Below are 72,089 nucleotides of genomic sequence, written 5' to 3' on the forward strand. Positions count from 1 at the left end.
AAATAACCCTGTTTTATTGTAGTAAAAATTTCGCCAACCTAAGAGGTTTGGTCGACCATATTCAAGGTTCGATCGAACTTTAATAAGTTCGGTTGACCGTGGCAATTTTGAGCTGAAGATATGGTCGATCGTCTAAAGGCGATTTTGAACCTTTTGTAAGTTCGGTCGACCATGGCCAATTTTAACTACGGTTGGGCGAACAGTTGGGGGATTAGACACATTTCGGTTTGGTCGACCAAGGACAATACGTTCATTTTAGAATGGTCGACCGTGAGAAGTCAACTTGTTGACTTTTGACCGATTCGATCGACCAAGGCCTATACACTACTAGGGATTCGATCGACTGAGGCTTAGTCAACTTTTGACTTTTCAGCCATCAAGGTGTTTAGTCGACCAAGCTAGTTATTACTTGAATGGTTCGGTCGATCGGGACTACTTAAAGATAAGAATTTATGTTCTGTTTAGCCCCTGTGTTTTTTAAACCCTGGTGAACAAGCTAATGACATTTTAATTTAAGGGTTTGGTTGACCGAGGCTTTTAAAAATTTGACGTCGATCGATCGAAGGTCGACCGAAGTTTTTGTAAACTTCATCTTAGCCCTAATCTTTGACCCTAACCAATTAGTTATTTAAGAAAAGAGTAATGCTAGTCTTTAGGGTCTATTTATGGCCATTGATTAGATCCCTATGGTCAATCTATGGTTGTCTGAGTTTATCATCCACATCATGCATGTCATGCATTATTACATACCAAAACTTAAATACTAAATGCATTTATAATAAAAATTAAATGTCTTCTTCTTCTTTTGCTCTTCCTTTTTCCATGGAATGTGCCAATTAATTTGAGCATTAAGTTCCTGCTGGCTTCCATTCGCAGTCCCCCTATGTGTGTGTTGAATTATAACCTGTTCAATCACTAAATACACACATAAGTAACTTACGGTTTATCATTATTAAAACCAGGGATCGGACTCAAAAAACCAACACACTAGTTATATTTTTACTTTAGATGGTGGTGCTATTTGCTGAAAATATAAAAAAACACAATAATTGCTAACTCAACTATGGAAGATGAGCTTATTGCTTTAGCATTAGCTAGTGAAGAAGCTTGGTTAAAAGATATGTTGTATGAAATCCCAGATTGGGAAAAACCAATACCACATATCCTAATTAATTGTAATAATACTGCTACAATTGGTAGAGTGAACAACCGTTATTATAACGTAAATCTAGACCCAAAAAAAGAAAAAACAGTATTGTGAGATTATATTTGAGTAGTGACATCATTAATGTGAGTTATATAAAATCTTATGAAAATCTTGCGGATCCATTAACTAAGGCATTAGCAAGAGAAAGAGTCTGAAATACATCGAGGTGGATGTGATTAAAGCCCGTAAAATCATGAATCACGTGTGAGGATACCCAACCCAAAGACCAGAGATCCTGTAATTGGATTCAATGAGAAGAACAAATCATATGGTGGTCGTAAGAAATGCACTATTATTTTTAATTTCATTCCTATGGTGTAAGTGCATTTATCATGTAACGGAAGATGTTGAGTTTTTTTTAAAAAAAACTCTTAATGACAATTTGTATATCTTATGAGTGGGGTGTTAGAGTTACAGGAGCACCCTTGACATATTTCACCTATGTGAGCGTGAAAGTGGGGCCACTCTCTATGAGAATTGGGCTTATTTTCAAATATGCTTATGAAACTGGAGTGAAAATTATTGTTCACTAAGCGAATGTTCAATGCAGAACACACCTTCATTATGCATACTTATTCATCTTTGGTTGTTAAACTCTCTACATGCATGGTACATAGATAATATTAAAATGAGGGGGGAATTATTAGTGTATTTTAATATTATTATTTTATTCATTATCTTGGAAAAAAACATGTATCTTGGTTGGTTTATGTATTAACATTTAATTAGGTCAGTCATGAATATACTTCATAAATGCACAAGATTAATTATATGAATATACCTTGAATCTAAGTTTGTATCTATTTAATATATACACATCTTATTTATTAAGTTCATGGAGAATGAATGACCATTTTGTGCTTAGAAATAGACCATTGAGGCATTAGAACAGTATATCAATCTCTTATCTTAATTCTCATTATATCATCCTTCTTTTGAATTTAGAGAGTTTGACAAGTAAAGAAAGATGTTTTTTTTTGTAGAACTTTGGACTCTTCTGTTTGTGCAGAATTGGAGAGAGTTATATGATTCAAATTGGGCTGTTGTATACTGGGGAAAACAAGTTTTTAAAAGTTCTACTACACTGGTTCGTGGGTTAAACAAAAAAATTGCAGAGGACTTGAATCTTTTTTAAAAGAGCGAGATATCTGTGCCTTAACTTATTTGTGAATCGTGGTTATATTTGTATTTTATTTGTATCTAAGTTTTATTATTTTATTTTATTAGATTTCCTAACACACATAAATATGGAAGGGTAATTTTGTCTAAAGAAATGAACGATAAGAAAAAAATTTGTCCTATAAAGTTATAATTGCATGACAAGTAAGATCAATTCAGAGAGATGAAGTTGAATATTTTCAAGCATATTACATTTATAGAAAATCTCAATAGGTGTCATAATAAACTATGATAGGTTTCTAAATCTGTACTCACAATATTTTTGTATAATTTGAAAGAAATACTTTCTAAAGGATAATGGTTGTTAACTTCTAGATCCACTTAAGAACAATGAAAATTAAAAAAATGCTTATTCTTCTTCTGAATAAGCAAAATTTTGAAAGCAACACAAAAATGATCGAAAAAATAGTATTAAATTTTGAGCATGCACAATATAAGTTTTCCAACTTCAAATTTAGCCCTTTTTAAAAATAATACTGAAGTTGAGATAGTAGAAATTATGAATAATTTTAATAATATTATAATTTTATTAGTTTTTATAAATTAATAAAATTGTTTTAGTTTTAACTTTTAAGGAATGTTTTAATAAAAAATGATATATATATATATATATATATATATATATATATATATATCTGTGTGTGTATATATATATATATATATATTGAAGGTTACAAACTGCCCACTTGTGTGTTGTCTGTATATATAGCTGGGTGCATCGAGAATTGCGGCACTGCAAATCTTTCCTCTCACATCTCAGTCGCTGTCGATTCTGCTATGGGGTCTATGCTGGGAGACTGGCCGTCGTTCGACCCTCACAATTTCAGCCAGCTTCGACCGTCCGATCCTTCCAATCCTTCTGTGAGTAGTCGGTTGCTTACGCCAATCGCCCCAATTTTTCTGCTGCTGCTGCTGCTGCTGTTCTTCTTCTTCTTCTTCATTTTTTTGATACCCCGAGTTTTGATTTTGTATTATCAGGCGAATTTTTTTTTATCATCCTGTTGTCAATTTTGTGTATATCTGTGAAAACAAGTAGCTCCATTTGGTTTTATGCATTTGGATTTGATGATTTAATGTTTATATCGATGCTTCACTACATCCGAGATCAGGGTCTTAATGATACAGTCGTATTCCATTTGTGTTCTATTTTATTTTTTAGATATATTAGAATTGAAGGATCATATTGCATGAATAGCGTATGTTTGTGTTTTATTTTTTTGGGGGCGGGGAGGATTTTGCCACTAATAGTTTCAGCTACCGATTTGTGAGAATTTTGTTTGTTTTTGTGACTTAACGGGGTTTCTATTGCTGACAGTGTAAGACTTCACTTGCTGCTAAACTTAATAGTAGCATTGTGCTATTTGGAATTATTTTACGATTAGTCTCAATCATAAAATTCTGATTTTTGCTTATGTTGTGGGTGTTAGTAGACTAATGGTGACAGGGGAAAATCTTACTTGCTGTTACATTCATTAATTCAATTCCTATTTTTTAGCATTTTTTTTTTTCCCCCATTTTCCCTCCCCTTGGGATTGCTTTAACTTACTCCTAGATGAGGGAGGCCTCTTGAGGGTAGATTGCATAGATTGCATTATATGCACTGCGTTATGGCTGTGTAGAAAAACTTTTTATTATTACATATGCTATAAACATTTATGAAAAATATTGTCATCAAGGTGGAAGGTTTATTTGCAAAGAATTTTGGGATTTTTTTAGAAGAATGGTTTAGGACTAAAAATGGGGGCTTGACTTTTTGATTAGTGCTACATTGTTGGTCCCTCGCCCCCACCCTCCACCCCCAAAACTGAAAAAGGAAATTAATTAAAAATATTTGAAAATTATGCTAATTTTGATACCAAAACTTGAAGAAGGGTGAAATTAATATATGGGAGCTCTCTTAATGAACACATGGAGGGTTGGAAGGCTGTTCTATGAATGCGGTTAGGAATGCTGAGGGAGAAGAAAGGTGTATAATGACCGGGGATCACAATTACTATTAAATGGATTCTTCTGAATTATGAGCTCAAACCATGAATATTATAAGAATATTGGAACAAGAGAAGAAGTAAGTTTGCATCAAAATAAAAGCCAAATCAAAGAAAATGGGTCGTGGTCCACTTGTTTGCCAAATACAACAATCAAAATGCACTACAAAGAGAGTTGTTGAAAGTAAATCTCGGTATCCTAAATGCTTCCCTCTTCCCAAATGCTAAGCATTCATGTGAATTTTAATTGGTGTTTGATTTAAAGTTTATACTTTATATAATTTAAATCAGAAGAAAAAAAAAGAAAAGGAAAGACATAACACATGAAACTTGTGTGGTTTTTTTTTTGCTAACCATTCAAGTGAATATACACACTTCAAAAGTGATTTAACCATAATTGGATACAAAACCTAAGAAAGACTATCTTGAGCAGTATATTATCTAATTTTCTTTCGGTTTATTACCAAACTATTGCCCTTTGCACCTAAATCTACAAATTGTAGCAAATGAATTAACATCTTAATTATTCTTAAAAAATACCCTCTCCAGATTTGTACAAGGATTTCCTCCTCTATAGGCCTTCAAAAGCAATTATTTTCATGTAGAATTTACTTTTTTTAGGGAAAAAAAATCTCTTGAAAATTTATTCCTAGAGTAAAACAGGTCGTAATGAAGGAATCAAAGGGAAAATGGAACTTTATAACTTCTAAAATAGAAATTTTAAAAATGACAAACATGATTTTAGAGGAAATTGTTAACCAATTTCTTGTAATATCTGTGAAAGGACGTTGTTAACAACGTTAACTGTAAACATGCGGTGAACACCCTTTCTTTAAGCTAAATGTTGATGGTTCTAAAAGAGGAATAAGGCCATGCTTCTGCTGCTGCCACTATTTGGGATCAGGTGGCGGTATAAGAATGCCTATTAGGAAGATAGGCACAACTCTTATTTGGGCAGCATTGTGCATAGGTATTAGTGATGGTGTTGAGCAAGCCAACCTTTTAGGAATTGGAAATCTGATTGAGGCAGAGCCTAGTAGCCTACAATTATTGTTCGAATTGTTAGAGCCTCTCTTTCTTCTCCTTGGTCAATTGCTGGTGTGGTGCATTAAATAAGGCTTGAGCTACTGTCCTTCAGAAGCTGTGAACTAGGCAGCTGATTGTGCAGCAAATTTAGATATGCAATTAAGATTTCTTTATCTGGGTTAAAAACTTTCCAACTGAAATGATGAGGATGGCTGAAGAAGGTCCTCTAGGTGTGGCTCCTCATAGAATTATTTGTTTGTAGCAGGTTTTGTTCTTGTTATTGAGTTTGCTTTGTTTCTTCTGCTAAAAAAATGAAAATGATATAAAAATAATGATGTTTAATGTATTTTTATTTGTTTCTAAGAAAAGCAATTTTGATAAAATTATTTTTGGACCTGAACCTAGCTGCAATGTTTAAGGCTAAATCTTTTTCAAAGAAATATTTATTATATTTTTTAATCTAAATTGTTTTTATTCCCTTGATATGACTGATTTCAAAGAGGGACAAAGTGCATAACATGCATCTTTTACGAGGGACTCAATAATTTACGAATGTTGTGTGACATAACATGATTATTAGATCTCTCACATGCAGATATGTCTGATGCAAGTAAAGTGGAGATATAAAGAATTTTATCTTCATATTTTATAATCTTTTAGCAATTTTTTTTTTGTTCAAACAAAATCCATCAATGAAAAACTGAACATGATGAGGAAGAGCCATGAAGTTTATATGATTGACACTTTTTCCTAATAGGGGGGAGGCCCATATTATGTATGACCTTAATTAGCTATAGCATCTGTCATTCTATTCGCTTCCATATAAACATGAGTAATCCTAATATAAGAAAATTCCTCGCATGTTTCTAGCATCCTTCATCAACCTCCACAATCTCCAATGTGTCCTATTCTCTTATCCTTCAAACAACAAATAACCAATTTAGAATTCCTCAATATTAGTACCATCTCGTTGAATGGCAATCTGAAATCTACCCTGAAGAGCTTTGCACTGAGCCCCATGAACCAAAGCTTTCCCAATCTGACCTGCATACTGAAAGGTGGCACAATAGTTACTTGCCAAGTGAACAGGTTACGAAAAAAAAACTTGCTAACTGGAAAAAAATTAAATTTTTTTTTTTTAACCTCCGTTTCCTTTCTTTATCTGGCTCCTCATCTTCACCATGCTCTTGTCCATCCCTAAATGGAAAGATAAAAAAGGGGAAAAAAAAAGTGAAGGGAAAATGTATATAATTAACTTTGCAAGACTCTGTCTATAACCATCACATTGCAAATCTTTTTCTCTCATAAATCGATTTTTTTCGATTTTTCTATGGATCTATGCTGGATAACTGGTCTTCATTCGACTCATAATTTCAGCCAGCTGATCCTCTGATCTTCACAATCCTTCTGCGAGTAGTTAGTTGCTTACCCCAAATGGCACAGATTTTTTGCCCTTTTTGCTTTTATGGCAGTTTTGATTTTGTAATTTAAATCATATTTATATAAATCCTATTGTTATTTTTGTAATAACTCCATCTGGTTTTATCCACTTGAGTAAAGCGATTATTTTTTATGTTTCAAAAGACTCGAGGTCTGGGTCTTTTTGGTACATGCTTGTACACATTTAGGGTGTTAATATTGGATATATTAGAATTATAATTGTGCTGTATTAACATCTGCTTTTATTTTCTATTTGTGAGAAATGTTGTTTTTTTCGTTAGTTAGCAGTCATTAATGCTGCTGACTAGTGAGGATCTTACTTGCAGCTAAACTTAATATTAACATCATCTTTTGAGTTTGAGTAGTTTCATTTGTGTTGCGGGTATAATCAGACTAATGCTGATGGTGAAAGTCTTACTTCTTGCTACAATTGTTAGTAGTTTATATTTTATCATTTTCTCTCCCTCCCTCCCACAGCAGTGCTTGGAATTGTTTTGACGTAATTGTGTGCTCTTTGTAGGTTTTATGGATAGATATTATGGATGTATTGAACTAATTACTGAAATTATTATATGCATTAGACCACTTAAAGATGCTATAAGGTTTTTCCAGTAAGTTGGAATTTATAATGACAGTTTTTGACTTCAATATGTGAAGGCTTTTAGCAAACAATTTTGTGATTTTTGAGAATAATGGTTGAGGATTCATAATGGGACTCTAATTAGTGCTACATTATTTTGTTCTAATACATGGTTCGGACGGAAGAAAGGCTCTAAGTTGAGAAACTCCTTCAACATTTTTTTAATAGAAAAATTCATCTGATGGAGAAAAAGAATGTACAATCAGGAGAGAAGAGATATCCTTAGCAAAACCTGAGAACCCCCAGAGGGAACCCAAAAAACAAAAACACAAAATGTAAAAGGCAGCAAAAGAAAATCCGCATGCCCTAAGAAGAGAATGCATTGCCAAACTTCAAGTGGTAGAGTTTAGCTGCCTATTATATAGCAGCATTTTTTCCTCCTTTTCTTCTCCCCCTCTCGCAATAGCTCTTCAGTGTCCATGATAGAAGAAAATGTGTCATGTCAAACGAACTGGCATATGAAATTGCTTTTGTCGCAATTAGTTTGGCATCAGTCTCACTACCTTAGGTTGCTGGATTGTTTACCAGTTACCATAAGGACTGTCCTTTTCTTATTTAGCTGCTGCTTTGAAACTGAAAATCTTTGTTGTTATTTAATTATTGCCTAAAAATCAACATGTTTTTTTTTTTTTTTAATCAATGATCCATTTAGGCCCTTACTCTGAACAGCATAAAATGGAGTCCTAGCATATGTTTTCTTCACAAAATTTTCCTTAAAACCCAATATAAATAAAAGAAACTATGATTGATATTCCCGTTTATGTCTTTGATGATTAGTGTTAGATTACCACTTTACCTAAAAGCTTAAGCTATTAGGTTGTGGGCCAACCATGTATATCAAACTTTAACACTCCCCCGCATGCACAGAGATAAATAGACAATAAATAACACCCATTATTTAATTTTTTTTTTATCAATAATCCATTTGGGCCCTTATTCTGAACAGCAGAATAATGAGTCCTGGCATATTTCTTCTTCACTCTGATGTTTGTTTTAAAATTTTGTCTTAACATACAATTTATATAAAAGAAACTATGATAGATATTTTCTTTTATGTCTTTGATGATTAGTGTTAGATTACCACTTTACCTAAAAGCTAAAGCTATAAGGCTGTGGCAGCCATGTGTATCAAGCTTTAACACTAGCTCGAACATTGGTAAACTTACAATAAATAAAACCCATGACAAGGTTTATATGATTTATTAAACACCACGCAATAAACGCAGGCAAGGAGACTAGAACCCAGGACCTCTTAGTAACATCTCTGATATCATGTTAAATTACCACTTTATCTAAAAGTTTAAACTATTAGGTTGTGGGCCAACAATGTATATCAAGCTCTATTAATTAGAATGGACTTCTATTTCTTCCTTCTTTAGAGGATCTTTACTCATATTTAAATGTTTTACTCTAGTATTTACTTTTATTACATGTCCTTGTTTAGAATTCCTGTTAAGATTGTGGTTAGGTTGGAAAAATTGATGGAGATTTTCTCTATTATCGAAGAATATGGTATTAGTGAGAAAGTGATTAGGTCATTTCCAATTGGGGCTTGATTCTCTTTGGCTTTGCATAAGTTGATTCATAGTGTGTACTATTTTCAAGCTCCCGCTGAATGGTTGGGCTGCTAAGTCTGAGATCCATATTTCTTGCTCAAGATATCATAGTTTTTTCCCCTTAATTTGATGCAAGTTAGAGGATAGTTCTTGAAGTGTGTTTGGAAGGATTTGTGGAATTTCTCCTTCTCCTTCTTCTTCTATTTGAGCAATTCCTCATCTTTATTGCCTTTCTAACCTTATTTTTGGTTTTTTTCAATTTTGATCCTTCACTAATACCTTGGAACTTTCATGTTGTTTTTTTAAGGAATCCTATAGAAATATTGATAGAAAATTGATATTCTTTGTTTGACATCGTTGATTCTTGTCATTTCTCTTCAAGTTTGGATAGGAATGGTAGGATTTGATCCTTTAATATTTCTGGTGTTTTCTTGGCTCCTAATTTGAATAATTTCTCTCTTATCACTTCTGGGAGGCTATATCCCCTCTAAGATTGACTAAATTAATACTCATAACATGTTTAGATTCAGAGACCTAATAAGCTGTTGTCTCTTGATTTTTGTTTTTAATTATTATTATTTTGTTTTATTTTATTTTTGCATTGTTTCATGGAGCATTTGGAATAAGATTTTTAATTTTTTGGAGAGCAGCGACTTTGCCGAGGAAATTTGGAGAATTTGCTATTGATTTCTTTTGTTAGGGGCTTTGGAAGGGAGATAAAAGTTATGATTCTCTGGGGATGTGCTTTCATGGCATCAATATGATGTATATGATGTATTTGATTGGAGACAAATGACAGAAACTACAAAAATCAGTATCAATCTGTGTACTTAATTTGAGATAGTAGTTTGATGCTCTTTTGATTTTGGAGTTTTAGGGGAATTTGTTTTGGTCTTATGTCCAAAGATTGGAACACATTATTGATTTTTTGGTTTTGCTGCTTTTGCCATTTTTGTTATATATATTTTTTTCCAAGGACTATGATAGGCATTGATGGTGGTTTGCTGCTGTCCCTTTTTTTTTTACCAGGTGAAGGAAGTATCTTTACCTTTAGGGGGTGTTTGGTTCATGGAATTTAACATTCCAGCAAAACTTTGGTTCACTAATAATCAAAACTTTGGAATGTATTGTTCATTTAACCCAAAAATAAAAAATTTCCAGCTTTGTTCTCCAGAGAACACGGTCTTCCTCACTCTACCAAAGTCCCTGCTATCAAAATTGTTGAAAATTTTGAGATTGTAATTGATCTTTGATGGATGTGCTGGAGATTTGGCTGAGCCCCCGCCGTCAAAATCGCTGCCCAACTACGCGAGCACCAGAAGCCAACACCTAGTTACCTCGTCATTGGAATCATCGAGATCTGTGGGGCATTTGTGATGGCTTCACTCATCCACGATCTCATGGTCTTTGGTGGAGACATTGAACTAATTACTGTTGGTTTCTACAATGATCAGCTGGATCATCACCATTGTTGACTTCTTTATCACTTCACGGGTGGAGCTGAAGGTGCTTGAGTGGTTGTCTAAGGCGCTGGTGGCCTTTGCATCGGCTGTTTTCCTGATGTTGGGAGATGTTCGCCTTGATGCCACAGACCCTGGAGGGCGGAAGAGCCATGGCAACGTGAGGCAGAGTTATAGCCTTTTGATCGACATTGTCAGTGTAGGGGAGGGCGAGGTGTTGGTTGGTGGTGCTTTGGGTTAACGACTGTTGAGAGGCTCTACACTTAACACCCTTTCCGTTGCAAGTTTCACCTACCAAGTATACATTACCCTAATTTAGTTAAGTTACAATGTCACCTCTTAAATGGTAATAAAATTTTCCTAAAATATAGTTATATGATATAATTGGTAAAGTCAGATGAATGGAATGTTAAATTTATTTTGTGAACCAAACATGGGTATATTATCACACCACCGGAATATTACATTACTATTACTCACATTCCATGAAGCGAACGCCCCCTAAGTGAACCAATCTAAGCTTTCCATGTGTCACTTAGGGCCCCATCAAATCATGGGGTGGTTGTGAACGTTGAAAAGGATGTTTTCTTTTTTACATGGGGAAAATTCATTTTGATGATTGATTTAATTGGCTGGGTTAGTGTTCGTCTAGTTTCATGGTTTTGCTCACCCATTCACAAGGAATTTGTTCTAAGCCGTTTTGGAATTAGGCGTGGTATATTAGAAAATTTCCTACTACCAAAGTTTGCTAATTTCTATGTATTTTGAGCTTTCTAAGGAATATTCTTTTCAGAGAGGAATAAGAGTACAATTCCTTTATATCTTGAGTTAAGAAACAATGTGTTCATGCACTCCCACTGACAGAGTATGGCAACTATTCCACTGAACCTAGGTCCTGTTTTTAAATTCAAATCACATTATTTTGTTGTAAACTAACTCTCATGCATTCTAGTACTAGTTTTATCCTTATATGCATTTTTGCTTGTAGTGTTTGTTAGCTTGCCGTTTGTATTCAATTGCAAGGGCATGCAATTCATCATTTCAGTTCTCATTTTTTTCTTTTTCTTTTTTAAAATGCTGTTCCTGAATGTGATGAATCTAGGATGCATGCTTTCTTTTATTCTAAAATTGCTTCTGTTCTGCATTCAGAAAAAGACGCCGGCCACCTATCATCCTACTCACAGCCGGACCCTGCCGCCACCTGATCAAGGTAATAGAGAGGACTAATTCACTTGTTTCATTTCTGGATTGCTGTTGCTGCTGCTATTATTGTCGTTGTTTGTGTGCTTGTGCACATATGCATGTCGTGTAATGAGGTTTTTTGACATTTTACATCTGTTTAACTGCACATTTCTTTTTGTTTTTAATCCCAGAAAAAAGAAAAACTAACATTTTTTTTGCTGCTGGATTTGTCATGTATTTGTATTGTCAGTTATCAGCATATTATTTTATAGGAGTAATTCTAGTAGCAGTTGCTTGATGCACCCTTCTCATGCACTATCCTTATATGCTTGGGTGCCCATTTAACGTTTTTTTCAATGACAAAAATAGGCTAGTTGCTTAAAGAGTAGCATTGAGAATCCAAAACTGTCTGAAGTAGTTACCCCATACTATGATTCAAGAAAATGGCGAAGTGGCCCAATCATAGGGAGAGTGCATAGTACAACTGCTCCTAGCATTCCTCTATTTTATCATTATTCTTGAAATTATTTTTGACGTGTTGGTTTACCTTTTCTTTTGTATTGAGTATATCTAACTAGGGTGAATGGTTTTGTCTATATTAGATGCCCACATGTAGATTTTGTTTTAATGAGAATTTCTTCGAATTGTTGACTGGCAGCATTTTTTTTTTTTTTTGGGGGGGGGGGGGGAGGATACATATCTTATGGAATTAATTGTTTTAATACTCAACATATTGGAATGTGATTTAAGGGGTCATGGTATCCATTAGTTTGTATTTACTTTGAAGTTTTTGGTCATATTAGATAACTATGTGCATGACCCAAGTAGAGCCTTATGAAACTGCTAAATGCTTCTGACATTTTTTTTTCTTGAAAGAAACTGCAAATGATTTCATTTAGTAGCAACATAAACTCATCCCATAGGATGAGCACTCAGTACTGTATCTTTGCATAGCAGAAGCCCAAAGAGAGGGTCTCTAATGAATTCCGTACAACAAGTTTTAACGTATTGAGTCACATAATGTGCAAACCATTATATTACCTTGGGCAGAACGAAAAATGAAAACTGGAGCAACTGTTTTTCATGGCAACAATAGCATAAAAAAGTGTGGAGATTTCCCAATCATAACATGAACCAGATTGTATAGCATTGACAAAGTTTTGTCATCCGAAATCAAACAAAAATCATTCCATCCAAAGTTGAGGGCTTGGGCAAGGTTCTCTCTAATAGCCCAGGCCCCAGCTTGTATCGGTGATGAGCAGAAAGTTTTTCTGCCCCAAATCCTAACTGGAGAGACGTTTGAAGCCCTCATGACAAAGCCCACCGACGTCAGACCCTTCTTCACACCATGCTGCATCGCACCACATAGAGTTCCCATTGCCAATTGATTGGATGACCAGTTGACGCTGATCTTTCCTTTGCTGTAAGTTCCTATTATCATTCAAACCCTGTGAGCATCAGGGAGCCTTGATTTGTCTTAGACTCTCTTCTTCCATTACTAAGAAATTTTCTTCCCTCTTGAATGCTTAGCATGGTGCCTTGCTCATTTGATCTGCTTGTTCTATGAATTATGATCTACCATGTTTAGTCTTGAAATAAATAAGAAACAAGTTTTCCCTATTGTTTTTACTCATTTTTTTTATTTTGTTTTTTTTTTCTTCTTTCTTTTCCATAATTTGTATTTGACTTGTGTGAAACACTTTTGGCAGTGATAAACACTGAGGCCAAAAATATTCTATTGCAACATTTTTATGAGCGTGCTGAGAAGGTTTGAGTTTAATTGTTAGCATTACATTACATGCACTGGTGCACCCACCTACTTGCGCATTTGCATGCAGAGAGAGAGAGAGGGAGAGTTGTTCCTGCACATGTTCTTACTACTTTATCCTAACCAGTTGGGACCAAAGAGAGCCGCGTCTGAAAGTCTGACACCAGAGCATGGATGCAAGCAGCCAAGGGCTTCTTCTGCCTCAGATGCTACCTGCTAAGCTTCTTGTCACTTAAAAGGTCAAGTGTTATCATATGTTAATGCTAATATTTACATCCGTGTGAGCAGTGTGAATTGGTTGTCAGATGCAAGGTGAGTTGCTCACTTGTAGTTGTAAAAGTATCATAGACATGTTTTGTATGCATAAACCATGTTATGTTGCAACTGGGTGACCCCTATCACCAGCGTTGATATAAAAGTAAGTAATGTGATATGATTTCCCCTTTGTTCTCTTGCCAATGTTTTGTTTCATTTGTTGTTCGGAGGAATGCCAGTGTCCTTCGTCTTTCTAGATCTCAGAAGTAGTTCCAAGAATCACACATTCTACCAGCTAGTTGGCCGACTTGAAATCACCAGTTCTCTTGGTTGGAGGGTTGTTTCTTGTTTTTGTTTTTGTTGTTTCCATGTTTCTTCTTGTTGTCGTCATGCAGTTGGGTGGGTTTGAGATTTTAATGTGAAGGAAGCGTTTCTAGTACTGCTGAAATTAGTACTGCATTTGCTTTAGTGTAGTTTGGCAACTCAGAATATGAGATTCTTGAGGGGTATGTGTTTGTACTTTTAGAGGGTATATGCATATTGTATCGGCTGCTGGCTTAGAAGGGTTTTGGTGGTAAGCACTAATTGATGAAACTAACCACACCTTGTGTCAGCATTTAGACGCAATTGAAGGAATTCCTGGACTGGAGCAAGGGAAATTATATAGGAAACTTCTCTCTCCACATGTCCGTGTATCTATAATTTAGATACTAAACATGGAGCAAACCTTCAACAGTCTCATCAGACCCCAAACCACCCTGATACCTTGCTTGGACGTGTGAGAGAGGAGCTTCCCCAGGGTTTTGTCCAAGAGCTACTAGTAGCATTGGACAGCTTGGGTAATCCTCTTATGGGCCTGGTGTTAGGTTTAAAATTGACTTGTGCTTACACATAAAAGAGATCTTATTAAGATTACTTAATCATTGTTGGTTGTGGGTCAAGGCCCTTTCTTGACCAATCATTCTTGTGTTGTACCAAACATATGTTAAAGAGTTCTTAACCTAGTCTAGCTTAACCTAACAAAGTCAGACACACCCAAAGACATGCATTGCTTAGGTTACTGAATGTAACTTTTAATCCGAAGTGGTTTTGAATTTAAATTTGTGTGGATGTGGATAAAATATAAAATAAAATTATTTTATATTTTGTTTAAATCTAGCACCTAAAATCTGTACTCCTAAATGTTGCTTAAATATTTTTTAATCATTATGATGTACAAGGCATGTTTTTTTTTTTCCCCAAATTTTTTGTGATTATAACTTTAAACCAAATCATCTTTGTTATGCCAAGTCATGCCCATCTACATGGGTATTTTGGCCTAGTTTACTAAAATAAACGTTCTCTTTTCCTCAAAACACTTTGTATTCCATTTTCACTTTGGCTTGATGAAAGTTCAATAAGGCCGAAGACATGCATTGCTTAGGTTACTATAAAATAAATAATAGTGTGAAATGTTTTATGAATTCATAATAAGGTATAATTATTTCTAAATTTCATCAAGAAGATATTTATTCCTTTTTTATTATATGCTGAATAAAATAATTAAGAATATATAAGAAAGAACTATTCCGCTGAATCAAACATATCGTTTATTTATTAAAAGGTCATTTATATCATAATCTTACATTAGGCATACACTTAAAAGATCATGATTATATAGGTTAATTTAGATTTCAATCTTATGAAATTTTTATTGAGCAAAATCACAAGATTTAGTGTGCTAAGGAAAATAATACCTCATTTGAATTTTGACAAAAATCGTTATATTTTGTAGATTTTAGAGAGATTTTGACCATATGAGGATGATTTAAATTTCAATTTTGATTTGTGTAAGGAGTAAAAGCGGATAATATTTTAGCTGGGTTTGGTTGAGACTATTATTTTGAATATGCGCTTCTCTTTGTGGCATTAGTTGCAATAATTTTGTTATTTGTTAAAAAAATTTATCACGATCACCTAAGATACATTTGAGTGGTTAAAGTTTGAGAATTCTATGTAAGACATCTCAAGTTCTAATATTGGAAAAAGTGGAAAAGAGTAAGTGATAATAAATGGACTACATGTACATGTATCCATTTTGAGCTACCAATGAACAAAAAAAAAAAAATCATGACAAGATTTTTTTTCACAAGCGATGCAAATAATTAAACTTTTAATACTCAATTAATTTCAACAAATAAAGAGACTTCATATTATTTATGAGAAATTCTATTTTGCCATTATCTTCTTCTGACGAGTAGAGTTTTACAAAATTTGTAAGTCAATTCTGAATTAAACTTAAATCGGTTATTGAGTATAAACTCTAAATTCTTTTTTTAAAAAAATATGATTTGCAAATCAATTTTGAATTAAACTTAAATTGGTTACTGAATCTAAAATTAAATTCTTTTAACAATTTGGTATCTAATGTCTTGAATATTTCTTCTTTTTCAATTTTAAACTATAAATATTTGATAAAAACTAATGGGCATTTACATAAGCTAAAATCTTTAACTTAACATAAATAATATTTTCTCGTCATATGTTTAATTAAAAATTATGAATAAAGATAATATAACTTATTATTATACAAAAATAAAATGTATTACTTAAATTTTAATTGTTTGGGTATTTAATTTTTTTATCATTTTTATTTTTTAAAAGCAATAAAATTTAAAGAAGACCTCTGAATCAAATGCAGACATATATATATATATATATATATATATCTACTTCTATTAGAGAAATTAAAAAAAAAATAAAAATTGTAATTAAATGCTTTGATGTCTAATTGACTCACTTATTTAGTGAACCAATTTATGGATAATCTCTATTTAGGGATCATTAGGATAAAATAAATGTCCCATTAATGTGAATATTAATTAAGTGCATGTATCTACTCTTTTTTAGAGGAGTAGATCCTATTTGTTAGTGAAAGAGTAAGTGCATGCACCTCACTTAAATAATTACTTCTCTTAAATTCTATTCCATAATAAAAAGAAGGTGTCATTAGTACTTCAAAAAGTTGATTAAGATTTATCCTTTTTACCTCACATACGCTACAGTGAATCCACCTCCTTTTAATTTTTTTTTTTATCTTTCTCAATCTTTTTAAAATAAAAAATAAAGATATAATTAACCTCTCGTAAAATATAACAAAAAGATAAAAATATCCCTTAAGGTTTTAAAATTTTCACAAGCTTTCCCTAACATTTGATTTGCAGGCACTTTTATCTTTTAAAAAATTTATTTTTTCCCAAGTAGAAAGGGAGTTCAATGTTTTTTTGGTAAACTTTAGGGCAAGAGTGAAAATATTGAGGTCCTTGATATTAGCAACTCATCACAGCTAGGCACTCTCAATGCACCTGAGATAATCAATGAAGCCTCCAATCTAGCCCAAATCAGTGGAGAGACGTTGAAGGAAATTGGACCTCTCATGTCAATAAATTCAAACCACAATGATGATTCAACAACTCCTACAAATTAGGATAATTCACATCAACAAGGCAATAAATTTAAACTCTCACCAAAGAAGGAAAATTCATTTCAATATAAAGATCGCTTCAAGGACAATAAAATCAAACCAAAGAAGGAAGATTCCAATCAGCATGCAGATCCATCAGTCCTGATACCCGACGAAATGAAATCGTCGACGGTTTTGACTCAGTCGAGAATCATTCCGTCAACGGTTTCAAACATAATGTAATTCCGAAGTAAACTGTCAACAGTTTCGTTGGCGGTTACATCGACGGTTTCAGATAGAATGGAATTCAATAGCAGACTGATTACGAGTCAAAACTACATAATTGGGCATCTTAACCCGGGCTTTACGGTTTATATTTTTAATTAAATGTCAAAAATTGTCCAATATTTTAATAAAGTGCCAAAATCATCATTCTTGAATTTTATTGCACTATTTATGAAGTTTTTGTAATTTGTTGTTGCAGGAAAAATCTCGGAAACCAAAACCAATACCTATTCGTATTTCGTGCATAACTTTTCCGTCTGAGCTCCGATCAAGACGATTCAAATTTCTAGGGAAACAGGAAAGTATTATCTACAACTTTTGTGTTTTGAGTTTTCTGAGAAACGGGCTCCAGAAGAGTCAGATTTGCGATGAACAGAGAATAAAAAAAATGAAAAAAAATATAACAATTCGGGTTGGACAAGTCGGGTCTCCTATCCGAGTCTTGGGTCCTAGGGCACCGCCCCCCTACCCTTTAAATCTCCTCTTTTTCTGCGCACCATCTTCTTCCTTCTCTTTTCTTTTCTTTTATTTTCTTTTCCCTTCTCCTTTCCCAAAACTTTATCTCTCTGTTTTTCAATCTCTCTGAATCTCAGCCTTTATTCTTTCTTTCCCTTCTTCCTTCTCTAACTCTTCTCTCCCCCTGTCTCTCTTCCTTTCCTTTGTCTTTCCTCCCTCACTCTCCCCCTTTCCTCTGTTTCTCTCGGCCTCCTCTGCCTTCTTGCAGCAACTTGCTGCCATAGACACCATCAACCCGAAGCAGCAGCAATACCAGCCCCTGTTCTGGTACGGCAGTAGCTCTGTGACTCCAAGAGCTCCACCACAGCTATATCATCTTCCCATCCTCAACTTCACAGTAGCCCCGGAACCTCCCTGTTCAGCAGCAATTTCAGCCGAGAACTTCGATCACAGCAGGAGCCCTCTGCACAGCCGTGACAACATCCAGTTTCCCTCGGGTCCTCTGCAAATACAGCGTTCAACTACTGCAGCAGACACCCCGGGCCACTCCTCTGCAACTCCATGAGTAGCTCCACCCGAGAACACCCTGCTACATAGCCCCTACTACTCTCTCTCTCTCTCTCTATCATTACTTATTATTAATTAACTAGTGAAATTTTGGATTTTGAACATTAGTTAGGGTGTTTTATTATTGTTTAACTTTGATTGTTTATTTAATATTCTCTTAGTTGAATTTTTCCATAGATTTAATTAATATTTGAATTATTTAATTAGTTTGGTAAAGTTTTAATTATTTAATTTTTATCGTGTTTTGTCTTCATCGTTAATAGTTTAATTTTGGTTCGAAGTTTTATCTAGTTAAAGGTTTGGTTTTTATTGTGTGCGTGAGTGTTTGATTAAGTTTCCATTGCGTGTTTTAATTCCGTGTCCAAAGTTGCAATCTTTAATTAGCGCGTGCTCCGATGTTTCCTTGAGTAGGTTAGGGTTTCCATTTTTGCTCTTTAAATTGAAGCATGCTAGTTTTAGGACTTTAATTTAAGTATTTGTTTAAGTCTCCAAAATTCTGAAAAACCTAGAATCTGAACTGAGTTCAGTACATTTTTATTTTCGATTGGGAGAACGTGAAATTGAGATTAAAATGCATTCTCTGAGGAGACGATCTAGCCCTTGGGCTTAATATTACACGACGTAACTCCTATATTTGGGATAGCTTTCGAGCAGCTCATTTTTTGAGTGAGTCACAGACTATTGATAGTTTCATCAAATTGTCGACAGTTTTGACCGTTGCTAAATATTTATTGAAGATCTGATATCAATCGCAAACAAATTCGACTCTATGGAACTCATAATTAACAACTGTATTTGTATCTCTATTTAAATACTACGCTCTGTATATCCTAAGTGTTCACATTGCTATTCATTGAAATAAAAATATTATTTCTTTCAAATCCTCTGTTTCATTTTTTTTTCTTTATGGTATTAGAGCCATTGTGAACACTAGGCAAAAACATCACAGTTCCTGCATTATTGTTCAACTTCCTTGCTTACCTTTCACTCCTTTTTTTTTTCTTGCTTTTACTATGGCTACACTATCCCTCAATGTTGGTAACTTCATCACCCTTAGACTCACCCAAACAACTATCCCTTGTGGTGTAAGCAAGCATTGGCTCTTACTGAGAGCCAAGAATTAGTAGGGCATCTCACAAATGAAGATCCTCCACCTAAAAAATACATCATACCAAATCCAAGCAATCCTAAGAATGCAGATGACACCATTCCTCAATTAATAGATGCTTTCATAGCATAGCAAAAGTCTGACCGTCTCCTTCGAGGGTGGATCATAGGGACACTTTCCAAGGAGACTCTCAGACTCATCATTGGCTTCAACACAACTCATACAGTGTGGGAGGCTCTCAAGAATGCATATGCCCAAGATTCACAAGAACGTGAATTTACTTTACATCAACATGTTACCTATCTTCGAAAAGAAGATCACACAACAATCACAGAACATATTAGCATTTTCAAAGGTCTTTGTGACAATTTAGCAGCAATTGGGAAGCCCATTCCAGACCAAGAAAAGGTATTTTGTTTCCTCACCAGTCTTGGTCCACAATATGAAGTCTTCATAACAACTATGTGGAAGCCCTCAAGACCATCCTATTCTGAGTTGGTTTCTCAACTCCAAAACTTTGATCAAAGACACAATTGGTTCTCTAGCCTCATTGATGTTCAAACTTCACCCTTCACTCATCAAGTGGCATTTTATGGACAACAACAACGATGTCCCCAATTGAACTCTTCAGGCTATCGTGGACCAACACAAAAATTCACGTCAACTAGACGTGGATTCCAAGCACAACAAAAGCAGGACTCAAGGCAAATCGACACAAATAATACCTCTCCTACAAATACATAGCACCGTCCTCCACCACCAGGTGAACACCGCATGACACCTGCCGAGAGAGACAAGTATCATGACCAACAGTGTCAATGTCGTAGCATGATGGGCCACACTGCTAAGATATGCTGGTGGGTACCAAAGAAATCAGCTCCTCAAGATGACATTCCACAAACACTTGCAGTATTAATGCTGGACAACACCATTGCAAGCACATAATGGACTACAGACACCAGGGCTTCCAATCACATGACTGGGAAACCAGGTATGTTAACTAACTTTCGAAAATATTTTGTTTCCAACTCAGTGGTAATTGGAGATGGATCTTCCATGTAGATTCTTGCAATTGGAGACTCTTATATTAAACAAAAAATAAAAAATGAAAAATTGTGCCTTACCTCTAAATGATGTGTTATTAGTTCCAAACTTAACAAAAGAACTTACTCTCTCTAAGTCCGTTAACTACTCAATTTCCTATTAATTGTGAATTTTCTAATGTTGATTTTTGTGTTAAGGAAAGGGAAATAGGACAAGCAATGATGACAGGGAAATGCAAGGGTGATCTCTATGTCTTATCCACTTCACTAGAACTATATTTCTCTCATCGGTTCAAATCTGGCATTGTAAAAGTTTGGCATTGACGCCTCGGCCACCCCCAGTATTCAGTTTTGCAATTGCTAAAAAATAAGGGATTACTTAATGTTGTAGGGACAACAAAATCTCAGCATCTTTGTGATAGTTGTCAACTAGGAAAACTTAGTCGTTTACCTTTCTCTTATTTAGAACACTCAAGTACTAGTGTCTTTGAAAAAATTCATTTTGATTTGTGGGGACTCGCTCCTATTCTTTCTATTGCAAAATTTAGATATTATGCTTGTTTGGTTGACGATTTCTCTAAGTATACATGGATTATTCCTTTATGTTAAAATTTTGATTTTTTTAATGCATACTAGGCCTTTGAAAATTATGTTGCTAGACAATTCAACAAGCAAATAGAATCCTTTCATTCAGATGGAGGTGGTGAGTTCAACAATTCCAAATTGTCAACTCACTTTCTTTCCACAAACATTGTTCATAAAGTATCATCACTGTATACTCCCGAGCAAACTAGTATGGTTGAAAGATGCCATAGGACCATATATAAGAGAACTAGGTATGACAATGTTATTTCACTGTGGTGCTCCTTTATTTTTATGGTTAGAAGCTTTTTTTACAGTTATTTATCTCATGAATCGGCTGCCCTCATCAACTTTCAATTTTGAAACCCCATATTTTGCATTACATGGAACCCATCCAGTTTACTCCTTACTTCGAGCCTTTGGGTCGAAGTGTTTTCCTTACACTTGGGACACGTGACACCACAAGTTCGATCCTAACACTCCTTTGCATTTTTGTTGATTACAGTGACAAACACAAGGCTTATAAATGTTTTCATCCATCAAGCAAAAAGTTTTTTATCTCTCGACATGTTGTCTTTGATGAGTTAGTTTTTCCTTATAAGTCTATAAACACCCCACCCCCTACATGACAACAGCAAAACCACAAGTAATTAATATTTTCGAAACCTGATTTTTGCATAATTAATATTTTCGAAACCTGATTTTTGCATACTAACACTCAATATTTTGCAGGAACATCCTCAGATTCTTCCACACTTCCATGGTTAAGTCCCTTACTGCCACCCTAAGATACAACAACATTATCCTCACAAAACTTTGTGTCACCCAAACCTTCACCTCTACTTCCCCCTAGCATAGTGTCTCATACCACTGTTGATAACATTTTTCTTCACACACTCTACTTGATTTGGTTGCTTTTTCATATGCAAATTGGGCAGGGTGTCCTACAATGAGACGCTCAACCACAGACTACTATACATTCCTTGGAGGGAATCTCATCTCATGGTGTGCCAAAAAACAACATACTATTTCACGATCAAACACGGAGGCCGAGTACCATGCCATGGCTAACATAGCCGCTAAACTCACTTGGATTACTTTTATCCTCCAGGACCTTCGAATCACAATGACATCTCCCCCATACTCTATTGTGACAACCTTTGTGCTTTTCACATGACCATTAATCTTGTCTTCATGCTCACAAAAAATATATTGAGCTAGATTATCATTTTGTGCACGAACGAGTTGCACATGGCGTAACGACTTGAAGAATAATGGTATTTAAATAATAAAGAGAGAGGGAAATGGAAACAGAAACAGAAGAAGGCAGCAGGTTTCGTTCAATAACTCAAAAATTTCTTTTACACAGTGTCTCATCGACGAACATAGGAATTTCATCGACGAGTGCATAAGTAGGCCTCGTCGACGAGAAAATATCGAGAAAGGTTTTGGGGGCAGTCTGAAATTCATCGACGAGGGAGGAAGTTCGTCGACAAAATTCCTTAAAGACTCATCGATGAGATGACGTGTCTCGTAAACGAATCCAGGGTTATAAATTGCCAAAACCTGGATTTTTCAGCAGAATTTTGGCGCAAAAGGCTCTTTCTCTCTCTAAAAACTCCTCTCCCTCCTTCTCTCTTCGATCCTGGCCCCATTTCAAGCTGGATTGACGATATGAAGCCACCACGACACTTTTGACGAAGTTCTCTGCAAGTTTGCCGGAGTGAATTGTTGGTGGAAGAGGTTTGAAATTCGTACCAAATCTAGGATAAGGTATTTTATTCAGATTATGCCTTCCTTGTAGTTATAGGAAATGTTGTAAGTAAGAAAATACTAATATTTTGTTTTGGGGGATGTTGTTTTCAAGGTGTTAAGTGGAGAACCCTGCGGGTATAGGGCTAGAGTACAGTAGGGACTTTTCAGAGATAAGGTAAGGGAAATATGCTATGCTAGGAGACTCATTTATGTTATCAAAAAGTTTATACATTTATGTATATGCATGTGTACCAGTTATATTACAAAAATGTAAATTTTTAAAGTATGTGTGGCCGGAGTAGATATTACCTGATATGAAGTTTTGTACAGTTTTCAGTATAGCAAGCTATACAGATATAGTTAGATAGTTTATGGATTTTTATATAGAAAGACTATGTATACATATACAATTTTACTCAGATGATTACACAAACAAATATTTAACAGTATATAGATAGAACAATATATATAGTATATATAGAAAGTTATGTTTTCCTAAATGCCATAACACCCAGAGAGTACATACAGATTATACAGATAGAAAGTACATACAGATTATACAGATAGAAAGTACAGACAGAGTATATAGTTATAGCATCAAGATGATATAGATATTACAGAAATTACAGTACAGAATTATGATGTTATGGTTATTTTGGAAACATAATGAAAATAGTATAAAGAGTATAGTATAGTATATATATATATATATATATATATATATATATATATATATATATATATGATATCAGATCCCTGTGAAAAGATTACAGACAGATACAATATATATACAGAATACAGAGCACGGTACTGTTGCTATATACAAATAGAGTGCAATCACATATCTCAGATAGTGTGTGGGTATTGTCAACCGTGCTCGGAGAGTATGCAGCTCCCCAGTTCACTAGGTTAAGGGGGGCGGATTGACGAGGTAGCAACCAGTCCCGTGCCTAGGAGAGTATGCAGTTTGGCTGGGTTGAGGTAGTGTAGAGTATAGTGACTTACCTGAAGGGCCGATCAAGTTAAGTCCCGCCTACGGGCCGCACAACCCTGTTATGAGGGGTCAAATCATGACATACAGAGTTTCAGGGATAAAATACAATTATATATATGTATACAGTTTTACAGCTTTCGTTATATATATAATACAATATTAGCAGTATGAATGATAGAAAGATCAGATGATATATATATATATATATATATATATATATATATATATTAAGCTACTATACATGTGATATATGGTTTTTACAGATTTACTAGATCATGCAGTTTTACATCTATTATTATAGTTTTATGACTCGATCGCCACACACTAGTAATAGCATATTTCCACTTACTGAGCGTCGTCTCACCCAATTATTTTATCATTTTTCAGGTGAACCAACTAGGCGAGTAGATCAGGCTTGTGGATAGGGAGTTTACTTGATTACCCTGGTTGTAGGGTGAGTTTTTGATAGAGTTTGTATTTTTGGGGTAGATGATGCTGGAGGGATTTATTTTGTATGACTACGGTCTGTATATACTGGATTCTGGTATTTTATAGTATATATGATTATATGATTTATGTTTCCACTGCTTAGGTATGGATATATATATATATATATTTATTTATACATATATATAAATAAAATAATGATGATGATGTAAATTTTGAGGTTGCTACATGTGGATTGCTTGTCACTCAACATATCTCCACTAATAACCAGGTTGTCGATCTCTTTACAAAGCCAATGTCTAAGTTAACACTTTGTTATTTTTGCAACAAACTTTGCCTCCAACCTCGGCAAGGTTTGTGGGAGGGTATTAGCAACTCATCACAGCTCGATACTCTCAACGCACGTGAAACAATCAATGAAGCCACCAATTTAGCCCAAATCAGTGGAGAGACGTTGAGGGAAACTAGAGCTCTCACATCAATAAATTCAAACCACGATGATGATTCAACAACTTTTACAAATTAGGATAATTCACACCAACAAGGCAATAAATTGAAACTATCACCAAAGAAGGAAGATTCAAATCATATGAAGATTGCACCAACAACAATAAAATCAAACCAAAGAAGGAAGATTCCAATTAGCACACAGATCCGTCAGTCTTGATACCCTATGGAAACCATCGATAGTTTGACTCAGCTGAGGATCATTCCGTCAACAGTTACATCGATGGTTTCAGACAAAATGTAATTCCAACGTAAACCATTGATAGTTTCATCGATGGTTACATCGATGGTTTCAGATAGAATGGAATTCAGTAGCAAATCGTCGATGGTTTTGACTGCTGCTGAATATTTATTGAAGATCCGATATCAATCGCAAACAAATCCGACTTTATGGGATTCACAATTAACAACTATATTATGTATCTCCATTTAAATACTACTCTCTTTATAACTTAAGTGTTCACATTGTCATTCATTGAAATAAAAATATTATTCTTTTCAAATCCTCTTTTCATTTTTTTTTTACTTAAAATTTCTGAAACCTTAGTGGAGGTCTGTGTCTTTTCTCAAATGTTTAGGGTTGGTCAATGTCCTTTTACCCTAATTTTTTTTATCATTTCAAATTTATCTTTTTATTTTTAAAATTACAAGAACAACAACAACAACAAGAAGTAGCCTTAAGTCCCACTATGTGGGGTTGGCTACATAAATCCTTTCCTGCCAATTTACCTGATCTAGATCGTTTTCCTCTATTAGATTAAGAGCTATTAAATCCTATCTCATTAGCTCATTCCAAGTAAATTTAGGCTTACCCCTATCCCTTTTCATGCCAGAAATAATTATAAGTCACTTCTCCTCGCAGGTGCTCTACTAGCTAGGCCTGCATCTCAAATGTCCAAACAATAGTCCTTGAATTTGTTTGGGTCTTTGGGAGAAAAGAAAGGAAAAGAAAGCAAAGAAAAAAAGTTCAATTATGGGATCCATTTGGTTGGTAAGAAAATAAAATAAAAAGGAGAGAACAAAATAAAGACAAATAAAGTGAGGTTTAGTATGTTATTAGAGTGCTTGAATACATGATTGGGCATAGTTTGGTTAACTGAACTATATCCCCCGAATTGTTAGTCAAATTGAAATTTCGAATGAGTTTTTAAATCAATATCCAATAGTTAATTGAATCGAACTCTTGGATCTAATTTAAAATTTTATTGCACTACATATTAATATTTTTCTTTCAAAATGATTAATTTGTAAATTTTAATGTTTTCATTATTTATTTAAACATCAGTCTTACAACAATATAATTATTCTTAATTTAGACGATTAAAAATTTATACAATATTATATATAATATATATTTTATATAATTAATATATCAATTTGATTCAGTTAATTATAATTATTAAATAATCAAGCTAAAATTGAATTAAATAAAAAAATTTAAAATTTCTAATTGAACCAAAGTAAGAAAAATAGTTAAAATCAAAATTTGGATTTGATTTTATTTTGCGGTTCCGTTTTATTTAATTTAATTTAATTTTTTTTTTACCTACCCCTATTTGGATGTACTCATGTATTTCCCAACGGTAACCAAGTAGTCAAGCGCATAACCCACTGTCTCGGTAACGACCAGTTCAGCACTCTCTGCAAATCTTCAATTCCAATGGCCATGGCAACTCCCTTCTACTCCACCTCTTTCATCCCCACCTCCAAATTCAAGCCTCTCTCTACTTCTTCTTTCTTTCCTCCGCACCCTCGTTCCTCCGCCGCTCATCCCAGCCTCGCGCCACCCTCTCCTCTTGCTCTCCGGTCGACGCGGTCGCCTCCCGCGGCGACAGCTGCTACGGCTCCCGCCATCACCGTCGAGGCCGATCGCGAAGAGGCCTCCGCCGTACCTTCTAAGTCTCTGCCCTTCCGAGTTGGCCACGGCTTCGATCTTCATAGACTGGAGCCTGGGTACCCTCTAATCATCGGCGGCATCTCTGTTCCCCACGATAGAGGCTGCGAGGCTCATTCCGATGGTGATCTCTGATTGCGATCGAAAATTTTAGTAAAATTTACTTGATTCTTGATTGAGGTCTCATTGGGAGCGTTTTAGGTTCTTTAGGTATTTTAGGTGGCTTTTTTGCTTTGAACATTGGAAAGGGCTTGAAAAATATCTAATATGGAATGAAATGTATTGAATACGTAGAATTAATTTGGAGATTTTAAATTATTGTTCATGCTTGCTTCTTAATTATTACTTGATATGGGTAATTTGCAGGTGATGTGTTACTTCATTGTGTTGTGGATGCCATTTTGGGTGCTTTGGGGCTTCCTGATATTGGGCAAATCTTTCCGGATTCAGATCCTAAATGGAAGGGGGCAGCATCGTCTGTTTTCATTAAAGAAGCTGTGAGTCTGTTATATAATATTTAGTTGTGATGTTTACAATCAGTACTAATTTTATTTAGGATTTCTAAATGATATTTGAGGATTTAAAAAAGAATCTGATATCAGAATTAATTGTTGATAGAAATAAGAGGAAAGAAAATTGACTGGCAATTGCGAAAGCCACTTTGCAGGAAATCGCTTGACAGAGTTTTGAATCTGTGTTTCAGTTGAATTGAGGTGCTTGAATGCCTGTCTTTGTTAATGAAAATGAATAGGCTGTGTAAACTGTTATGGATTTGGTTTGGGTGATTGATCATGACTGGGATTAGGGAGGTTTATATAGAGCTTATTAGAATATGCGTCCTCTTGTTGTCATTTTATAGGAACCAGCTTAAACAGCGAGGGTTCGCTTGGTCAGAGAGAAGGGAATAATGGATAGAAGTGAATAGAAAATAAATGGTTTGCTCTCCACCTCTATTGTTTGGTTCACATAAGTTGGAGAGAAGATGGAGTGAAGGGAAAAGATGATGAGAGTAATGGAGAAAAAAAGGTGAAAAGAACCCACACTTTCTCTTTCTTTCTCTCTCTTTCGCACAGTTTCTTTCCATTCTTCTCTAATGAGAGAGAGAGATAAGTAAAAAGGGGCCGCTAGTTTTCTCCCTTGAATCTGGTATAAATGGAAAGAAACTATGCAAAAAACCTAAAACACCATTTTACTACTTTAGGAAGTTGTCTTGCAAGGGTATTCTTGTTGGTGGAATAAAAAATAAAAAATAAAAAAATTCCCCCTGTTTTTCTCTATTGCCCCTCTTATTAAATCCGACAATATGTAGAGAATCTAGTTTCTTTTCTCTGCTCTTTTCTCCCATAATTTTCTTTTCATTTCTCTCCAACCAAATGTAATGTAGTTTGTAAATGTGAAATTTTCTTAGCAATGACATGGGTAATATGTTTACTTTGACTGCAGAGCTAGCATTTCTTATAACCTATGATGGCTCAATAAAGAAAAACAATAACATAATCTAATTATATAATTGGCACTAAGTCTTGCTTAAAACTAATTTACTTTTTACTAGCTGGAATGGAGACTGTTGTGAATTGTGGCTCACATACTGAGTGGATAACATATACAAAGGGAAAGTATGAAGGAAATTTGAGTGCAGCAGGACAACCGTCGACGGTTTGGGGCAGTGTTCTATTCTGCCTGAAACCATCGATGGTTTGGCTCGGGACCCTTAGCACAGATTTTGAATTTTGAATATTTGAACGTTAATATGGTTGGGTTTCGGGGGGAAACCTCCGATGGGGCTTATATATACATGGTATACGTTGTATATGGTGAGTCTGGAGTGGGTTGATAGTTGTTGAGAGAATGGAGAGGATTCTTGTATTGCTCTTGTAATTTACACAAGAAGATAGTGAACCCTTGCCGTTTGCTCCTATGGATGTAGGCATTGCCGAACCACGTAATTCTTTGTGTCTTTGAGATCGTTATTGCTTTAATTTACTTGTTGTGGTTGTGGATTGTTATGTATTTACCATTAATGTGTTGCAGTGTGTGTTTGATTCTTTACATAAATATATATATATATATATTCTGATGTGCATGTTTGGGGGTTTTACACAACAAATTGGTATCAGAGCATTGTTGTAATGGCCTCTGCATATTCGTCTGTGAAATTTGACATTGTCAAGTTTGATGGAATCAGGAATTTAATTTTGTGGTAGAGAAGGGTGAAGTATCTCTTGGTGCAGTAAAGCATGGTGAAGGCCTTATACGAAATTCAACTGGAAATCATGGATGAAGCAACATGGAATGAATTGGAGGCAAAGGCAGTATCAACCATCCGTCTGTGTTTGGCTGATGACGTGTTGTACCATGTCATGGTTGAGGATTCTCTAGCATCAGTATGACATAAATTGGAAAGTTGGTATATGTCTAAGTCTTTATCGAACAAACTTTTTCTTAAGCAAAGGCTGTATTGGCTTAGGATGGTAGAGGGTTCGGATTTGAACCACTATATTAACACTTTCAACCAGATTGTGAGTGATTTGGTGCGTGTTGATGTAAAGTTCGAGGAGAAAGATAAGGCGTTGATGCTATTAAATTCCCTACCTGTGTCTTAAACTTATGAGAACTTGGTTACCACTTTTACATAGGGCAAGGAAGACCTGAATTTGGAAGAGGTGACAAGCAAATTCCTCGGTTTTCATCAAATAAAAATGGCTAGCGATAAAGTTTTACATGGTGAAGGGCTTGTGGTGAAAAGTAACCAAGAACATGGTAGACGTAAGTCCCGGAGCGGATCTCGGTTGTAGTACGGAAAGAGGAACGATGTGAAGTGTTTTAGGTGCGGTAAAATTGGGCACTTAAGACTGGAATGTCTGGAGTGGAAGAATGAGAATGCTAAAAATTAGCAGGGTTCGTCAAAATCTGCAAATGTAGTGGAAGGAGACTCAGAAAGCAGTGATATGTGTTTCATCCGGTTCAGAGTGCCTCACGGATGATTCTTGGATCCTAGATACCAGATGCTCTTATCATATGACAGGAAATAGAAAATGGTTCGACACCTACAGGTCAGTTAGTGCCGGTTGTGTTTTGATGGAAAATGATATTTCATGCAAAATAATTGGTATTGGAAATGTCAAAATCAAAATGTATGACGGTATTATGAGAATCTTATGTGATGTAAGGCATGTACCGGGTGTAAGGAAGAATGTAATTTCATTGGGCACTTTAGATTGTAACGGGTATAGTTACAAGTCTGAAAGTGAGAAAATGAAAGTGTGTGAAGGTGACTTGATGGTGATAAAAGGAGAAAAGATAGTGGGAAATACCTATGCACTGTAGGGTAATACAGTTGTAAGTGGAGCTGCAGCTGTAGAATCTGAGTCAGATGTTCTGTGGCATATGCAGTTAGAGCATATAGGTGATGTATTCAGATGTTTGGGGACCGGTTAGGATAGGATCACGGGGCAGACATATGTTTTTCATGGGTGTATCACGAAAGATCTTGGTTTATCTTATGTGGCATAAGCCTGATGTGTTTCCCAGGTTTAACTTGTGGTTGAGGTGGAAAACCATATCGGGAGAGAGATCCTCAGGTCAGACATTGACACTGAGTATGCTGGTTTCGTTCAAGGAGTTTTGTGAGTATGACCGACCGACTATATGCAGGGCTTACCGGGTACTTCTTGGTGAAGTCAGTGAGTATGACACGTTTTTCGTGTGACCGATCGCCAAAGATATCACTAGATGGGAGAGTTGTAGGTAAATTGTGGGCAAGTTTGCGGTAGACTACTCGAGTGTGAGTGGATGTCCACTGGTGCACTATTCTAGTGATGGAGGATCTAGGTTTGGTGTTATGTCCGGACAATACATTTTCCTGGGGTGTAAGAAAGGTGGGTGCAAGTTGGGCGATCCTGTGGCAAACAAAAAGGGGTGATCGAGGACATGAATTTTGGTGAGAAAGCCATGGGGCAGTGTACTCAAGTAAAGGAAGAGAAACAAACGCTAGAAAACTGTGGTAGTAGCAAACATGTAATTCAGGTGGAGTTAGATACTCAGGAAAAAAATGCGGGGATTTTATCTTGGGTCAACCGAATCACAGTTTAAATGGGTATGTGATGCAAGTGGAGCAACAAACTTCGGCCAAAGATGACATTGTTCATATTGCACGGAGTTTCAACTCAGAAGACCAGCAGGATCACGGTGTGCCCATGTGGACTATCAGACCACCATTCAGGTTTAAATTTGGCATTCTGGTGTTATATGCATTCATTACTATCAGCAGTAAGGTTCCTACTATTTTTTAAGTTGCAGTGCATGGTAAAGGGAAAAATAAGGATAAGTGTTATGGTGGAGGAAATGAAAGTATTGCATGAGTACCAGGTGTGGGAGTTGGTGAGGCTTCCAGCGAGGAAGAGGGTGATAGGATGCAGCAGGGTGGTGTATCTGTTGTGTGTAAATGACATGTTATTGGCTGGGAAGACTTTGACTGAGATTAATTAGTTGGGAACTCTGTTGAAAGGTTTTGACGTGAATGTGTTGAGTACGACCAAGAAGGGTTTTGGTTTGAAGATTTGTATGGATAGGGCTGTAGGGAGATTGGTGTTATCTTAGGGTGGCTTTGTAGACGGAACCACAGGGAGACTTTGTTTGCCGTCTCAAGGGGGTTATGTGGAGAATCAATATGGAATGTTTACCGTTTGGTATCCAAGGACGGACTGTGATGTCCGGGATATGCCAAAGGTCTCCTATGATGATGTAATAGAGTGTTTCGGCAGGCAATAAAGTGGATTGTTAGTTGTGAGATTTGTTGAAGATTATGTAGGGGGCTTTGGTGATAGAAGGTTTGCAGCAGATTTTGTGTTTACTGTTGTGGGAAGGCCTTGTTGGAATCCTAGGGTGTAGTCTCAGGTTGTTGCATCTACAACTGAATCGGGGTTGATGATAGAATTCGAAGTTGCCATCGGCAAGTGCAAGTAGTGTTGCTTGGACTTGGTGTTTGTCTCTAGTTGTTAGACGGGAGGCAGTCCCAACCTAACGTCCCAAGTTTAAGGTGGAGTAGCGGGTTCTTGTTTTCGGTTTCTCTTAAGGGGTGTATGTTCGCCAAGGTGGAGATTGTTATGAATTGTGGCTCACATATTGAGTGGATAGCATACACAAAGGAAAAGTATGAAGGAAATTAGGGTGCAGCAGTGCAGTAGGATTTGGCTCGGGACACCCAGTGCAGATTTTGAATTTTGAATATTTGTACGTTAATATGGTTGGGTTTTGGGGGGGAAACCTCCGAGGAGACTTATATATACGTAGTATACGTTGTACATGGTGAGTCTGGAGTGAGTTGATAGTTGTTCAGAGAATTGAGAGGATTCTTGTATTGCTCTTGTAGTTTATTTATACAAGAAGATAGCGAATCCTTGCCGTTTGCTCCCATAGATGTTGGAATTGCCAAACCACGTAATTCCCTGTGTCTTTGTGATTGTTATTGCTTTAATTTACTTGCTGTGGTTGTGGATTGTTTTGTATTTTCATCATTATATTGCTGCAGTGTATGTGTTTGATCCTTTACACAAATATATATATATTCCGCTGTACATGTTTGGGGGTTTTACACAATAGAGACTAAGAGGAGATGTTTTTTATTGAGAAAAGTTTATGCCTTCAATGAGCTTGTTTTCAAGCAAGGAATAAAAACACTAGATAATATAATTCTTGTCGGCTAATCTACTGCAGAAAGCAAATGATGCTTTTATATGTATACACCAGTTCACAAGGCAGCCATAATATTAAGCCCTAGTTTTACTAAGTCAACACATTTAATATCTTTTTGTCTAAGTGCAAATTGTTAGGAAGACTTGAGCATTGAGAATACAGAATTGACTTATTGGACTTGGTTTTTGAATTTGTTAAATACTTTTAACTCTTTGCATTCACTGCATTGTACGGACTAAAACTTTCTTAATACTTGAGTTTATATTAGGTCGTTATAGTTATGAGTTATGACCATAGGGTGTAACCAAGTGGTTAAACAACACGGTAACAATTACTGTTCTGATGGAAATTTTTTAATTTTTGAACATTTTCTGCACTATGTTTTGGAGTTTGGACTCGTATTTTCCTCCATCATCACCGACTACTGAAGAAAACCAAGCTCAGCAACCATCTGTTGTACATCACAACACACATTTCTTTATTGACTTCCAAACAGAGAAAAAAAAAAAAAGCAAACGAAATTGTCTCCTGGCAAGAATTTAGTCATGCCTTTGGAACATCTATAAACATTCCAAATGCTGCCAGCTTCAAGCTGCTTTATTCTGGAAATAGTTGACCCTTAGATGGTATTTAGCTAGATTCATTCGCGGCAGTAAAGAATCTAATTTGTAATAACAGGGGAACTGCAAGTCCCCTATCAAATGCCTGAACTTGGCTTGTGATAACCATTTTGCTTTTCCAAATAATTCTGTTGCTTCGTTTTTTCGAGCTCATTTTGATGTGTTTATTTTCAGGTGAGACTCATGCATGAAGCGGGCTATGAGCTAGGGAATTTGGATGCCACCTTGATTCTTCAAAGACCGAAGCTCAGCCCACACAAAGAGGTTATTAGAGCAAACTTGTGCTCACTTCTTGGGGCAGACCCTTCTGTTGTAAACCTCAAGGCAAAAACTCATGAGAAGGTCGATAGCCTCGGAGAAAATCGCAGCATTGCAGCTCACACCGTGGTTCTGTTGATGAGGAAATAGGGTCATGAGGCCTAACCCATTTTCTGGCATGTGACAGATTGTTTGTTTGCTTAGTGTATACTACCTACAGAGTTTAAACACATGACACTCCCTGCAGAGATCCCATTCCTTCGTCCTCAAAGTAGACAATCGAAAATAATGATTTGATTGAAATGAAATAACCATGAAGTCATAACCCTGTGCGTGTGCCTGCGCCGCTGCGCGTGTTTCAAGCTCTTAATAAGTTTGGTGGGTCGGTTTGTGTGATTCAGCTGTCGCTGTAGGAATGGCACGACTTGCATAGGTCATGGCTTATGCATTTGGTTTCAAATATATGGTCGAGTCAAATCTGATGGTGGGGTGGTTGCATACTTGGATAGTTGGATTTGAATTCAAACGTGTCAAATGGTCAAATTGGTGATATAGATTGTTACTATTTTATCGTAGATATAAATTTCCAATGCTAGTGTCATTGCCCCAAATTTCTTGATTTATTCTCAAAATTTGAGCGTTGTTTCTAATAATTCTAATGTGATGCACTTCCAGTTAAATTGAATTAGCGATTGTTTGGAATCATCTATGTAGAAGTGTTTTTTTAGAAAAAAAGTAGTGAATTTAATAAGTGCTGACACGAAAAGTATTGAATTGTTTTTCTTTTCCTTTTTAAATGATGGTGTCTGAGTCCCTTTGGATAGTATAGACTAATCCACCTAAAAATGGGCTTGCTCCTTTATCTTTCTCCACTTAAATGGTAAGGTATTATTTCAAATGAGAAAATGTCGAAGTTATAGGCAATACTTGATTATGTTTAAAATAAGTGATATTTGGATCTTACTTTTATTATACGATATTATATGATTATTTTTAAACATATTTTAGATTATAAATATTAATATTTTTAATTAATAATTTCATTAATAATTATTTAATTATTTATAATTAGAATTTAAATATTTTTATTAACAAAATAATATAAGACTATTATTTTTAATTAACAATAATCTTGTTATTAATGTATATTTATAACATATTACTATCATATTAAATTATGATAAAAATAATACTATTAGTTAAATTCAAAATTTTAGTTTATTAATATTAATTTAAATTAATAAATTGTTCTTGCTTAACTCAAAATTGAATTATAATAACTAATTTGTCATAATTCTTAGTAAAATAATATATAGTTATTTTAAAATATATTTTAAATGAAAATGTTAATATTTTTATAATTTAAAATTTAAATAATAATTATATTAATTTTTTAATTAAAATTTACATATTTTCTATAAAATAAAACAAACTAAAATAACTATTTATTAATTAACAATAATCTTGTTATTAATGTATATTTATAAGATATGATTATCATACTATTTTTATGTTAAAAATAGTATTAATGACTAAATTAATTTTTTTAAATTTATTTAATGTTAATTTAAATTTTTAGCTGGGTTTTTTAAAAAAAATTTCAGAATTTAATTCAATTTTATTAATAATTGATAGGTTATAATGCATAATAAAATAATATATGACTAGTTTTTAATTAATAATTTAATTAATAGCTATCTCACTCTTCAATTCTCTCAATTTTTTTTTTCCTTCACTCAATTCTCTAAAGATCACTATTTATAAGCTCAGGGAAAAGAAACTCATATACTCCGACTCATCAATCAAATTAATAACAGACTAATTATTTTTTTTTTTTTTAGTTTTAATTTTGATTTGTAATTACCATCCATTTCTAATTGAAATCTCTTATGGTGTGTGCGCTATAGAGGAGTTGGCCCACTAAATTTTCATTATTTTTTAAAAATCTTTTTTCCTTTTCTATTTTTATTTATCACGTATTATTTATTAGTTTTTTTTTTGAAATTGTACAGATGAATATTTATAAAATAATGTATGAGTTTGAACTAAATGGTGATTACACCTAGGAAAAGACCCAAGAGGACATTCAATTTTTTTTTACAAAAATAAAAATCTAAATTTTGTTTTATAGAACCCCAAACAAAATGAGGTGTCTATGCTCTGAAAACTTTGAGAAAAAAAAATATAAGTCACCTTTTATTTTTGTAGCTCAAACCAAATGAACCCAATGGCCTAGAGAAAAAAAAAAAACCCATTTTGTCTCAAGTTGTATGTACAAAATTAGACAAACATTAAAACACTACTTGCATCTAGAATTTTTGAATTTTTCGGGTCCATTTAGATAAAAATTTTTACTTGAAAAAAAAAAGAAAAAAAATAAGGAGGAAGCTTATTTTTCATTACATTTTCCTTTCCTATTAAATATTATAAAAAATAAAATTTTGTTTTAATGTGATTAAAAATTAAAAAATTTAAATATTAATGATGTGTAAAATTGAAATTTTATTTACGAATTTAACATATTTATTATTATTATTATTATTATTATTATTTTTACTTTTCTTGATAATCAAACATAAAAATATAAATTTCTTAATTTTTTTTTTGTTTCCTCAGTATTTTTAAAATTCCCATTAGGATTTATTGATTTGAAATTTGGAGGAGAGGAGATCTTTCGATTGGTATTTGCTTTGACTCATTTGAACGACTGATTGGGAAAAATTAGATAGGAGTGAGAGAGTTGGAAATAAAAAATAAAAAAAATGTCAAAAAGACCATTTCAGATGGAAAGTCAAAAAGTCTCCTCATATTTTGTTTTTCTAATATTGGAAACATTTTTTGGGTCTTATATATACACAATTGCTGACAATTCCCATGATGACTTTTGACAAACAACAGGAGAGAGAGAGAGAGATGGACCAGAAATAATACGGGTCTAAGTAAAGACCTTACGGCCAGCCACATGCTTGATTGAAGTTCAGCTTCATGTGCACACATTTCAAACGCCCTTCATTTTTATAAAACAAATTATTAAATGGGAATTTCTCCTCTTTACCTAATGTTGATAGGGTCACCAAACGGCGTCGCATGTACTTTTAATTACAAAAAAATTTATATACATATTTAAGAGGGACGATTCTTGTACATAAGATTCATAATTTATGTATCACAAAATAACAGATAAAAGAGTCACTAAACTATTCAATTTATTTTATTGATAAAAAAAGAGGAAAAGAAAATATAACAAAATCAACTCTTTGTGCACAAAAGAAAACATTTCTTTGTTAATTATTTACCATAGAATTTTTGTAGAATTTTCTTCAATTGTCTTTAATTTTCTTTATTTTTATAAAAAATCTAGGAGCAAAAAAAAAAAAAAAAAAAAACCATAGCAACAATAATAAATAAACAAATAATTTATTTATTTATTTTTAAAAAATTATTATTTTTATTTTTAAAACATTCATAAAATAAAAAATAAAGAAAACAAGGAAAATATGATTTTCTAATATTCTTCTTTTGAATCTCCTTTATACACATGCCTCCTCCCAATTTTTTCCACTTTCTTGAACGTGCAGTCCACCCCAAAATTGAAATATCTTCCCTAGGGTTTTTATCTCCCTTCATTGAACGAGACATGTTCCATGTAAACTATTCCTTACCTCCAAGACTTCCTTTTATAAGCAAAGGGCCAAGTCTTTAAGCCACGAGGTCTAAGCTTTCCCAAAATGCCATCAAAATCTCTTTCACTACACAAAGTGGGCTTCCCTTTCTCATCTAGAAATCCTTGAATTTATTGAAAATCGCACTTATGAGTTTATTCTATATTGAAAAAATTGAGTGGATGATAGGTGTAAATATATGATTGGGCCCAAAATCTAATAGGTTTAAACTTTTGGGTGAAGTTAGTGTTCATCCATGTGAATCAAGACTACTCATAAACTCCTTCGGTACCAACAAGTGGTATGAGAGTTGATAGTTTGTAACTTTGGGTGAGGGACATTATAGAAAAAGTCAAGACGTGAAACTAATTCTCCTAACGTGCTAATACTTGGAGGACCGAGTGTGTGACTGAGGCCAATAAGAATCATTTAGGCTTGGGAGATGGATCTGAATAAGGTCAATATGTAGGAGATAGTATTGGTTCGGAGGCATGTGGAATGCAATTCTGAGACACATAAGGTGTAGTCGTAAAGCCCACTTAAGTAACTATTGGAGAATTGAGCTTAACTCTTATAGGGAGATAGTTTCCGTTCAAGGGGGAGCAGTTGAAACTCACAACTAAGGAAGAGATTTTTGAGAATTTCACTTGTGAGTTTGTCTCACATTGAAAAAATTGAGTGAATGATGGGTGCAAATATGTGGTTGGACCCAAGACCTAATAGGCTTTAACTTTTGGGTCAAGTTGGTGTCCACCCATGTGTATTAAGACAATCCATAGACTCCTCCGGTGCTAACAGAATTTCACTTCAATCCATTGAAATTTTAATCCAAAACCTCAAAGTTGGAAGTTGTAAATTCAAATTATAAGACTTTGTCTTAAGGCTGGTCTTATCTAGAATTAAGAAAATATCAGAAAAAGAAAAAGAAAAAAATGTGATTTTTTTTTTATTGTTATTTGGTTATTAAGAAGTGGGAAAGAAAACAAAACATATAATAAATCATTAATTATAATTTAATTGAACACATTATTATTAGTTTTTCATCTTTTAGTTTAAATTATATAAAAAAATATTATCATTCTTAATAGTATTAATATAAAAAAATATAATGAAAAATAAATTCCAACCAATCTTTTTTTTTTTTTTTTCAAATAAAATCCTTATGATTGCATTAGCATAAAGGTGAGATCGACAGCAATAAATCCAATTTTTTCCATAAAAATTTCACCAAAAAAATGATTAATCTTGGACAATCCAATAGGAATTTTGCATGTGTCAATCATACCAATAAAGAAAAACTAAAACACGAAAACAATAGTATTTTTATTCCAACAACTGAACCGTGAACACTACATACTTTAGAGAGGATACAAGCCGGGGTATTTATACACTATTACATGATATAGGTAATAATATAAATCCCATGATTTGAGAAGATCTGCTTTATTGTCATATATCCTTTTTTTTTTTTTAATCAGTAGACTTTGATTTGTTAGCATATATGATCCTAAAACATTGACTTTGAATCTTTGACGTTCCTTAGTCTTTATTGTGATAATTTACCTTGAATCTTCATCATTTAAATCTGCACCGAACAAATGCGACAGTCGATGACTTGATCTAACCGTTAACGAGATGATTTTGCTTCGAAATTATTTTTTGAATTTATCGAGCTGTGATGCATTGTTAATAACCCACATGCAATATTAAGCGTAGGAAAATGTATAGACAAAATGTAGTGGATCTCCAGATATAAGAACTGGAACATTGAATTTGACGACAAGAAATAAAACGATTTATGAACTAAACACACATGCATGCATGGTGGATTGAATTTGATGCAGACTGATTAGAATGGAAAGTGGCTGTATACCGAAGCAGCTGAACACAAACATAATGTGTTCATCGTGTTTGGCCCCAAGAAATCTCTATTCCAATTCTCAAATTAGTAAAAAAACATGGTTTCCCAAAATTGGAATTGGAATTGAAGATCCACGTAGCTGGCTGCCCTAGTCAATTAAGAACCACATGTAACATCCCAAACACATGCGTCACAATGAATTGGAATCATACGTATGTTCTTACGTTTGACCCTCTTTAGTATTTATGTTTTTCACTTCAATTTGATCACTAGTTGCCGAAGCTGAAGCCGCCGCACATGCTGTCCCTCCTAATAAAGTATGTATCTACTTGAGTGTGTGCACATAAACGCACTAATTTGGCTTGAAAGAAACAAGACATATAAAGAGAAGAGCACTTCACCTATTTTTTAGTTAGTACTTAGTACTTCGTTGAGTACAATTAATATTGAAGTTCAAAAGGGTATTGGACGATTAATGGGTTGGGTGTGTGGGGGCAACGCCTCTGTGAAATGGTACAAGAGTATTTGAGAAAATTTTTTACTATTTTTTGTATGATTAGAGTTAGTATAAATATATATAATGTAACCCTACTTTCGATATAGTGAAATTTAGAAACCACTCGTTCCTGTGGATGTAGGCATACTATCGAACTACGTTAAATTCGTGTGTTTTGTGTTGCTTTATCTATCTATTTGTTTTTCGTACTATTCATTATAATTGCTACACGTTTCACAACATATTTATATATTAAACATGTGTGGCATGTCATATTATATCAAAGTTGCTATATTTTATTTAATAAAAAATATAAAAGCAAAAATTTCTTGAGAATTTTTCAATTTTTTGTTTTCGGTGTGTGAGAGAGTCTTTGGAATCACTTATGGAATCTACATTTTCTTATTTGGTTTTCAAGGAAAATGGAGAAGAAAATAAAAAATATATACCAAATGCATGAACAAAATTTTAGTTTTACACTATTTAGTTTTTCTTAATTTTTAGTCATATTAAAACAAATTTTTTTTTTTGATAGTATGTGATAGAAAAGGAAAATACAGGGGAAAAAAAAAAAGAATTTTCTCTTTATTTTTTATTTTATTTTTCCAAGTCAATTTTTAATCGAAACGGACCCTTAATATGTTTACAATGAGCATTAAAATGAAAAGTAGTCACAAGAAGTATTTGATGATCGTTAAAATGAGTATTGATTGTGAATGGTGGTGAAATGAGTGTTTGAAACTTACTTTCATTATAAATGTTATACGAATGTAAAGTATTCAATTTAAAGATATTAATACTATTGTCAACATATAATTAATATATAAATTTTTTAATTTTTTTTAATTATGTTAATGATGATAATTAATATTAAAAATAAGAATAAATTTAATTAATACTTTCCAATTAATATTTTTAATTGACTTTATTAATATTTTATTTAGTACTTTAAGTAACTTTACATTAATTGACATTTTTAATTACAATTTTAATGCTTTTTATTAAATAAGTTATTATCATCATTATTAACTAAAAATTTTTAATTCAAGCAGTAGTAGGAGGTAACGGCAGGTACGGGTGGCAAGCACATTGGAGGAGAAGGCAACGGCAATGCAAGGAGGAGGAGAAGGTGACGATAACGTGTTACTGTTATATACTTATAAAACTACTATTGCTCATAAATCTCGTGACTCTTAAGTGACTAAAAGACTTTGTAACTTCACAAAATTCACTTAAAATATTTTTAAAAAATACTTATTTTATATAATAAGTGCTTATTATCATATAAGCTAAGCATAATCTTCTTGGTCTTTCTAACAAAATTGCTTATTTTAAGTGATAAACGTTATATGTACTTTTTTTTTTTTAACTACTTATCATATCTTGACCTAAGTGGATGCATTTAGTTAACTTAGTCAATTTTTGTTGACTTCGATTACACATTTGACCCTCCTACTATTAGTACTCCAAGAAAGTTTACAATATCACTTGCTAGAAATTACAAAATATAGATCGATACACTTTAAATATCAGAGAATAGGAGACTATAAATAAATCAAATGACTATCAGTAGTTTATAAGTTCTACAAGAACTTGCTTTTTACATGAATGAATGATTTTCAAACCTAATTTTCAGGATCGTTCAATAAATAAGTCAAATATGAACATAACTAGGTTCAACTCAATTACAAATTTGGTCGAACTCATACATAATAGTAAAAATCACCTGGGCCTGAACTTATTTAGCATATACATTTTTTGATTATTAATAATTTTATATTTGTAATGAATAGCATATTTAAAAATTAAATAAATATATTTTGTATTTTGATTATCTAGTCATCCGCCAGCTAATCCAGGGTAATGGGGTGCCGTGGGATTTGGGAGGAGACCTGAAAAGAGCATTTAAGAGATAGTTGGACATTAACTGTGCGAGCACAACAGCCCATGCCCCGTCGGCATACGCATGATATATAGTGGTTGGTCGGAGAGGCATGTGCATGACACGTGTGGCCACGTGGGCGTCCGATGGAGGACACGTGTATTCCTTGGAAAGATGGACGCCTGTTTGGATGTGAAGATATCCGTACGTACGTGGTCGGTCATTAAATCCTAAATCCTGGCACTACCGAACGCGTATTACGACGCTCCAATTCCAATTCCAATCCCAACAGGTTTGTCGCTTGCTCCCCGCGTATTCCAATTCCAATTCCGTCAAGTACAACACCCCACTCCTCCAGAAATTTACATAATATTATATTTTAAATAAAAATTTTAATATATATACATTAAAAGAATTTATATATATATATATAAATCTAAAGCCTATTGGATAAGGTGATGATAAAAAAATAAAAACAAACTCCTCTTTTGATAAGTTGGTAATTATAAAATTGATTTCATTTTTTATTTATAGTTTTTAAAGAATTATAAAATATTAATATATATTTTTTACTTTTATAATATTTACTACCGAAAAGTAAAAAATGAATGTCATATTTTTGCACGTATTCTACAAAATTATTTTTTATATTTAAATTATTTTGATAGATTGTCATATTTATGATGTAAATTTAAAATAATAGTGTATCTTTATCATAAAATTTAAGTTCTTTGTAACGCTAAAAGACAAAGTGCTTTGCTTTAATTTTTTTAAAAATTGGAGATAAAAAATAAAATTATTATTTAAAACTAAGAATTAAATTTAAATTATAAAATAATTTCATTTCATTCCTAATTCTTTAAAGAATCACAAAAGTATTGCTTTCTAATTTTCTAACATTTATATAAATAAATTTAAAATAATAAAATTTTATTTTTAAAATTTTAAATAAATGTTAAAAAACTAAAAAAATAGGAAAAAAATATTTTATAATATTTGTTGCGGGATAAAATTTTTGATGATGTTACTCTCCGACTTTCGATGACCTTAAAAGGATGGAAACACAGCAGGCTTGGAGGACCCGGAGTGTACTCCGAGGGATCACTCTGATGTCTAAGTAAGGGAATGCTTCAAAGAGGTTGAATGCAATAGTAAAGTGGGTTAAGAGTGAATTACCTTGACTTGTTTGCATCACCTTTCTTTATAGTGGCGAGGTTTGACCCTTGGATGATCGGTTATTATGACCTGGGGGCGTGGATCACTCCGGAGGTTTAAAGCGCCAGCATGGATCATTCTAGGCGTTTAAGGCACTAGTGTGGTTCTCTCCCTTCATTATAGGATTAGAGCTAATTGTTCTTGCCAGAGGATTTGACTTGGGTAGTGATTGTTGGGTTTTGATTTCCTTTTATAAGCTGATATATTTAGGGCATATCAGTTATCTCCCCCTTAGTTTCGAAGTTTTGAACCATGTTCCCAAAGTTCGAAAGTTATTCCTGTTGGGATTTTGTGGAGCTTAGTTGTGTTTAATCTGAGTGATGACCCGATCTAACGTAATGATGCGAGGTTTTTTTAACACCCTATTCAGCTACTTCTTTATCTATAGCTTGCTGAGTCGGATTTGGGGGGGTGCTCGACTTACCTGAGCCAATCTTGTGGCACTCCTGGCTTTGCCAAGCTGAACTCGAGGGGACATCGGCTAATATGAACTGAGGTGAAGGTGAACACAGCTTTGCTGAGCCAGATTTTCATTGAGTATTTGTGTCAAGCTGCTCTTGCTGAGTTGTTCTCGCCGAGCTATTCATGCTGAGCTATTTTTTCCGAGCTACTCTTCGTGGGCAACTTCTGTATAGCTACTCTTCAAGGTACTTCTTGTCGAGCTGCTCTTCGTGGGCAACTTCTGCCAAACCGCTCTTCAAGAAAATTCTTGTCGAACTGTTTTTGCTGAACTGCTCTTCATGGGCATCTTCTGCCGAGCTGCTCTTTAAGGTACTTCTTGTCGAGTTGCTCTTCGTGAACAACTTTTGCTGAGCTACTCTTCATGGGCAACTTTTGCTGAGCCGCTCTTCAAGGTAATTTTTGCCGAGCTGCTCTTCGTGGGCAACTTCTGCTAAGCTGCTCTTCAAGGCAATTCTCACCGAACTGTTTTTTCCAAGCTACTCTGCGTGGGCAACTTCTGCCGAGCTGCAAGGCAATTTTTACCGAGCTGTTTTTGTTAAGTAGCTTTTTGTGAGTATTTTCTGCCGAGTTTCTTGTCGTCACATTTCTTGCCAAGTTGTTCGTCGTATCATTTCTTGCCGAGCTGCTCTTCACGACATTTTTTGATGAGCAGCTCTTCATGGGCAACTTTTGCCAAGATGCTCTTCAAGGCAATTATTGCCGAACTATTTTCGCCGGGCAGCTCTTCGTGGGCAATTTCTGTCAAGCTGTTCTTCAAGGAAGATCTTTCCGAACTGTTTCTACTGAGCTGCTCATCATTGGGTCTTTTTTGTTTAGTGAGTCGTGCTCACTTGTTGGCGGTTATATGGCCTTACGAGTTATGCTCATCAATTTTGCATTCTTTGCCTAATGAGCTGTGCTCATTTGTTGGACATTCTTCTAGCCTCATAGGCTTTGCTTGTTAGTTGGGAAGATTTTGCTTAATGAGCTATGCTAATTTGTTAGGCAATCTTCTAGCCTCGCGAGGTTTGCTTGTCAGTTGGGCTGATTTCGCTTAATGAGCTATACTCATTTGTTGGACAGTCTTCTGGTCTCACGAGCTTTGCTCATCAGTTGGGCTGATCTCACCTAATGAACTATGCTCATTTGTTGGGCAGTCTTATGGCCTCAAGAGCTTTGCTCATCAGTTAGGCCGATCTTGCCTAATGAGCTATGCTCATTTGTAGGGCAGTTTTCTGGCCTCACGAGTTTTGCTCGTCAGTTGGACCTATTTCGCCTAATGAGTTATGCTCATTTGTTGGGTAGTCTTCTAGCCTCACGAGATTTGCTCGTTAGTTGGGCCAATTCTTCTTTGCCTAATAAGCTGTGCTCATTTTTTGCGCTGAAATCAAATAGCGTGAGAGAGAATGCAGTTATAGGTATGTATGCAAAATTTGATAATTTAATAAAGGAACACAAAATGTTCGAGTACATGACTGACAGAGATGCAATTTTATGGAACAATTTTCTTGAGCATGCTAGATTAGGTCAGAACCTCCAAGGGCATTAGTATGCGAGACATCTAGGGGAGTGTAGGACAAGAACTTACTTCTATGTCCTAACCCCCTAGGGCTGCTATGCAACTTGTTACTTTCCTACCCCTTCCCTATTTTAGAGCCCTCCCCCGTATCCTTCGAACTCTTTCTCTTCACATAAGTTTGCTCTCTTCTTGTGTTCATTACCTCTTCAAGATTAATATGCTTCTACGCTCTTGCCATCAGCTTCCCCATGTCAGCTGGGGGTCTCTTTCCTAGAGAAGACAGGAAGTTTCCTAGCTGAAGGGCCGTGGTCAGGACTGCCAATGCCACTCCAATGTCTAGGTTGCGGATCTCCACGGTTGCAGTGATGAAGCAGTGCATGAACTTTTTTAGTGTCCCCCTTTCTCCTTGAACCATGCTCATCAGATGAGTCGACGTTTTGATGAATCTCCAACTACTGAGGAAATGGCCGGTGAAACGATGCTCTATCTCTGAGAAAGAACCGATTGATCCAGGTCGTAGGGTTTGGTACCAATCTTTGGCACTACCTTTAAGGGTTGCAACAAATGCCGGACGCATGATGGCATCAGGTGCGCCCTGTAATTGCATCAACACCTTGAAGGTGTCCGAATGATCGACCCGGTCAGACAAACCCTCGTACCTTTCAAAGGTTGACATTTTGAATTTGATGGGTAGCGGGACCTCCATCACTTCTTTAGTGAATGGCAACTTCGAGGATCTTAGAGAGGCTTCCTCGTAGAAGGGGTTGGTCCGGCCTTCTTTCATCATCTTCTCAATTTGGTCTATCTTTTTAATCCTTTCCCCCAACTTGACCGATCTTTGCTCGTTGACTCCTATGCTATTCGCGTCTTCCACCTTCTTAGTGAGGTTAGTTTTTTTCTCACTCTCCTTTAGTTCATTTGCTTTCTTAGGTGGGTTGGGGCTAACCTGTTGTTGGTGGGGGACATGCTCTTCCTGACTTTTTTGCTACATGAGTAGGTTGAACATATTCTTCATCTTCTTTTGAAAGGCAAGAAATTCCTCCCTGGTGACTCCTCAATGTTTTGTGGGTGTGGAGTGGATGGATTGAGGTGGTTCTTCTCTAGCAGCAGGGCCAGAGCTAGATTCGTGAGTGGTTGACATTATTTGAATTTCGGAGGTCGAGAGCAAGATGAGTACCTCTCAGAAGCAAGTTCCCATAGATGGTGGAAATTGTTGCGGGATAAAATTGGTGATGACCTGCAACGTCGCTCTCCGACTTCCGATGACCTGAAAAGGATGGAAATACAGCAGGCTTGGAGGACCCAGGGTGTACTCCGGGAGATCATTCTGATGCTTAAGTAAGGGAACGCTTCAAATATGTTGAATGCAACAGTAAAGTGGGTTAAGAGTGAATTACCTTGACTTGTTTGCATCAACCTTCTTTATAGTGGCGAGATTTGACACTTAGGGTGATTCGTCATTATAATACGGGGGCATGGATCACTTTGGAAGTTTAAAGCGCCAATGTGAATCACTCTAGGCGTTTAAGGCGCCGACGTGAATCTCTCCCTTCATTATTGGATTAGAGCTAATTGCTCTTACCAGAATATTTGACTTGGGTAGTGATTACTGGGTTTTGACTTTCTTTTATAAGCTGATATATTTAGGGCATATTAATATTTTTTAAATATAAAAAAAATTCACAATTAACAAGCCTTATATATTTTATTTTTTAAAATATTTAATAATACATAGTATTAACTATCTAAACTTATATACCTAATTAATGCTTTATAATCCCATTTTCTAGGGTTTGATTGATAATTATTATTTTCTATTAATGCGCGTCAAGTACTCTATTTGTCAAAATTATAAAGAGTAAAAACATATGACTAAAATAACTCAGTTTAGCGTTATTCAAAAGTTTTAATTTAAAAGTTTTAATTTAAATTATAATAATAATTTAATAATAATAGGTTTCGCCCTTCTTTTTAAAAAAAAAAATTTAATAATATATTATCAACGTCCATTGCTACAATGATTAGTTAGATTTTTAATACACACTTCTTGTATTTTTGTTAAAAAAAATAAGTTGTGCATCAAGATTGAAATGACTTTATATAAAAAGTGTTGCATTATATGATTCACATAAAGTGAAACATGTGTAAGAAAGCAAACTTATATGGGACGTGGAATGATGACATCAGTCGGCTTGAAATTTACTGTTTTATTGGCTGGCACGATTATGTCCCCACGGTACGATACATGGGAATTTGAGGAATTTTTCTAATACTTTTGTATGACTAGGGTTAGTAATACATATGATGTAACCCTACTTTGATATAGTGAAATCCAGCCACCGCTCGTTCCTGTGAATGTAGGCATACTGTCAAACCATGTTAAATTTATATATTTTTGTTATTTTTTTGGTACTATTTATCATAATTGCTGCACGTTTCACAACAAAAAGTAATTAAGTTTCAGAATTCTAAACAAAGCAACATGATAGTAAAAAAAGTTTTTCAAAAAATTATTAATATTTGGCACTCCAATGCCAACTATCAACTCAAAGTACTAAGACAAATGTTACTAAATCTAGGATTAGGTATGGTTTGATTATATAATCGAACCATTTTTTATGTCATTATTTGAACCAAATTTTATTTTCTAGAAAATGTAAAGGAAAATTGAAGTATTTAAAATGATTAATCGAATCGATATTTACACCAATATCAAACGGTTAACCAAATGTGACCCTAAGAACAATTTAAAATTTTAAAATAACTTATCATAATAATTAATATGTAAAATTTTAAGTATTTATCCCTATAACTTAAATATAAATCTCAGTGCAATGTGACATTTTTTCCATTTTAAAGTATTAAAATGTCATATTTATAAGATATTGGTTTAGTTCAGTTAATTGTAATTATTAGATCAACCGAATGAAAATCAAATTAATAATAAAAAATTAACTGTCGGTTTGGAACTTGGAAAATATTAGGCAAAGGAAAGAAAAATAGGGGGATTCCAGTTTTTTATGTTTGGTTATCAAGAAAAGAGAAAGAAAATAAAAACTATACCAAATTAATGAATAATTTTAATTTTACACATATTTAACATTTGATTTTTTACTAATCATATTAGAAAATATATACAAAATGAATTCCCTTTTTATTTTCTTTTCCTTTCCTCAAACAAAATTTTCGAACTAAACTACTCATAAAAATTTCAAACCAAAATAAAAACAATTAATGAATTTATGGTTGGATTTTCGTATTTGGTTGGATAGAATATGGTGCTTGTGAATTAACCCAAGTCATAAAATTAATGATAGTAAAATAATTCAAAGCTGCCAACCATAATCGAATTCGAATATGATGTAAGAAAATTTTATATGCGATAGTCAACAAGATCTTCAATTATCATGAACTTCATATTTATTTTATCTTTATACGTAAAATGAATAACTATAAAGTAAACTTTATATACTGTAATTAGTCATATTAAATCGATCAAGAAGAACACCCGAAGAAGCCATAGGAATCGTTTCTCCTACTTCTCCTCGATCTTTTTCTTTTTTTCAATAGACTTATGAGATTTCCTGATGATCATAGAGTAGAGGTAGGGAGAGAACAATTTCCTATACGCCTTCTTTTAATTTTCTTGTTGCTAACAGTCATTCAGCTTACCCTCCTTAGCTTTTTCACTTTTCAGCTTGAGAGCTCCTTTCTTCTTTTTCTCTAACCTTTCTTTCTTAACTTAGCTTGATGTATGACATGCCCCTTAGTTTGCCCTTAGTGATTCTCCCCATAACAAAAGCTAATTTATGCACAGGAATAACTTTCTAACTTCCACCATTAATATTTCATTAATTTTAAACTAATCTTTTAACCTATAAATACATTCATTCAATATCTTTAGGACATGGGCATATACCTTTATGAGGAACTGATATCATCCACGTGGGGCATTTGGTTTGAGATAAAAATTTGACACATTTTACCAAATAAAAAATATTAAAATATTAAAAAAGAAGACAAAATGAAAAATGAAAAATGAAAAATGAAAAATGAAAAAAATATATGCAATGGGGGTGAAAGATCTTAATTATGATCTGAATTTCGAAGAAGTTTCATGTACAGACTGCAGGGGGACCTTCTTGCACCGAACTTTCTTCTCAGTGGAATCAAACCCTTAAATTCTTGGCCACAACTATAAATTAAGCGGAAGTTGCTATAAATAAATCAGTGAACTCTGTGTTTTTTTAATTCATTTTCTTCGCAACTGCATTCCGCAAGCAATTGGTATAAATCAGAGACCAGTCAATATTCTTTCAGCCATCACCACTTCTTAATTCTTTTCTCTCTATAAAAGGAACAGAGTCTACCCACATCGATCCAGAGAAAAACATATTCAGATCGAGATCGGAGGTTGCTTAACTGTGAGAGGGCAGAATCACTATGGGGTTCAATAATTTCAGTAACCAGGAACAGAGCTTGTTGTCCAAGATCGCGACAGGCAACGGGCACGGCGAAGGCTCTGCTTACTTTGATGGGTGGAAGGCTTATGAAAATAACCCATTTCATGTTTCCGGGAATCCCCACGGCGTCATCCAGATGGGGTTGGCTGAAAATCAGGTAAGAATCATAATACGATAACATTTCCGCTCAAAAAGAGATTCAAGAGGGTGCTCTGTTCTCACTTCTATGAGATGGGTTCATTATTTTTTTTCGTTTTTAATTTCTTTTGCAGCTTTGCTTTGATTTGATTGAAGATTGGATTATGAAGAACCCAGGAGCCTCCATCTGCACGGCAGAAGGAGTAAATGAGTTCAAGGACATAGCTATTTTTCAGGATTATCATGGGCTACCAGAGTTCAGAAATGTACGGCACATTAATGGAAACCTGCATTATTTGTATTACAGACAGTCTGATACATCCATCCATCCATACATGCATGCATGTATGTATGAATGTATCAAAAATTTAATTAGCGAGTAATCTAGTTAAGTAAATGTATTGAGAAAATGGGTGCTATTGGATATATTGCGCAGGCTGTGGCAAATCTCATGGGGAAAGTGAGAGGGAACAGAGTAAGATTTGATGCAGAGCGCGTAGTTATGAGCGGGGGAGCCACTGGAGCTCATGAGATGATTGCGTTCTGTCTGGCTGATCCTGGCGATGCTTTTCTTGTTCCTACTCCTTATTATCCTGGGTAAGCATTAATTCTCTCTCTCTCTCTCTCTCTCTCTCTATGTATATAGATCCGCATATTAATTAGGTCCGTGACTAATTATGAATTATCTTAGGTCTTAAGCTATGGCTGTTCAAGCAAAGGCACGAATATTGTCCGTCATGATTCAAATCTTTTTTTTTTTTTTTCCCTCTCGAATCTTCACTATTAGAGAAGAACTCCTTTGACCTAAATATTATTAACGATAAAACACGTTTAACTCCCCTAGAATTTGGCAAAAAAAAGAAAATCTCTTCTAAAATTTTAAAAAATGTTATATAGCTCTTTTTACGTTTTAAAGCTCGAGATGCTAAAAAGATATAGATTTTATTTTTTTTAAAAGATAAATTTTTTTAAAAATATAATGAGTTGTTTATGTCTTTTTTATAAATATGAGGAAAAAAAATTTATAAAATTATGAAAATTTTGAAATCTTAAGAAAGATTATTATTATTTTTTGTGCCAAATCCAGGGTCAAGTTAGAATCTTTTGCCTTTTTAATTATAAAAAATAAACTTGTATATATGATCAGCATCAAGTGCGTGCAGTTCTTACGTCAATTTAAGGGCTAGCTTATAAGGTCTTGGAGTAGTTCGAGACTTTGAATTATTGGCGAGGCAAGAAAACAATTTCTTGACTTTAAATATTAATTCCTCAGTCAGAGAACCCTTTAATTACTAGTTTCTTGAATATGATGGATCGGATGTCCAATCTCCTTAATTACTACTGCACTAGCTGTGTTGATATATCTATTTATTCTACCAATTTAATTGTTCCGGATGTTCTCTCATCCCTTTCTTGAATTGGAACTGATTATAAGACCATGCAGAGGTAACAGCTGGATGAGCAGGACTATGTCCTAGCTGACTTAATTTGTACGTAATGTGTATATATATTTATAACAATTAATAAAAGTAATTCATATGTAGTATTTGAAAAAAATAAATTCTAAGATTAAATTTAGATTTTTATTAATTTTAGAAGAAGTTGAATGCAAACTATTCAATTGGTATTCAAGTCAATGAAAATGACTTCACCTTGCATTGAAGGGTATGCATGCATTTTGAGTTTTTGATTTGAATTTGTGTGAATTTGGATAAAATCAATGCTATCAAATTATACTAAATGTATTTTATTTTTTTGATAATTTTTGCTATTCTTCTGAAACATATAATTTACTAAAAAATTAACCATTTTTATTTTATTTTATAGATTTGATCGGGATTTGAGATGGCGAACTGGGGTGCAACTCCTTCCCGTTGTCTGTGAAAGCTCTAACAATTTCAGAATCACCAAAGCTGCATTGGAAGCAGCCTATGAGGAAGCCAAAGCAGCCAACATCAATGTGAAGGGCTTGCTCATTACCAACCCATCAAACCCACTAGGCACGATCTTGGACAGAGACACACTGAGAACCCTAGTGAGCTTCGTCAATGACAAGAGCATCCACCTTGTGTGTGATGAAATCTATGCTGCCACTGTCTTCAGCCAGCCTGCTTTCATTAGCATCTCTGAGGTTGTGCAAACCATGGACTGCAACCTCAACCTCATCCACATTGTCTATAGCCTCTCCAAGGACATGGGGTTCCCCGGCTTTCGCGTTGGCATTGTCTATTCCTACAACGATGCCGTGGTGAGCTGCGCTCGAAAGATGTCGAGCTTCGGACTAGTCTCCACGCAAACTCAGCGCCTTATCGCATCGATGCTATCGGACAACGAGTTTGTCAACCAGTTCATTACCGAGAGTGCTAAGAGGCTAGCAGTGAGGTATAAGGTTTTCGTCCACGGCCTTGCCCAAGTTGGCATTGGTTGTCTGAAGAGCAATGCCGGTCTTTTTCTTTGGATGGACTTGCGGCCGCTCCTCAAGGAGGCCACCGTGGAGGCCGAGACCCAACTATGGCATGTCATCATTGATGAAGTGAAGCTCAACGTTTCGCCAGGTTCATCATTTCATTGCTCCGAGCCGGGCTGGTTTAGAGTCTGCTTCGCCAACATGGATGATGAGACCGTGCAAATTGCGCTGCGGAGGATTCGAAGCTTTGTGCTTCAGTCCAAGGAGACAGAGACGAAGAAGACATCGAAGCGATGCCGAGAAAAGAATCTTCAGCTCAGCTTGTCGTTTCGAAGATTGGAGGATGCAAGGATTATGTCCCCTCACTCTCCTATTCCTCAATCTCCCCTGGTTCGGGCCAGGACTTGAGCAGACCAAGATCATTATTAATATATCAAACATAATGATCATGGAATTAAGGCTGATTCATATTTTTTATTTTTATTTTTTTTGCTGAATTCAGTTTATGACTAGGCAAAAGCGTGACAATATTTAGACACTTTAAAAGTGTACTTTTTTATGATTAGCAGCATTTGGAAGTGTAATCAACACTCTATCATGTAGTGGTCTGGTCTGTAGTGGTCCATTAATTAATTTGGTGGACATGTTTTGCATCCTGTAGGATGTTATGGGTCCAGACACAACCTGTGTTTTATTCTTTGGGCTAAAGAATATATATATATATTTTCTTTGAATATGTAATATTGCAGCGTATTTTTTAATTATTTTATTTTATTTTATCTTACTTTTGCTAGAGCATGTGCCAAACATGGCCCAAAAAAGCCCTGCAACTAAAACAAAAAGTGAAAAATAAAAATAGATAACCGAAAAGAGAAAATAAAAGGGGTACGCTGCAGTAATTTTTAGAATTTTGGCATCTTTTTTGGACTCAAAATGGAATATTAGTAATCTCATCAACACACGTTCTTAGATCATTAAGCAATTTCATTTAGCATAAAGAAAAAGCTCGCCGCTCTTGAAAATGGAATAAAGAGGAAAAAAAAAAAAAAAAAAACAAAAGAATTGTAGCTATTTGAAGAAGGATCGGTGCAAATTAAAGAAAAATAGAAAATTCCTTAAAAAGTGCTATGTTGCCTTATTTATTTATTTATTATTATATAAAATTGACAAATCAAATATGGAATGAGATTCTCGTACACATGAAGGACGAGTAACTTGCCAATTTTGTATGGGAGGATGTGGATCGGGAAACCTAGAGAAATAATATGATTCTACAAAAGATGTCTTCTTTTTCTTTTTAATATTTTATTGAACTTATGATGTTATCATAAACCCTAATCGAAAGGGTCTATAGTAATATTTGTTAGAAAAATAATAGAAATAAAAAATAAATATTAATAAAATGGATAATAACTAAAACACAAATACTTATTAGAAGATGAACGGTGAAAAATCACGGTCTTTGAAGTCAATTTTGCATTTATAGAGAAAATATTTTGGTGCATATAGTCACTGTTGCACAATCTTTAGGATTACTTAATAGGTTAGGTTTTGTTTGCACTTACCAACCGGCTACTAAAGTAGTTGTACTTTAAAATTCAAAAATATTAATTCCTTTCATCATTTTATTTACATTCTTCAAAAAACCAATCAGTGCAAAAAGGAAAACATTAATTTCTCCATTCAAGACGAGAACATTAGATACACTGCAAATTCAAATATTCTCAAAATCAATAGCAGGGATAATACATGGAGTGAGAAATAAGTCAAATATATAATCTCTTGTCACTAACTTATTTTTGCGTTAGGTGAGGTTAAAAATACTAACAATTCATCGATCTCTAAATAATAGGTAGGTCTAAGGTAAACACTAGTCAATGTTTTGTATTTCTAGATAGGATTTAAGAGTACATTATGTAAAAGAGAAGATTCTACCACCCATTCACAATCATCTTGTAGATCGTACCTAATTAGCCTAAATTTTTCTCTAAATTTAATTGGTTGAGACTTGAATTCTTTCTATTTTATTCAATTCATCTCATTTTAGACAAACAATATAAAGTGAAGGCAAAGGAATAACAAATATGATAGCACGCATGCTTAACCCAAATATAAATGCACACAACATCAAAAGCAAGAACACACATAGAATGTTAGAAAGCAACAACTAAGAAAGGATATACAAATTAATATCTTGCTAAACTTTAGTGAATCCAAAAATTAAAAAAAATTTAATTAAATAAATAATTAAATTTATTAAATAATAATAATTATTAATTTAAGAATATAATATAATATTATATATATATATATATATATAGGAATTGAAGCATCAGGAAGCTTCAAGCTTCCTTATGCAATCCGAGATACCCCCAAAATTTGGTACTCTCTCTCTCTCTCTCTCTCTCTCTCTCTCTCTCTCTCTCTCCTCAACCTCTTTCTCTCTCCTAAATTTCTTCGGCAAATTTTGCGCTGATTGAAGAACGAAAAATATTCCTGAGTTCCAAATTCAACCACCAACCTTTTAACTGGAATGATTTCGTCGTTAGGGCGTCCTAGACACCACTCTTGGGATAAGGTAAGGGGAATATATTATGTTAGTTTATTTTGAAAATATTCTTGATTAAATTGTAGTATTTGGTTTCAAGAATAATATACATGATTTTCTGAGTATTTGGGCTTTTGAGAATGGTAATTTTGAATTATTATATGTATGTTTTGGGGAATAAATTTTAATTAAATTAAACTGCAGGGTTTTGATCAGATCGGGATTTTTGAGAATATTTTCTAATTAAGTTAAATTCCATGGATTTGATCAAATTAGATTTTTTTGGAAATATTTTGGAGTTAAATTAAATTGCGGGGATTTGATCATATTTGAGTTTTTTAATATATATTGGGAATTAAATTTAAAAATAAGGAATTGATCACACCTGCGTTATAATTAAATTTACCGATTATATATTTTGAAAATTCTGCAGGGAGTTGATGAAATTGTAATTATTGAATAAATCGTGTGGCATGAGATTTAATTATATTTTAATGTATAATTGAATCTGAGTATTTTTGTGGTATTATCGTGAAAATGTGATTTGGAATATTTGATGGAAATTCTGAAAATGTGGTGAAATTTATGAAATGAGATATGATGGTTGAAAACCAGGTTTGATATGGCGGCTGAGTACTGGGTTTCATATGACAGTTATAATGAATTACGAAAATGAAAATTTTATTACAGTTTTATTACTTAAATTGGATTATATCGTTTAAGAACCTTGATGACCAGTTGTGATGAGAGCACGATACCATTGCTAGTGATTAAGATAATGCAACCACACTGTTCTAGATTGAAGTGTTGGTATTGAAAAGTCGATTTGGCCATGGAAGAGTTGTGTACCCCCCTAGAGTCTAGACTAAGCTGGGTAGACAAATCAGACTTACAAACATGAGGTTTGACTTAGCCTGATGGGTCAGCCAGGGTTAGGTCCAGTCTTCGGACCACACAACCCGATCATGGGGATTTATATATGATGATATTGTATGTCCAAAAGGGGGTTTCTTCTATGCATATATGTAAATTTATGTAAATGATATTATTTATTGAACTGACTATATTGTTAAAAAAATGGGTATTTCCAACTGTATAGGTGTGAGTTATATTATATAAATGTCATATTTGTCAAATAAAAGGTGAGGTGTTTGATTTCACTAAAACTCATGTTAGCCACACACTGACAATAATCTATTTCGCCTTACTGAGAAATGTCTCACCCCATTAAATATACAAATTTTTTCAGGACCTTTAGGAAACCGAGTTTAGAAGCTTCAGGACAGGACCTAGACGAGCTAGCTGAGAGTGAGTAGTGTTAGGACAATGTTTTGTTTATATCTGATTGTTTTGGTTATTCGGGGTTGTAATATGTTTTTGGAGAGATGTTGATATTAAGGTTGAGAGATAGTACTTTGGTATGCATGACTGTAAAAGTATATTTTGTTTTTGCTATTTGTTTGTTTAAATTAATCATGGGATGATATTACTTTAGATCCCACTGGGTCTGAGGATATGGCATGTGTGGTGTCAGAAATAGCATTGGTGATGTCATTATTATGATTATTTGTGGATTAATTTCAGGAGCGTTACAACCAATGACATGCAATAGTCTATGATAAGCACACAAAAGAAGCCAAGAGTTCCACTACACAAAACATAGAAGCATGCAAGTAAAGATAAGACAAAACATACATGAAAAACAAGCAACAGAAGTAAGATCAAATGAAATATGTGCACTAAATTTAGAAAGTCTAATAGAATCACTATCAAATTTACTCAAGCTGATTTTACTAGACAATCAGCCCCTTAGAAGATGATTGAGTTATACATTAACACCGGTTTATTGAACTCCTCAAGGGGGTGTGCATATATACACACAAGCATATAGATGCCTAAAAGGAAACAAACATGCATTGAACATCAAGTAAAACTATGCACTCATTAAGTATTACTGAAAAATAAAAACATGCCAAAAGGTTATCAAAGACAGGCAAGGAAGGTCCTGGAATTTTCTTTGGATTTTCCTTTATTTTCATGTAATTTTTAGCAAATTTTAATAATTTTTCCAAAAATTTCTTTATTTTTAAAATTTTTAAATAATAAATTTATAAAATTTTTCAAACTCCTAAAAAAACCTAATTTTTTTTTAAAAAATTATTAATTTTTATAAATTTTTACTTAATTTTTGTTATTTATTATGAATTAAAAACATTTTTAAAAAATAAAATAAAAAGGAATAATTTAACTCACCCAAATTGAGTCATAGCAGTTGAAATAGTCAACAAAATAGGAGTGAGCCAAATCAGTTAACTTGAGTTGATCCGAGTCCAACTGGGTTAACCTGGTCATCAGGGGTTAGGCGGGAATTGACTAAGTGTTGACACGCATTGTTGACGTTCGATTCAGTCCAGGGTGCCGATGAAGAGGGAATGATAGACGTCGAATGAGAGATAAAAAAAAATATTTTTGATGAAAAGGGGTAAAAATAGTTAAAAATGGAGTCGTCATATTATTATTATTATTATTATTATTATTATTATTATTATTTTGAAAACATAGGAAAAATACAAAAAAAAAAGTCATGCAAAAGGTTTGCCAAAACTAGAAAATGAGTTTGGGAGTACATTTGTACATAGGGAAGGTGATTAGCTAACCATTTTTGTGGTGATCAACATTTTAGCACCTCTAATGACACTTGTTTACAGAATAGTTACCACAATTACTTAGGTATTGCCTTTAAAAAGAAAAACAAATCAAAAGAGAAAAGACTTCTTTTGGTCCTCTAGTGATGGTATGTAAGAACTTGAAATATGAAAAATGGGTTTAAATATTAAGAGAGGGACAAAATTGGAAATTACTCGGGTCAAAGGGCTATAAAAGGAAATTCTCATTTCTTCCAAGTTAAGCAAACTTAGATTTTTTTTTTCTCTCTTACTCTCTCTAAACCTCTCCCTACTCATTCTCTCTAGAATTTTTCTCCGATCGTTGACGGAATCGGAAAACGGAAGCTACCACGAGGATCGTGGAAGGATTCTCTACACTTCTACGGATCGGAATCCTGTTTCGAAGATTTTCAGGTTTCGGCGTAAAATCGAGGTAAGACTCGGTTTTCAATTCTGATATGGTAGATTTGTAGGTAACTGTCTTGTGAACATATTCTGTACTGTGATTTTTAGGTTTTGGAACTCGGTTCGCTGTTTAAGGACCTTGGAGTTCGGGATTTGCTTATGGGGTTAAGGTAAGGGGAACTATGTTTATATTGGTTATTTTTGAAATCGAACTCAGTGGAACTGTGGTCCACGGTCCTGTGTTTCGGCTACTCATTTGGGGGGATCTAACGGGGAAAACTATGAGTTTTTCATTATTACAGTTTTGGGGAAAAGGGCACGATGGGCTGAATCCTAGGTTTTGTTGAAAACTGAGTATATGTGTGATTTATACTATGATATTGGGATAATCGTGCCTTGACTTTGTTTAAACTGTATTTGTTTGGAAAACTATGATTTAGATTACCAAATGAGTGTGCTTTGTTTGGTTATATGAGCATGTATGTGTGTGTGATATGCGGAATTGCTGATAGGATCGCGATTCCAAAATGATTCCAGGGACTGAGAGTGATTGGCTCTACATCCGAGGACATGTGTTTATTGCTTGCCACATAGGCAAGAGTGTCCAGCTTTATATTCGAGGGCGTGAGCCTATTCCAGCAGATCAGATCGAAGGGTGTGGATCCACCAGTTTAACGCCAGTACGATGCCATGGGAGTCAGGGACTAGCCATGTGCCGGTGATGCCGTGTTCATGGGTTGGCTACGGGCCAACGCTGTATGTCGCGGGCAGGCTTCGGGTTGAAAGAGTGTGACGACACTGAGGATTACTGATCATGTGTATGTATTGTGACGGGGCTACGTATAAATGGCCGCCGTATGTGTGCGTGTATGCACTGTGTAAATTAGTACTGGAATGCATTTAATTGTGCGTATGTTGTATCATGATAACACTCAAATGCCACACACCGATATAACCTGTGTTCTTCTTTACCGAGAGGTGTCTCACCCCTGTTGTACGTACATTTTTACAGGTCCTTCGAATAACTGGAACTAGCGTCCTAGTGTAGGGAGCGTAGTAGCTAGTGTACTGTATTAGCACTTGGGTAAGTGCTAGGACTGTAGTTTGTTGGGTTGCCATTTTGAGTTGTATTTTTGCACCTAATTTGTACGTTTTGATAGAGCATTGTGTCTGTTCTTGTATATACTCTGGTATGGTACTGCATATGTATATAGAAGACCTTTTTCCGCTGCGTATATGATAATGATTGGATGTGTTTAGGGTGCCCGGGAACCCCACGGGGTTCGACCCTCATCCTTTGTACTGTATCTGTGATTATTTGTATGAGACAGGGACAGGTTAGGTTACAATCTCATCCCCGGGTCCCATTTCGGGGTTCGGGGCGTGACATGGTATCACTGTTTGAGCACTCCAACATGACTTTGAATGTAGAGACCGAAAAATCGAAATAATAAGAAAATAAAGAAAAGAAGGAATTTGGTTTGGTGGGGGCGCTAAAAACTGTCGACGATTTTGTGTTATTGGGGCTGGTTAAGGGGTAAAACAGTGAAAAAAGTTTGGTTAAAAAGCCAAACCGTCGACGATATGGGAGAAACCGTCGACCGTTTTGTCCAAGGGCAGCTTGTATATAAAGGGGACCTAAGTTCATTTTGAGAGAAATTAAAATTGTTTCTCTCTGTCTCTTTCTCTATCTCTTTCTCTCTCTCTCTCTCTCTCTCTCTCTCTCTCTCTCTCTCCCTCTCTCTCTCTCTCTCTTCATTTTCTCTCTCAAAACTCACCCAAATCGACGATCGAACACCACTACAGGGTTCTAGGGTTGATTCTCGTCAATTTAATCGAAGCAGAATCATGTTTTGAGGATCCTGAGTACCACTCTAAAGCTGAGGTAAGGGAGTTGATTGTGTTGTTATTATAAGGTTTAATGGGTCAATGGAGTGTATGGGTCTGGGAATGTTAGATAATTATAATTTCGGGGTTGAGCTGATTAAACTTAGGCATGTGAATACAGGGGTTTGTACGAACGCTGCGGGTGTCGGTCTAGGAAACTTGCAGGCACGTTCTCAGTAAACGGGTAAGGGGATATGTTATGTCAGGAACTTTAGGAAATGTTATATAAATGTTTTTCTGATTATCTATGCATGTGGGAAATGATATTTTAGCAAAATCTATATCTTTTTGGGTGGATATAATATTATAATTTACCAAACAAAAATTGTGTGGCATGAGGATGATGTTTTTATGGATTGGATAAATATGATGATTTTACCAGTTACGATATGATGGCGATATTGCCGAGTATGATATGTGAATTATATTGAAACTAAGAATGATGATTTTATACCGAAAAGTGTTTCAATTGATTGCTAATTTATATGGAAAACTGAGAATGATGGTTTTATACAAGAGGTGATTTGTTTGGCTATTTACTAATTTATGAAAATGAAATTTTGATATTGTTGTTCTGAAAACCACAATATAACGTTGGCTAATTATGAGGAGTTCGTTATATTGTTGGATATGAAAATGCTAATATAACATTGGCAGAATATGAGGAGTTTTTTATATTGTCCGATTTTATGAATATTATGGAAAACTACAATATAACGTTGACAGAATATAAGGAGTTCGTTATGTTATTTGTTTCATGAATTTTATGGAAACCGCAATATAACATTGGTAGGATATGAGGAGTTCGTTATATTGTTGGTTATGAATATAACGTTGGCAGGATATGAGGAGTTTGTTATATTGTTCATTATATATAGCAATATAATATTGACAAGATATGAGGAGTTTGTTATATTGATATTATATAACACTATGTAAATGACATATGAATTAAGAGCCTTGATGGACGATTGATGTGAAGAGCACGCCACCGTAGCTACATTATTAAAGGAGTGAGTGCAACCACACTGACCTGAGATGGTAATGTAGGTGATTGACAGTCGATTGGGCTTGCAGAGAGATGTTGACCGCCTGGGTTCAAATCAGTTGCGGTAGCCCAATCGTACTACAGACATATATTAAAGTTAACTTAGCCTGGTAGTGGCCAACCTCGGTTAAGTCCAACCTTCGAGCCGCACAACCCTATCATGGGGAGAAGCATGACGTTAACTAGTGAAATCCTATGGGGGAGGTTTTTGATGGAGTATATGTTGTTTTATTTACATTGAGACATTTTACTGAACTTGAGCATGTTTGAGAAAAGTATATGTTATCAAAATATATCTATATGCATGAGTACAATTTTTAAACATTCTCTTAGTTGAATTAATGATTAAATAAATGTGTTTTATTATATTAAAATTCATGTTGCCACACACTGATAATAATCTATTCCGTCTTACTGAGAGGTATCTCACCTTGATATTTATTCCAACATTTTAGGTCCTCGAGAGGATCGAGCCTAGAGCTCCAGGGTAGGGCATAGAGAGTGTGTTGAAAGTAAATACTGGTGAGAATTGTTTTTGTATGTGGAGATGTTCTGTACACCTGGGATTGTGGTATCATTTTGGAGTGTGACTTATGTGTATATGATAGTACTAGAACTCTTGTATTGTATTCTGGCTTTGGTGATTATGATTCTGCTACATATGTGTATTAAATGGTTTGTGAAGTTATGATATCAGGAAAAAAAAAAAAAAGGCAGAAATTTCGAGTCGTGACAATTTGAAAAGGGGTTAGCCTTAAAACTCTAAGTTTGTATGAAAATATGATGGTAATGATGGTGAGAAAAAAAAAAGGTTGGTTTGAAAAAGTCGGGTTTGTATTACCGACTTGGAAGACCAAAATTTTAGAAAAGGGGACTAAACTCATATTACCGGTTTTTGAAAATGGTGAGTGAGAAAGAGTGATTTTGAGACTAGATTTGAAGTTGAAAAGGTGGTGAAACGCGTGAGTTTTGGGAAATCTAGGACTTCATCATCGACATTTCAAAATCGAGAAAAATACTGAAAAATACATATTTTTTGGGATTTTTGAAAATATTTTTAAGAAAAAGAGGACTCTGACACCAAATGAACTAAATATAGTTCGTTTGGTCTAATTCTGTTGGTCGGAGCCTTAATAAAATAGATTTGTGCAGAACTTACTTTTGTTGAATTTTGATCGGGGTTTGAAAATAGATCAGAACACGTCCATATGCAAATCATAGGTTGGATTTGATTGAATATGTGTCAAAATTTTGATCGGGGTTTGGGTATGGGTACTAACCTGGTTAGGGTCTCAAGTTAGCCCAAATGGAAACAAGTCTAAGTTCATGAGTTGACTCGACTAAAAATTGGGTTTGGGTCTTAGGCTAACTCGGTTAGATACAGGACTGGGGTCTCGAGTTGACCCGGTTAAAAATTGAGTTCAAGCCTTGGATTGACTCGATTAGATGGCCTTAGAATTAAAATTAAACCTCCAATTTGTTAAATTACACACTAAAAAATGTGACCAAATATAGGAAATCTACCAATCCCTACACTCAGAGTGCGTCTATTTGCATCTCAATTTCAAACAATCATACTCGGTTTCATTCATTTGCATAGCTTTAAGACTATTCACCCTTGGGCCCAAAATGTAACAATTTATAAAATATTTGAAGAATTACCTGAATTAAAGCAATCATGTTCTGTGCAACCCTGAAACCAATCAACCCTTGGATTTCAAATTTTGCAATTGGTAGCACAGCCACCATCAGGCAATCATACCAAGGATACTGAAACCAAGCACAACAGGTTCAAGTTTACCACACAGCATAACCACGACCCAGCATCATTCAGAGCGTATTCAAGATCCTGCAACAAGCATTTATGTAATCAAATTGTGTTTCGATACTGATTTACTCAATCATTCATTCAACTTCACCTGCCTAAACATCACAGAATATTCACCGCATTAGAGACCCAAACCTGATTACCTATTTCGAATGCCAAAATCAAACGCAGCCCCATGCTAGGGAAGACGAATTAAAAGAGAAAAAGAGAAGAGTTACACCTGAAGGCCTTCTACTCCTCCTCCTTTACTTCCCCTCCCCTGCCAGCTGAGGACAGCACGGCTCCAAGTGGTATCTTCTTCTCTTTCAACCTCTCCACTCTCACATTTTCACTCAAGCTCAAATGATCCTCCTCGGTTCTCAAAACGACCTCTCAACTCTCTCTTCTCTCACTCCCTCACACTATGCCTCAATGCTCCGACCCTCTTCTCCAGTGCTCCAATGGCCTCTTTTCCCTTAACCTTCTATTTATAGGCCAAAAACGAATCATTACACCCCTACTCAAATTTCCTCTTTGATTTACATTTTTTTTTTTTTTTTTTATGTCTCCGTGCGAACGGTTATGGAGATCTTCATAACAACGGCATATTGCATGTGGAACCTAATTTATAGTACATGGAGTATTGCATGAGTAGTATTCCGGGTGCGACTTTTATCTGCGGCTTCATCGGGGTGAGGAGGGGGGTGGGGTGTATTTTTGTTGAGAGGGATGCTTTTTGTATATTATGAAAGTTGCCATACATCCCCGTGTAAGATGCATCATTCTCGATTTGAGTGAAAAGAAGAAGCTTTCAACATGAGAAGAGTGAGAGAAAGTGATTGGGGCATTTTATACACAGTTGCTGCTAATAGTAGAACCGGTGACCTGATTTGATTTTGATGAGAACAGAGGTGAATTGTCGAATCTTATAAATTTTTTGTTGTGCTTGTGCGTCTTATTTTTATTTTTTTTGCTAGTTTTATTGTGAGTTTTCATTACAAAACAAATACTACTAATAATAAAATTTAAGATGCCTAAATTATTGAATAGATGTCATATGCATGTTGCGATTTTTAAAGAGTTCATCAAAGCGACGTAGCTAGATGCTCAAGCTAGCAATTGGTTGGGACTCAAGACCGGCTTTAGTTGACCATGACCGGTCCTACCATTACCATTGTATGTGGTTTCTAACTTTAAAATGAAAAAAGCACTCTCTCTCTTTTTCTAGAAGAAAGCATTCTATGATTGTTTATAAATTCATTATCAAGTAGTTTAAAAAATTGTCTGTTGTTGATATTAGAAAGAAATTAATTGAGTTTGCACTTCTTGGAGTTGAAAGAGAGACATAATTTTTTTGAATGCCTATGATATTTATGTCATTTCATTTGTGCCAACGGTAAAACAACCAGACACAATACTCTAAACTGATAAAGTGAATATTATTGTTTCAAAAAATTAAATCTTACGAGAGGTTTGAGGGATTTTTATGGCTTGTTTGGTTCGATGGAATAGCTATTCATCAAAATAAGATAAAATATAGTTTAAATTTTAGGAATTAAGTAAATAGTTACTCGTTATATATTCATAATTATTTTATTCAGCATGTAATGAAAAAGGAATAGACATCTCATGATGAAATTTATGAATAGTTATTCCTTTTTCTATTCTTAATTATGGATTCATAAAATATTTCATATTATTATATGTTTTATAGTAATAATATAATTTCTTATACAACTATTTGTAACTAACCTAATAAAACTAATCTATTCATTATGCGGACCAAACATAACCTTAAACATTTTTAAAATGACTTATATCTTTTTATCAAACCTTAAGAAAGATTAGTATTTTTTTTTGCACAATAAATAAATGTAGCATCAAGTTCTTGACTGCATAGGTAACTTCTTTAGGGTGCTTTGATAACTGGGTCATGAACTTTAGACCTTAAATTTAAATTTGAATGCATTGACCAAGTTTTAATATAACTTTATATTATATCTTATCTAAATTCAATACCTCCCTAATCTACGCACGTCTTCATTTATTTGAAATTCTCTTTCTCAAAGCCTTGTAGTCTATGCAGACTAACTAGTCAGAGTGTCGATTTTGTGATGGGTTAGTCTTCTTTTCGTCACTCTCTTTGTACTAGGGGTATGCAAACGGTTAGTTTGACCAAATTTAGTTAATTAACTGAAGTAATCAAAATTTTTGGTTAATAATAATCTCTACCCGAACCGTACCCGACCAAACTAACTTTTCAGGTAATTCTATTTACCGAATTTGACCAAAATAATTTAAAATTAATTATAAAAATAAAATATGATTGCAAATTTTAAAATTAATTCTAAAATTAATATTGACCCTTTCTTTTAATTGTAAGAGTTGAATTAGGAGAATGACATTAATTTAATAAATAAATTAAGAAAATCGAACAATTATATAATATATAATATATCAGTTATATTTAATGTTACTAATTTAAATTTAATTTTTAATTAATTAATAATTCGGGTAATTCGGTTAAACCCGAATTATGCTTACCCCTGCTTTGTAATCAGGTCCTCTCAATGCTCTAACGCCAATATATATATATATATATATATATATATATATATATATGTATGTTTTTGCAAAGATGACAGATGGACGTCGTCAAGGCTTTTGCTTTGGGCTTGGATGGAAAATTCAATGGGCCAGTATGTTGAGTTTTACTAAAATATGGATTGGGCCGGAGTCAAATAATATGAAATAATTTGGGCTACGCCCGTGACAAGTGGTGGCCGCCATTCCTCATATTGGCTACCCCTTTATAAAAGAATAGACTTCTCACTTGCTTTACCATACAACGACAAGCCTTGATCTCATTTGGTGAGATTGTTGAGGCTCCATTTAGATTAATAATTTTGTTTGAAAAAAGGAAGACTTTGATATATTTTTTAAAACTAAAAATTTATCTAAATATGATTAAAAAAATTTTAAATTAAAAAATTGATAATATGTAAAATTTAAAATTTATGAATAGATGTAATATATATTTTTTATTTTTTATTTTTTTTATAATTAAATATCGAAAGACAAATTTTTGCGTTCGCAAGTATGAACTTCGGACTTTGGATTTTGATGTGGACGGATTTAAAAAATATTTTAATACAATTTTACATTACATATTGTTTATATCCAATGTCTCTCCAAACATAGGATCGTATTTTAATGTTTTTAAAGTTTTATACTAGGCATCTAAGAAATGAGAATTTTGTTTATCACTCAAATTTACAAATCTCTCACAAAAGAAAAAATAGCTAATAGATTAATTGGTGTTTCTTAGAAAATCAAATTTTGTGTAAGGGACTTAGACTTTGTAAACTCTCAAATGGTTCCAAAACCTATAAACCATTTGATGATAGAGAGTGGCTGCTATGGCATTAAAGATCTGGGGTGCTCCAACAATCTGGATCTAAACTTTAAGAGCAGTTCTCTCTCTCTCTATCTCTCTCTCTCTCTCTCTCTCTCTCTCTCTCTCTCTCTCTCTCTCTCTATTTTTAAGTGCATGTTTTTTTATACTTTAATGTGATTTAAACTAATTTTAAGAAACTAAAATTTTTGAGCATCAATTCAATTCACCCCTCTTTCGGATTGCTCTTTAGGTTAACAATACATTATCTTACTATATGTTTGAGAACGATTTTAATTTGAATTTGTGTACGTTTGAATAAAATGTAAAACAAAGTTATGTTAAGTTTCACTTAAACCATAGAATATAAATTTAAGATTTGAAATTCATGCTATCAAACACAACCTCGATATATTTGGATATTAGTCCCTTTTTTATATTTAATTAAATTGTAAAAGAAAAAAATAAAGTAGGCTTTTATGATTTTAACCTATTATTTTTTTAACAATATTTGGATGCAATAGTTGACTCAGTTAATCATAATATATGCCAAGTTAAAATTAATGGATTAAATTATAAATTATAGCTAACAAAAAATTAGCGATTAATTAAAATCCCTTTTTCTTTCATTGCATCATCACACTTATCAGCAAATTTTAGTGTGTTACTTTGAATGCATATGTTCGTATGTGGAAAAAGAAAATAGATCTAAGGAGGGATAACATTAAGTACTCATTAACAAATTCAATATGCAGTGTTTAGACCAGTAAGCCAATAATGCTTTTGCACACTGCCCCACCTTCATTCTTAATTACAAACATCAATTCTTAATTAGTTCGTAGATATTGATCTTATCTTAGGTTTAGAAAAAAACATTAAGTTTATGTTTGGAAGAGATTTAAATTTGAATTTGAATAAGATATAATATAAAATTATATTAAAATTTATCTAAATCCACCTAAATTTAAATTTAAAATCCAAAATTTATACTCACAAATGCAATATAATTTCATGCTTAATAGGTATAAATGAAATGGTATTAAATTTCTAACTTATTTTCATCACGACTCCCATTCAAATTTCCATTCCTTCCTTTTTATTTCATTTCATTCCACCAACCAAACATGTCATAAGCTTTATTAAAGTTTTAAAATTGCATAACCCTTTTTGAGATTTGATAGATTGAATCTCTAGATATTTCAAAAATTTCACTAACTTTTCTTAACATGAGTTTTGGAGCACTCATACTCCTCTCTGCGGCTGTTTTTTTTTGTCAAAAACGAAAAGAGGTTTATGTCTTTTAGTCAAACGTTAAAAAAAGTTTATGAAATTTTTGCAACCTCAAAGGAAGTTTAAGTCTTTTTTACAAACTCAAGTAAAGTCCTAAGAACTTTTGAAGCTTGAGGAAATGTTATGGCCAAAGTTATGTGTCTTTTCACTAAAACTAGTAGAAGCCCTAAAATTTTTTTAAACTTCAAGCAAATTATGCATCTTTTCACTAAATCTCAAGAGAGATTAATGTGTTTTATTAACTTAAAATTTACTAAAACTTTTAAAACTTTAGAAGAAAAATATATTTTTTTCCTAAATTTTAAGGGCTAGTTTGAATCAAGGATTTTGTTTTGGGAAAGGAAAGGAAGGGAAAATATGAACGAAATTCTTTTTCCATTATATTTTCTCTTTTTGTCAAATAATATTAAAAATGAAAATTGGTTCCAATGTGATTAAAAATTTAAACAATTAAATATTAAGGATATGTAAAATTAGAATTTTTTTTCCTCACTTTCCTTGATAACTAAACATGAAAGTGAAATCCTTTCATTTTCCGTTCTTTTTCTCCCAAGTTCCAAATAGAGTCTGTTTGGATCAAGAATTTTTCTTAGGAAAAGAAAACAAAAGGAGAGTAAGGAGGAAACTCATTTTCTTTTATATTTTCCTTCTCTATTAAATATTATCAAAGACAAAAGGTTTTTTTTTTTTTTTTTAAATACAACTAAAAATTAAGAAAAATTAAATATTAATGATGTATAAAGTTAAAATTTTGTTTCCAAATTAAGTAAATTTTTTTTTTCCACTTTTCTTGATAACCAAACATAAAAATTAAAATTCTTTCATATTTTTTTTTTCTACCCTTAATATTTTCTGAATTCCAAACGAAACCTAATAAAATACATAAAAAAATTTAAACGGCAAAGGAGATTCATATTTTTTCTTTTTTGGTCAAACCTCATATAAGTAAGTATTTTGCTCATAGCTTAAGGATTGTCATATGATCTGCCTCGGATGGGTCGGGTCGGGCTGGGCAGGGCAGGTTGGATCCACTATTTATTTACTAATAGCAAGTATTATGTTCATGTCGACCAGGCTTAATCTGAGCCACATATTTATTTACTATTTATTTATTTAATATTAAAATGATTGTCATTGGTCTATGTCCACTTGTTATCTTACGTAAGCAAATGTTAATTATTTAATAATATTTATTGAATAAGAGGGTTGTTAGGATGCATGGTTGGACTTGGACGGAGCCCCTAAGCTTTAATTAATCAATCGGTTTATGTGTTTTAACAATTTTTTTAGTTTATCTGGACCAATAAATTAAGTTGTTCTGGTCCAATCAGATTGAACCAATAAACCCAATTTAAAATTTAAAATTATAAGATTAAATTGTCTAAGATTTGTAAAATAACATATGGATTAATTAATGACTTATGGTAGACTAGGAAAATAATGATTGATGTTGATGCTATTTAAAAATGGAATTAATGGTCCCTTTTTTTATATTCCACGTCACCACGAATAGGCCAAAAATTCTCCACATGTGGATGTTGACGCCTCTCAAAATTTAATAGCATGGTGGCTGTCCTTGTTATGAAGAGAATTATTTACCCTAATTTTTAATTTTTTGTAAGCGTAAAAATGTTTTCCTCTTGAATTTTATTTGAATAAAAGATAAATAAAATTTAAAAGAAATTTATTTTTATTTTATTTTTTCTTTGCCAAATATTATTAAAAGTTAAAATTTAGATATAAGAAAATAAAATTTTAATGATGTGCAAAACTAAGGGACCGTTTGTTATCACCGTCAAAAATTATATAAGCAAGAACTGAAAACTAGAAATAGAAATTAAAAATTAGAAACTAGTAACTTGTTTGGTTAACCTTTATAAAATTAATATAAAATCAAAATTAAATTAAAAATATTTATGATTACGTATTTAGACATTTAAAATTGTACATTATAATTATATTTTTAATAAAATATATAAGTATGTTCAATATTTTAACATTGCACTCAATTTATAATATGTAATCTTATTTCAAATAATTTATGAATTTTTGTATTTTATTATTGCATGAAAAATTTTAAAAATTAAATTCGAGATTAGAATATACGCGGGTCATGAGCATGAAGAAGTTCTGTGTATGTAAGTGTTAAATGAGATTACGCATCAAAGATAATTTTTGAAAGTCGGGCCACGTTCATGGAGAGCCGTGCATGTGAGGCGTAGTACAAATCAAAACTGTGAGCATCCCAGGTGGAAAAATTGTGGAAATTAAAGTCGAGCCATGCATGAAGAAGGAGGTCATGTGAGATGAAGCCATGCAATTGAAAAATAATTATTTGCATGACCCATGCAAATTGAAGTGGCAGTAATGTAAATGAAATGTAAAAGAGGGGGCAAAAAGTAAGATGCAAAAAACACAAGGTAAAAGTTCAAAAAATGCAAAAAGTAAAAGAAAGGATGCATGTATGGGCATGAGCCATGGGCCATGCCATGCGGAGAGATATAGCCATAGGGGGTTGCTTTGGAGGCCTTTGGGTTGAGTTTTTTTCGGATTTATTTTTTTTAAAAAAAATATATATATATTAAATAATACATGTTTTGATAGAATAATTTTCAGAATGATTTTGACGTAATCTTGCTAATTGGTCCAGCGAGATTTAAATTAATCTCGTTAGATCAAGTAGCGAGATTTGACACGTGTCACGCCCAAAATAAAACATAAACAAATTTTACTACTTGATCTAACGAGATTTGCTTGCCCACGTGTCTAGATATAATTGGACTGCCATTTAAATTTCATTACTTGGTGCAACGAGATTTGTTTAAATCTTACTGCACCAAGTAGCAAGATTTGTTGTGTATATAGAAAATCCCTTTATGACAAATGTTTAATGGCATACCAAAATATCTTTAATTACGCAAGCGTTTGAAATTTCACTTGCGTAATTTACAAAAAAAGTATATACAGAGAAAATCCCTTTATGACAGATGTTTAGTGACATACCAAAATTTAAACTATATTTTATCTTATTTAAATAAATAATTATTTTGCTGAATCCAACTAAAGGAAATGCCCGACCTATATATATCACTGGTTGCTAATCTCCAAAATCACAATCCCATTTTCAGCTGCATTGACGTAAAACACTAGATAAAAAATTTTTGTTTTACAGAGAATTGTCTTTTTTTTTTTTTAAAAAAAATAGTTCACCTTTTATTACAGCAAATAGTACAATCTCATTCATAATCATTTGTGGATTCAAGATTTTGTTTGAAAGAAAGAAAAATATAAATTATTTGTTTTAATTTTTTTTGAAAATCAAATATTATTAGAAATAAGAATGTACTTTAAATTTTAGATAAAATTAAGAAAACAAATATTAATGGTGTATAAAATTAATTTTTTGCTAGTTCATTTGTTATATTTTTTTAGTCTTGGGTGTTAACCAATCAACGTACTCCCTTACGGTTTCTGCAATTTGTATTGATCAACCAACGTACTTCCTTTCAGTTTCTGCAAATCCCAAAATCAAATTAATCTTTAGTTTATTTAATATCCAATCCGCACAGTGTATATGATCAAAAATTAAATTCAACCATGCAGTTAATATATATTGAAAAGTAAAAAGAGCAAGGAAGGAGAGTGACACCATGTTTTTAATGAGGTTTGACTTATCCTCAGCCTACGTCCTCGCCTTTGGCCAATACCATTAAAGGATTCCACTATACCATCGCTTTCCAAGCGGAACAAACCGTTACAAGCGATACCCCACGCTCAAACACTCCTTTAATAGGTAAGAGCAATGCCTTTTCAAGTGATACCCCACACTCGGTCACTCGATCAATAGGCTAGAGCAACGCCTCTCCAAATGATACCCCACACTCGGTCAACGATCCAAAAACTTGGAATCGTCCCAAGAACTACAAGAAATAAGAAATAATATCTACGTACAAGAATAATTTTACATAGAGCAGGTTAGTACAATTTTAAATACTAGATACTTCAATATTTAAATATCAAATTGAAATAAGATTGAAGCTCTAGTAAGATTTCACCTATATCCTTCTCTAGATGATGTTCGGTGGTAGAAATCAGAGTAGGATGGATCAGCACGTCAGTATTCTCAGTAAATCAGATTTTGCAATGAGTGAGCAAGAGAGAGCTTTGATAGCAAGATAACTTTCAGCAGATTTTTCAATTCTTGGTATTTTGTTGTTGTAGTTTGATTTGCAAAACCATGTATTTATAGGCTTAGAAAAGTAATTTCGTGTTGCCCAAGATTACTTGGAGTATCTGTCAAGTTTTCATAAATTTTGGGGCACAAGAAACCTTTATTTGAAATTTGTAACAATTAAAATTTCTAACCATTAACAGTGTTCAGACGACTGAAGTATTGGGTTCAGTCTTGTGATGTTCCTTAATACACTGAAAAATTTGAACTAGACACAAGGTCAGACGACTGAACTGAGGGATCAGTCTTCTGAAGTCCCAGATCAGACGACTAAACTAAGGGTTTAGTCTTTTGAGGGTGTATTGCCTCTTCTATATTCCTTTAGAAAAATCTTCAGTAGACTGAACGAAATCTTCAGTCTTCTGATGTGCCTCTTCAGTCTTCTAAGGGTGCACCTCAATCGTCTTGGCAAGCCAAATTCAGATTTTTAATTTTTAGTTTTCAAAAATCATTTTTACTCTCTTACTTTGATTTCTTATAAAACATTTTCCGAGGTTTTAAATACAGTCTCTAAGTCAATGAATAACCCTAGAAGAGCTTTCAACCTATTTCCATAAGATATTTAAAACATGAAGTCTTCCATGATATTTTTGCTTTCACTCCATCTTGTCTTCAAGCTTCAATATACTTCGGCAAGTTCTCTTTAACATTGATGCTCTCATGATCTTCAAGCTTTATTAGAGCATCTTTCTTTGGAATATAAGATTTCATTGATTTTTGTGAGCTCTTGACCTTGTATTCTCTTTCTTGAGTCCTGTCACATCATTACTGTTGACCTGATAGGTCACACCAAGTTTTGATCAGGACAAATACTCTTGGTACTGATGGTTGTACTAAGGTTTGCATGTAGGTTCACCTGGGCGGGTACTCAAACTGAAATACATATCATGATGGCGTGCGGTTTTCGTGCCAATGAATGAAGAAGTCTGTGTTGTTTTTGTATCTCTTTTTCACTTTCTTCATTCTGGGATGTAATATTATTATGGATTGTACACTCCTATGACTTGTAATAATTTGCATTATGCATGATAGGTAGGTATGCTCAAATCAACCCTAGTTGGACTTTAGGTACCTAAACAAGTGCACAAAAAGTCCCCAACATCACTTATTATATCAGGGGAATCAATTGAGGCAAAAATGGACTTAAGTTGAAATGGTTGAGTGGGTTCAGGCGACTGAACCTAAGCCGTGTAAAACGGTTCGGGCGATCGAACAAGTCAACATGTTGACTTCATTTTTCGGGCACCTGAACCATTTTTGAGCATATCTCCCTCGGTCACCCGAACTCGTGTCAGGTTCCTTTTCAACTACTCGGGCACCCGAACATTCACGTTCAAAATGAGCTCGGGCGACTGAATTGGCTGGTTCAGTTAACCGAA

General features: G+C 34.0%; 3 protein-coding genes across 3 annotated transcripts; all 3 read left to right on the forward strand.

The window, feature by feature from the left end:
• Positions 1 to 3,041: 3,041 nt before the first annotated feature.
• On the forward strand, positions 3,042 to 13,902 carry LOC131157305 (DET1- and DDB1-associated protein 1). The gene is made up of 4 exons (XM_058111359.1): positions 3,042 to 3,247; positions 11,643 to 11,703; positions 13,385 to 13,443; positions 13,571 to 13,902. Exons 1-4 carry the CDS (start codon positions 3,164 to 3,166, stop codon positions 13,661 to 13,663), a joined length of 297 nt encoding a protein of 98 aa, XP_057967342.1. The 5' UTR covers positions 3,042 to 3,163; the 3' UTR covers positions 13,664 to 13,902.
• Positions 13,903 to 26,460: 12,558 nt separating this feature from the next.
• LOC131157357 (2-C-methyl-D-erythritol 2,4-cyclodiphosphate synthase, chloroplastic) lies at positions 26,461 to 33,961 on the forward strand. Its single transcript, XM_058111433.1, has 3 exons — positions 26,461 to 26,902; positions 27,145 to 27,275; positions 33,267 to 33,961. The coding sequence occupies exons 1-3, from the start codon at positions 26,545 to 26,547 to the stop codon at positions 33,498 to 33,500; spliced, it is 723 nt and encodes a 240-aa protein (XP_057967416.1). The 5' UTR covers positions 26,461 to 26,544; the 3' UTR covers positions 33,501 to 33,961.
• A 14,571-nt stretch (positions 33,962 to 48,532) lies between these two features.
• Positions 48,533 to 52,168, forward strand: LOC131158100 (1-aminocyclopropane-1-carboxylate synthase-like). Its single transcript, XM_058112702.1, has 4 exons — positions 48,533 to 49,046; positions 49,162 to 49,293; positions 49,464 to 49,624; positions 50,855 to 52,168. The coding sequence occupies exons 1-4, from the start codon at positions 48,870 to 48,872 to the stop codon at positions 51,840 to 51,842; spliced, it is 1,458 nt and encodes a 485-aa protein (XP_057968685.1). The 5' UTR covers positions 48,533 to 48,869; the 3' UTR covers positions 51,843 to 52,168.
• The last annotated feature ends 19,921 nt before the right edge of the window (positions 52,169 to 72,089 follow it).

This window comes from Malania oleifera, chromosome 6 (genome assembly GCF_029873635.1).
Source record: "Malania oleifera isolate guangnan ecotype guangnan chromosome 6, ASM2987363v1, whole genome shotgun sequence".
In the NCBI taxonomy this organism is placed as follows: Eukaryota; Viridiplantae; Streptophyta; class Magnoliopsida; order Santalales; family Ximeniaceae; genus Malania; species Malania oleifera.

Bases quoted from the DNA above. Each gene is read 5' to 3' on its own strand.
- LOC131157305 (XM_058111359.1), top strand. From the start codon at position 3,164: ATGGGGTCTATGCTGGGAGACTGGCCGTCGTTCGACCCTCACAATTTC. The intron at 3,248-11,642 runs GTGAGTAGTCGG...TTCTGCATTCAG, and splicing joins CCGATCCTTCCAATCCTTCT to AAAAAGACGCCGGCCACCTA. The intron at 13,444-13,570 runs GTTTGAGTTTAA...TATCCTAACCAG, and splicing joins TTTATGAGCGTGCTGAGAAG to TTGGGACCAAAGAGAGCCGC.
- LOC131157357 (XM_058111433.1), top strand. From the start codon at position 26,545: ATGGCCATGGCAACTCCCTTCTACTCCACCTCTTTCATCCCCACCTCC. The intron at 26,903-27,144 runs GTGATCTCTGAT...GGTAATTTGCAG, and splicing joins CTGCGAGGCTCATTCCGATG to GTGATGTGTTACTTCATTGT. The intron at 27,276-33,266 runs GTGAGTCTGTTA...GTTTATTTTCAG, and splicing joins CTGTTTTCATTAAAGAAGCT to GTGAGACTCATGCATGAAGC.
- LOC131158100 (XM_058112702.1), top strand. From the start codon at position 48,870: ATGGGGTTCAATAATTTCAGTAACCAGGAACAGAGCTTGTTGTCCAAG. The intron at 49,047-49,161 runs GTAAGAATCATA...TTTCTTTTGCAG, and splicing joins TGGGGTTGGCTGAAAATCAG to CTTTGCTTTGATTTGATTGA. The intron at 49,294-49,463 runs GTACGGCACATT...TATATTGCGCAG, and splicing joins GGCTACCAGAGTTCAGAAAT to GCTGTGGCAAATCTCATGGG.